Source organism: Nicotiana sylvestris, chromosome 12 (genome assembly GCF_000393655.2).
Source record: "Nicotiana sylvestris chromosome 12, ASM39365v2, whole genome shotgun sequence".
Lineage (NCBI taxonomy): Eukaryota > Viridiplantae > Streptophyta > Magnoliopsida > Solanales > Solanaceae > Nicotiana > Nicotiana sylvestris.
The window spans coordinates 23,894,093-23,966,181 of record NC_091068.1 but is presented as its reverse complement, the minus strand read 5'-3'; the positions used below and the strand labels follow the sequence as shown (position 1 = coordinate 23,966,181).

The following is a 72,089-nucleotide window of genomic DNA, read 5'->3' as shown; positions in this document are numbered from 1 at the left end:
TGTGACAAAATTCAGATGAGGGAAAAAGAGTACGACTAAGGTGGCGCCTCCTTTCAGAAGTGGAAGTATTTGAGATGAGCGACATTCTAGTTGTTTTGAAGTAGTTTTCTTTCCATTGTCTCTAACTGGAATGCTCATTTGTTTGCTGCCGTCGTGATTTTGTATGGTATGTCCCAGTTTGTTCCTAGTTTTCTTTTATTAGGGTCTTTCGCTGCTTGTGTTTTAGGTTTGAGGATGTAATCTCCGAACTAGAGCGGTCGCACTTTGGCTTTTTTGTTGTAATACCTTTCTACTTGTTGTTTTTGGGCTACCATTCTTATGTGGGCCATGTCTCCTCGTTCTTCAACTTCATCCAGATCTTGTAGCCTACTTTTGTCGTTGTTTGGTCCGCTCTCGTTGGAGTATCTCAAGCTAGGCTCTCCGACCTCGACTGGTATAATTGCGTCAGTCTCGTAGACTAGTGAATATGGTGTCTCGCCTGTACTGTTTTTTGGTGTAGTGTGGTATGCCCATAATACTTCTAGTAGTAGTTCAGGCCATAGCCCTTTGGCGTCCTCGAGCTTTTTTTTCAATATATTCAGTATTACTTTGTTGGAGGATTCGGCTTGACCATTGCCGGCGGGATGGTATGGTATGGAGAGTATTCGTTTGACGTGCCATTTTTTGAAAAACTCGATCGTTTTCTTTCCGATGAACTAAGGTCCGTTGTCGCAGCTGATTTCTTTGGGGATGCTGAAACGGCATATTATATTTTTCCATATGAACGCGATGACCTCTTGATCATGTATTTGAGCGTATGCACCTGCTTCCACCCATTTAGAAAAGTAATCAGTTAAAACCAAAAGGAAACATACTTTACCTCGTCCTACTGGGAGGGGTCCAACAATATCCATCCCCCACTTTATGAATGGTCATGGCGAAGTGACGGAATGAAGGAGTTCTCCTGCTTGGTGTATCATAAGGGCTTACTTTTGACACTGTTCATACTTCCTGACATAGTCCGCGGCTTCTTTTTTCATGGTGGGCCAGTAGTATTCGGCGCGGATGAGGCATCGGACGAGGGCACGATTTCCCATGTGGGCACCGCAGTGCCCCTCATGTACTTCTTCTAGTACTCGCCTTGTTTGATTTAGACTAAGACATTTGGCCAGGGGGTCGCCGAACGTTCTCTTGTAAAGATCACAGTTTACGAGGCTATATCTGGATGCCTGTATTCGAAGCTTTTTGGCTTCTTTTTTATCTTGTAGGAGAATTCCATAATGCAAATATGCCAGGAGACGATTGCGCTAATCCCAAGTTAGGTTTACAGAACGTACCTCGACTTGGTCTATTGCGGAATGGAGAAGGGTGACCATGTTTTCCTTGTTGATATTTTTGGTGGTTGTTGCTAGCTTGGCGAGTCTGTCTGCTTCGATATTTTGCACCTTGGGTATTTGGTTGAGGCGGCATTCATTGAACTCTGGCAGCAGTTTGTGAATTTCTGACTGGTATTTTTGTAGTCTTAGTTCTTTGATTTGGAAAGTCCCGGTGACTTGGTTCACTATGAGTTGAGAGTCGCAATGGAGGTCGAGTTGTCACGCGCCATATTTGAGGGCTAATTTCAATCCTATAATCACAGCTTCATCCTCGGCCTCATTGTTAGTCATCTCGGGGCATCGTATGGACTGGCGAATTACTTCGCCCGTAGGAACCTCGAGGACGAGTCCCAGTCCCGATCCCGAGGCATTAGATGTGTCGTCAGTGTAGAGGACCTAAAGGTCAGAATATGCGGAAGCGATGAGCGCCTCCTGCTATACTCCAGGCAATATTTTTGCGCTGAAATCAGTGATGAAATCGGCGAGCACCTGCGACTTAATGGCAGTTCGTGGTTGGTATGTTATTTCGTGCTCGCTTAATTCTATGGCCCATTTGGCCAGTCTACCCGATAATTCGGGTTTGTGTAGGATGCCCTTCAGGGGGAAGGTTGTCACCACTTTTATGGGGTGACATTGAAAATATGGTCTAAGTTTTCGTGAAGCTACGACTAATGCCAAAGCTAGTTTTTCAAGGTGAGGGTATCTTGTTTCGGCATCAATTAAGATTTTGCTGATATAGTAAATTAGAGATTGCGTACCTTTATTTTCGCGGATCAAGACTGAATTTACTGCGACTTCGGAGACTGCTAGGTATACTAGTAGGCATTCCCCCCGGTCTGCCTTGACGAGCAGTGGTGGCGAGGATAGATATGCTTTCAGCTTCATTAAAGCATCGACGCATTCTGTATTCCACTGCAGTCTGTGGTCTTTCCTTAGCACATTGAAGAATTTATGGCATCTGTCCAATGATCGTGAAATGAACCTCGACAGGGCGGCTATTCATCCTGTATCCTTCGATGGCCCTGATCTGATTCGGGTTGACCTCGATACCCCTTTGTGACACTAGAAAACCAAGGAACTTTCCTAAAGTTACGCCGAAGGTGCATTTTTCGGGATTCAGCTTCATCCTTTATTTCCTCAATATCTCGAAGGCTTCCTTCAGATGGTCAATGTGATCCTTTTTTTTCGACTTTACTAGCATGTCATCGATGTAAACCTCCATAGTCTTACCGGGTTGTTCTTTGAACATCTTGGTGACTAATCTTTGATACGTCGCCCCTGCGTTCTTGAGTCCGAACGACATTACCTTGTAGCAATACATTCCTTGGTGAGTGTTGAAAGTGGTTTTTTCTTGGTTTTCTTCAGCCATCAGAATTTGGTTGTCTAGGAAGCTCAGTAGCTCGTGTCCCGCCGTAGCATCGATGAGCTGTTCGATGTGCGGTAATGAAAACGAATCTTTTGGGCATGCTTTGTTTAAGTCGGTGAAGTCGACACACATCCGCCATTTCCCATTTTTCTTTTTAACCATGACCACATTAGCGACTCATTGGGGATATTTTGACTCTCGGATGGAGCCATTAGCGAGTAATTTATCAACCTCTTCGCTGACCGCTTCATTGATGGTGGCATTGAACTTTCTCCTCATTTGTCGTACTAGCGGGTAAAGAGGATCGACATTTAGTCTGTGTGTAGCGATATCCCTTGGGATTCCTGGCATATCTGAATGGGAAAAGGCAAACAAATCAGCATTATTAGTTAATAACTCACGATATTTACCTAGTTCTGAGAGGTTGTGTCTGATGTAAGCCTTTTTCGTGCTATCAGTGTTGTCCAGTTGGATGAGGTTGAGGTCTTCTACGGTTACCTTGCAAGCTTCTACGGCATCTGGGTCTTTGATGGCCTCTATTTGTATGTCGGGTTTGGTTCTCGATATGGCTGATTGCTATGCTTCCGCACTTGCCCCTTTTAGTTGTTTGGTGTGTGTGCAATCTTAGGCGATCCGGTAGCATTCTTGGGCGGTGCGTTGCTCGCCTTGAATGCTGAATATCCCCCATGGGGTGGGAAATTTGATTACTTGATAGAAACTTGATGGGACGGCTCGCATGGCGTGTATCCATCGGTGCCCTATGGTGGCGTTGTAGGCTGTTTCCTGGTTCATGACGTGGAACGTCTTCTCTAGGGTGACTTCTCTTGCCAGGACAGATAGCATTATCTCTCCAGAGGTTCATTCCACTGCATTATTAAAACGCGTCAGTGTTATGCAATGCGGTACTATTTTATCCTCGAGCCTCATCTGCGTGAGAACTCGTGGGTGATAATACACGCACCGCTTCTATCATCCACCATTATTCTTTTTACGTCGGTATTTGTGATGCGTAAAGTTATAACCAAAGCATCACAGTGAGGGAAAAACAAACCGTTAGTATCCGACTTATCGAAGATGATACAGTCTTCGAGATTGTCATATCGTTCGTGGGCGACTGTCCATTTGAGTTTGTGTGTGGTGGTGAACTTCACATGATTGATCATTGTATCATCGCCGCCACCAATGATCATTTGTATGGTACGAGCTCGTGATGGTAGTTTTGGAGGTCCCTGAGGTTGATTGCGTCCACGAGCAAAGTTGGCTCGTCCTCGGTCGCTCAGCAGTTCTTTCAGGTATCCCTGGTTTAACATTCTTACCACTTCCTATCGCAGACCTATGCAGTCCTCGGTCTTGTGTCCCTTTTCCTAGTGGAATTCACACAGAACGTTCGGTCTTCTGGTGTTTGGATCCGACTTCATCTTTTGCGGCCACTACACCTTTGTGCCGAGATTTTCCAGTGCGTACACTATTTCTGAAGGGGAAACACAAAAGTTATGAGCAAATAACAGTGGAGGCATACTTCTTTCGCTTCGAAGTGGTGCGATGTGTCGGGGCGCGACATCTGTATGTTGTGAAGGGGGTGGGTTGGATGTTCGGACATAGGGCTAGTGCCTTTCTCAGTTGAAACGTGGTAGTTGATCCCTTCGGTCGTCGTTGAGGAGATCTCTCCTTGTCTCAGTTTGGACCGAGGTTAGTCATTGGATCAGGCCGTTCAGGTCATCCTCGTCTGTCTTCACTTCGGCGCAATAGGCATTATGGATATCTTCCCACGTGGTGGGGGTTACTTCATGAGTCTACTTAGCAGCTTTTTGGTGGCTTTTGACCCGTTTCTGTTCAACCCATTTTGAAAGGCTGCTACCGCCATCCCTTTTGACACGTTCGGTAGGCTCATCCTTACCCTGTTGAATCGGGCTAGGAAATCCCGAAGTCCTTCGCCTGTCGTTTGCCTGATGGTGAAGATATCATTTACCATAGCCTCTGCCTTTTTCGCTCTCGCATGAGCGGTGACAAACTTATCTGCCATTTCTTTGAATGTTGATATCGATTGTGCTGGTAGTTGGGAATACCATGTCAATGCTCCTCCTATCAGAGTATTATCGAACTTTTTCAGTAGTACTGACGACACCTGTTCTTTTGATAGACCGTTACCTTTTACTGCAGTAACGTAATGGATCAAGTGATCCTCCAGGTCCGTGGTGCGATCATATATTTTTAGATATGGTGGCATTTTGAAGGTTTTTGGAATAGAGTGGGGAGCTACCCCTTCGCTGTATGGTTGTTCGACGAATCGTCTCACGTCACGTTTTGGTAGCAATTCGGAGTACCCGGTATTTTATCAACCTTTTCCTGATGCTCTTTCATCTGGTCGTGGAGTGGTTTGTTCTCATTTTCCATCTCTTCCATTTTCTTTAAGATGGATGCAAGTGCATCGTTGCCTATATCAGCGACAGTACGGGTGTTACCTATTCGTGTAGTTTCTGGCTCATCGGCGACAGCTGCAGTTTCTGCGGGTAATGTGTCTTCAATATCCCTCTGAACGGGTTTCTCGAGTATGTTGCTCAAGGTGTTTGTCAACCATTCTTCTAATAGCCTTTTCACAGCCGGTGGTGTTTCTCCTACTGCGGATGTTGAGGTTTCCCTCTCGCGCGAGACAGTTAAACTTTCATGTGGGGGGAGTGAGATCTCTCCCTCATGTGGAGCACTTGGTGCTACATTTTCGTTGTCTTCTCTACTGGATTCATTGAGGGAATTCATGAGGTTGTTCGTGACACATACTATTGCCTTTAGCCTTGCTTCTCCCTTTCTTGCCATTGTTGGCCTTTGTCGGACTAAAATTAGGTGATTATTTCTTTCAAGAATCTAGACGAAACTAAGGTCTCAGCTATAGAAATCCCTACAGACGGCGACAAATTGTTTGACTCGAAAGATATCGAAACCTTTTTGAACAAATCAATCAAATAAGTTGAAGGTGTAAATCTTAGCTAAGTATAATAGTCTCTAGAATGAAAGATAGAAAAGTGAATAATGATAAGAATTCCTTATCTCGTTTAGACAAAAAAAAGACCTTTTTACAACAATCTTCTCAATCCTCTATGTAAGCAAGTTTGCAATAAGCATTATGGATTAGCCGAAAAAGTGCCTTACAAAGTTGTTTCATGCTCTATGTATAAGGAACCAACCTTGCTGAGCTCTAAAAGACAAGTTATAGGGAATATTCGTGAGAATATTCCCGATGTCCCCTAATAGGCCTATACTACTGCAAGGGTCGTACCATCTCTTGTTCGCCATAAGGTCGCCCTCTACAAGATGTCGAGCTGTGTGAATCTCGTCGTTTGTCGTGCTCATCAACGGTTGTGTTTGTTCAAATTTGGACTCATACACCTACTTGTAAACAACTCTGTGATAATGTGTAGATTCTTGCCTCTGACGAAGCAAATAAGGAATTCAAACAACTAAAGACATATGTAGATACATGCTATAATAAGCTTTTTTTTTATAACATAAACACTAGAGAACTCTCGCACAAAAAGGACGGGTAAAAAAGCTATAACACATATGCCAAATAAAAGGTGAGCAGAAGGTTACCATTTTATCGTAAGTCCAGTCAAATGTCATGTAGTATAAAGCATTACGTAATATAGTTACGTAACACCCAAGCCACCCCAATCAGGTCAACGAAGAATACACTAAAACACAATGACAGTGGAAATCTGAACTAAGAATTGGGGCAGATGTAGACTATTTCTATGACTTATGGGTTTGGTTCTAGTAGCTTTGGCTCACACTTTAAATAATAAATTTCGAACCCATAAAATTAAAATCGTGAATTCGCCTTAAACGGCTAGAGATTAAATTACCTCTCCACTACATAAGCAAGCAACTCGTTGGTGACGAAGTACTCCATGCTGAAGTCAACTAGTTCACCTTGGCTGCGATCAACCACGTGGCGGCACAATTCTTGGCTGCCGATGCAGTCTAAGTCACGGCAGTTCGACATGTCAATGACACGCCACATGGAAGGATCCATGCACACTCGCCTCCACATACTGCACACCTTCTGTGCAATCAGCAGTATCTCTTTTAACCCCAGCCTGTGTAATATGTTACCCCATATATCTTCTGGTAATTCCAACCATGGCGGCCTTTTCACCATTGACGCCTTCTTCTTTTTACCTTTTCCTTTTCCTTTCCCCTTTCTATTCATTGTTTACTTGGGTTCAAGTTGTTTGATGGGGAAACGAGAAAGTGAAGAAGAAGGACATGAGCGAAGGTATTAGCGCTGTCTTTAAAGTGACGGGAAATTTGAATTTTGAGCTCTCTTATTGTTTGCTTGCATAGTTCCCCATAAAAAGCAAGTAACCCTACTGGTAAAAGCTTTAATTGCTACAGAAATGAAGTGAATGGGGGCAGTTGCTCTAGATAATTGGACCGTTTGGCACGATTTATCTTTTCCACGACATTATCCTAAACCTAAATGCCAATTTTTTGGATTTAAAATACGTTTCTACTGTCTAAAAAAAATTTCTATATATAACGAGATATTATACCGTGCTATACTTTAACGGTGTTTCTGCCGTTAAAGTATAGCGCATTATAACACCGCGTCATATATAGCATAGTATAATACAACGTTACATGTAGCGCGGTATTACAACGCGCTATACCTATTTGTGGGCCCACCAATTAGTCTCCTGCATTTAACCGACATAACTGTAATTCAAATATCTATAGCGCGGTATTATACCGCGCTATACCTGTTTGTGGGCCCACCAATAAGTCTTCTGCAGTTAACTGACATAACAATAATTCAAACGGGTATAGCACGGTATAATACCGCTCTATACATCAAAAAATTCAGCCCCTTCGGGCTACGCATTGCCTTATTTAAAGGCGTTAGGATTTTATGAAAATCCATTCAAAAATATTCTAACTTTCGTTCAAACTTTTGTTCTTTTTATCAAACATTTTTTATAATGTCTGAAGAGCCAAAAATAAGGGTTTTATTATATTGGGGGTGAGATTGTAATGGAGAATAACTCTGTCTGGTATAGTTCATCTCCACAATGTCATGATAAATTGTCGCTTACAATGGACTACGATAAATTGGTATCGTTATTACGTAAAAATATGATTGTGAGGAAACGTTCGGTGAACCTTAAAGTAACCGGTAGATTTCCGTATTATTGGAAATGTACGTCAAAGCTGAAGACACTGGTAATAATGAGATTGCGCAAAGCAGAGATAACCCTCAGTCATCGGGTGATTATTCTGGAGCAATTTTAGCACAACATGTTCGGCTCAAAGAGTTTGACCGGATCTTAACTTATCTCCGCATGCGAATGAGGAGCGAGGAAATAATTTCTCTCATACATTACATAATCCACAAGACGACTCGTAAACTTCAATTTTCCTTTCGGTTACGATGTTTTGTTGAATTGAATTTGTATTAACACTCATATTTTCCACAGGGGTACCATCCGGATATGAGTTTTACAAGTTATGACCCCATGCCCAATTGGAATATGCGTAGTTCTATCGTGTTGGATCACGGTGGTCCATTTGGGAGTCATCACCAATAGGAAAACGTCCATCATGGAATGTCAATGCAGTACGACTTGTAAGTGAAGTGATATAGCTATATGTAAAATATTTATCAATTTGAGTAGTTTGTCATTTTGTTCTTTTTGTGCAGTGAAAACGAGCAACTTGATGGTCCTGACCTCACTCAGTTACCCATAGACGATGTATTTACTTGTGATCTGGTAGATGCACAGAGTCAGAAAGATAATAGTGATTATGACAATAATGCCGATGAGTCTGGTGATGACACACCCTTCCCTGACGAGGGTGATAATGAGGAGGAAGTGAATGTCGAACCTGTGCTGACGAGGGAGCATGCTCTTCCACCTCCCGTTAGACCAAGAGTGTACGAGTCCCACGTGCCGTTTCATGAGTGGAATATTCCCTATCTTGATAACTTGCCAAGTATGCTGGATGTGGATGCCCTCACAAGGGATGTTGACGAATTTCGGTCAGCAATATGGGATGAGTCTAGACCAACGGTGCTGGCAAAGAGCATGTATTTTCCCGATAAAGCTCGCTTAACTAGGGCTGTAAAAATGTTCAGTGTTAGAGAGTGTCGTGGGATGACGGTAAGGGAGTCAACTCCGAAATTATACAAGGTTGTATATCGCAGACAGTTTATGGGTTGTAACTGAATGTTGCATGCGATCAAGAAGGAAACAGGGTTGTGAAAAATGGGTAAATATATTGGCACCCACAAATGTGAAAAGGACACATTCAATCAGAATTACTTCAACTTGGATGTAGACTTGATTTCTTTTTTCTTGATTCCTTTCTTGGAAGTGTCCATTAGGTACAAGATTGTCACGATCCGAATTTCCCACCCTCGGGAGTCGTGATGGCGCCTACTCGTGAAAGCTAGGCAAGCCAAGTATTATAGATTTACTATTCTTTTATTTACCCCTTTTTAACAGTTTAAAATAACATGTGAACAACAGTGAAATATTAACAATAATTTAGACATGCGGAAGATAAAATCGGATAACTTAGCCAAAATCAAGTACGACCATATCAAGTACATCTCTACCCGGAACCGGTGTCACAATATCACGGACCATCTACGAATACAACAAACAAGTGTCTGAAAAGAAAGATACAATCTGTCTCTAAAGTAAATAAAAACAGAACATAAAGATATAAGAGAACGTCGGGGCCTGTGGACGCCTACAGGACTACTTCGGGATCTCTAACTAGACTGAAGGCAGCCACCCAAAGCTATTGTCCAAAAGCTGCCGCTCCGGGATCTGCACATAGTGCAGAGTGTAGTATCAGCACAACCGACCCCATGTGATGGTAAGTGCCTGGCCTAATCCCGGCGAAGTAGTGACGAGGCTAGGACCAAACTACCAAATAAACATGTGCAGTTATATAATATACAACGGAAAATAAACAGAAATAAATAAGTAAAGATGGGAGGGGGCATGCTACGGGGGAATATCATTTACTAACAGTAATTTAAGAGAAAGACATAAGGAACAATTTACAATTCACAGCAAAAGAATAAGGAACTCGTAACCAATCAATAAGCACTTTTATTATCTATTATTGCGGCGCGAAACCCGATCCAAATCATAAAAACATTGTTGCGACGTGCAACCTGATCCATATCATTTATCATTATTGCGGCGTGCAACCCGATCCAAACATAATATTGTTGCAACGCGCAACCTGATCGAAACATATTATTGGTGCGGCGTGCAACTCGATCCACATATACAGTTCAACACCAATCATAAAGAAAGTCCCGACACGGGATAAAAAAAAACAATACTATCCCGGCAAGGGAATCGACGATATAGGTAAATACGTCCCGGCAAGGGAAAATCAGCTATAACCAAACTTTTTCCAACATCTAACTTCATCAACTAGCACCAATACTCAATCATAAGTAATTTCCACGAGAATAATCATAATCTTTGCTCAACACAGAGAATCAACAACTTAGGCATTCGTAGTATTTGTTAAGAACACAACAATTTCAATTTAAGACTCATGGTCATGCTTGACACCAACGTATAGATACCCGTCACCATGCCTATATGTCTTACTCAACAAGTAACATGTAGCAATTAGGACACAACTCTTAATCCCTCAAGCTAAGGTTAGACCAAACACTTACCTCGAACTTCCACGGCCAACTCAAGCCTCAAACACCACTTTCCCTTTAGAATTCACCTCCGAACAACTCGTCTCTAGTCCAAATTGACTTAACAACATCAGTAAATGCTAAAGAATTCATACCTAATGCTTAATTATAGATTTTCTATTATTCTTCCCAAAAAGTCAAAAATCGACCTCGGGCCCGCTTGGTCAAATAACGAGGTTCGGACCAAAACACGATCACCCATTCACCCAAGAGCTCGAATATGTAATTAGTTTCGAAATACGACCCCAAAACGAGGTCTAAATTCCAATTATACAAAAAGCCCTAACTCTACCCAAATCTCTAATTTTCTACCCTTAAGAACATGATTTAGGCCTAGAAATCTGATGGGTGTTAATGGAAATTGAAGAAAATGAGTCTAAGATTACATACCTATGAATTTGTGGTGAAGTTCTCTTTCAAAAACCGCCCAATTTGGAGTTTGGAAGAAGAAGTTATGAGTTTTGGGTTAAATCCCGTATGTGTTCTGTTACTGCTTAAAAGACTGGGCAAAATTGGTCTATGCGATCACGAACAAGGGTATGCGATCGCATAAGGTAAGGGGGATTGGGCACTGCGATCGCAGAGCAGGGAGTGCGATTGCATAGAGGAAAATAGGTCTCCCTTCCCAGGCTTGGTTTAACCCATTACGATAGCGGGAGAAGCAATGCAATTGCATAGAACAACTGGTGACCCCCCCCCCTCTCCAAATTAATTCTACGTGATCGCGAAAGCAACTATGCGATCGCATAGCACAAAATAGGGCCCATTGAAAGTACACTACGCGATCGCGAACCTTCCTATGCGATCGCATAGCACAAAGACCTGGACACCAGCAAACACCAGAAACACCAAAATTTCTAAGTCCAAAAACACTCCGACGCCTATCCGAAACTCACCCGAGCCCTCGAGGCTCCAAATCAAACATGTTCACAACCTCAAAAACACCCTACGGACTTACTCGTCGATCAAATCTCCAAAATAACATCAACAACTATGAATTTAGTATCAAAATCATGAAATCACTTAAGAACTTCAAATTTTCCAATTTTCTCAAATACGGTCCGATTCACGTTATTTCAAGTCCGTTTCTTACCAAATTTCACATACTCAACTTAAATCATATATAAGACCTGTACCGCACCCCGAAACCAGAATATGGATCTGATACCATCAAATTTAAACACATTTCATTTCCAAAACTCATAAATAATTTCAGAAAATAATTTTTTTTTAAAATTCATTTCTTGGGCTTGGGACCTCGGAATTCGATTCCGGGCATACGCCCAATTCCCATATTTTCCTACGGACCCTTCGGGACCGTTAAAACATGAGTCTAGGTCCGTTTCACAGATTTTCACATAATGGCTTTCCCGCTATACGCCCGGACTATGCACGCAAATCAAGGTGATGCTGAAAGAGGTTTTTAAGGCCTCGGAATGCAGAATTTATTTCTAAAACAAGAAAGGTCATCACATTATCCACCTCTAAAACAATTGTTCATCCTCGAACGGACATAAGAAGGAAGTACCTAAGTCGGGGAAAAGATGGGGATAACCGCTCCGCATGTCGGACTCGGACTCCTAGGTTGATGCCTCAGCAAGCTGACCTCTCCACTGAACACAAACAGAAGGAAAACTTTTCGATCTCAACTGACGAACCTACAGGTCTAGAATAGCTATCGGCTCCTCCTCATAAAACAAGTCCTTGTCCAACTAGACAGTACTGAAATCTAACACGTGGGATGGATCGTCGTGACACTTCCGAAGCATGGACACATAAAACACTGGATTCACGACTGATAAGCTCAGCGGCAATGCAAGTCTATAAGCCACCTCTCCCACTCGATAAAGAATCTCAAATGGGCCAATGAACTTAGGTCTAAGCTTGCCCTTCTTCCCAAATCTCATCACGCCCTTCATAGGCAACACTCGAAGAAATACCCGCTCGCCGACCATGAAAGCCAAATCACGAACCTTACGGTTAGCATAACTCTTTTGCCTGGACTGAGCTGTATGAAGCCTATATTGAATAATCCTGACCTTGTCCAAGGTATCCTGTACTAGATTTGTACCCAACAACAGAGCCTCTCGCGGCTCAAACCACCCAACCAACGACCGACACCACCTACCATACAAAGCCTCATAAGGAGCCATCTGGATACTCGACTGGTAGCTGTTGTTGTAGGCAAATTCTGCTAAGGGCAAAAACTGATCCCACGAGCCTCCAAAGTCAATGACACAAGCTCGGATCCTCCAAAATCTGAATAATCCGCTCGGACCGCCCGTTCGTCTGAGGATAAAATGTTGTGCTCGGATTGCCCGCTCGGACTCCCAGGTTGATGCCTCAGCAAGCTGACCTCTCTACTGAACACGAACAGAAGGAAAACTTTTCGATCTCAACTGACGAACCTGCAGGTCTAGAATAGCTATCGGCTCCTCCTCATAAAACAAGTCCTTGTCCAACTAGACAGTTCTGAAATCTAACACGTGGGATGGATCGTCGTGACACTTCCGAAGCATGGACACATAAAACACTGGATTCACGACTGATAAGCTCAGCGGCAACGCAAGTCTATAAGCCACCTCTCCCACTCGATCAAGAATCTCAAATGGGCCAATAAACTTAGGGCTAAGCTTGCCCTTCTTCCCAAATCTCATCACGCCCTTCATAGGCAACACTCGAAGAAATACCCGCTCGCCGACCATGAAAGCCAAATCACAAACCTTACGGTTAGCATAACTCTTTTGCCTGGACTGAGCTGTATGAAGCCTATATTGAATAATCCTGACCTTGTCCAAGGTATCCTGTACTAGATTTGTACCCAACAACAGAGCCTCTCGCGGCTCAAACCATCCAACCAACGACCGACACCACCTACCATACAAAGCCTCATAAGGAGCCATCTGGATACTCGACTGGTAGCTGTTATTGTAGGCAAATTCTGCTAAGGGCAAAAACTGATCCCACGAGCCTCCAAAGTCAATGACACAAGCTCGGATCCTCCAAAATCTGAATAATCCGCTCGGACTGCCGGTTCGTCTGAGGATGAAACGTTGTGCTCAACTCAAGTCATATGCCCAACTATCACTGAACTGCACTCCAGAACTGTGAGGTAAACTGCGTACCTCGATCTGAAATGATAGACATCGATACACCGTGAAGATGAACAATCTCCCAGATATAGATCTCAGCTAACCTCTCGGAAGAATAAGAGACTGCCACAAGAATGAATGTGCTAACTTGATCAGCCTATCAACAATAACCCACACTACATCAAACTTCCTTTGAGTCCGTGGGAGTCCACCAACGAAGTCCATAGTGATACGCTCCCACTTCCACTCAGGAATCTCAATATTCTAGAACAAACCACCGGGCCTCTGATGCTCGTACATAACCTGCTGACAGTTCAAACACCGATCCACATGTGCAATAATATTCTTCTTCATTCTCTGCCACCAATAATATTGCCGCAAATCCTGATACATCTTAGCGGCGCCCAGATGAATAGAGTAACGGGAACTATGGGCCTCCTCTAAAATCAACTCTCGGAGTCCATTCACATTAGGCATACAAACTAACCCTACAATCTTAAAACTCCATCATCTCCTAAGGTAACCTGCTTGGCACCTCCGTGCTGCACCGTGTCTCTAAGGACACACAAATAGGGATCATCATACTATCAATCTCGGATATGTTCCAATAAAGAAGAGCGAGCGACCGTGCAAGCTAACGCATGGCTGGGCTCAGAAGCATCCAACCTCACGAACTGATTAGCCAAAGCCTGAACATCCAAAGCAAGTGGTCTCTCACCGACAGGAATATAAGCAAGACTGCCCATACTGGCTGACTTTCTACTCAAAGTATCGGCCACTACATTGGCCTTTCCTGGATGATATAAGATGGTGATATCATAGTCCTTCAACAGCTCCAACCACCTTCTCTGCCTCAAATTTAGCTCATTCTGCTTGAACAAGTACTGTAGACTCTTGTGATCCGTGAACACCTTACATGCCATGCCATATAGATAATGCCTCCAAATCTTCAACGCGTGAACAATGGTTGCTAACTCCAAATCATGAACCGAATAGTTCTTCTCATGAATCTTCAACAGCCGTGAAGCATAGGCAATGACCTTGCCATTCTGTATCAACACCGCACCGAGTCTAATACGAGATGCGTCACAATAAACTGTGTATGACCCTGAACACGTGGGCAAAACCAACACTGGTGTCATAGTCAAAGCTGTCTTAAGCTTCTAAAAGCTCGCCTCACACTTGTCCGATCACCTGAACTGGGCACCCTTCTGGGTCAACCTGGTCATCGGGGCTGCAATAGACGAAAACCCCTCCAAAAACCGACGATAGTAGCCTGCCACACCCAAGAAACTCCGGATCTCTATAGCGGATCTGAGTCTAAGTCAGTTCTTGACTGCCTCAATCTTCTTCGGATCAACTTGAATACCCTCTACTGATACAACATGACCCAAGAATGCAACTGAACTCAACTAGAAATCACACTTCGAAAACTTGGCATACAACTGACTATCCCTCAAAGTCTGAAGAACCACCCTTAGATGCTGCTCATGCTCCTCCCGGCTGCGGGAATAGATCAAAATGCCATCAATAAAGACTATCATGAACGAATCCAAGTAAGGCCTGAATACTCATTTCATCAAATCCATAAAAGTTTTTAGGGCATTTGTCAACCCGAATGACATCACCAAGAACTCATAATGCCCGTACCGAGTGTAGAAAGTTGTCTTAGGGACATCAGATGCCCTAATCCTCAACTAATGGTAGCCAGATCTCAAGTCAATCTTCGAAAATACCTTGGCATCCTGAAGCTGATCAAACAAATCATCAATCATCAGGAATGGATACTTATTCTTGATTGTAACCATGTTCAACTATCGGTAATCTATACACATTCGTATCGATCCATCCTTCTTCTTAACAAACAACACCAGCGCACCCCAAGGCGAAACACTAGGTCCAATGAAACCTTTTTCAAGCAAGTCTTGCAACTTTTCCTTCAACTCTTTCAACTCAGGCGGGGCCATACGATACGGCGGAATAGAAATAGGCTGAGTTCCCGGAGCCAAATCAATGCAGAAGTCAATATCCCTGTCGGGTGGAATACCCGGCAGGTTTGAAGGAAATACCTCAGGGAACTCACAAACAACAGACACAGAATTAATAGAAGGAACCTCGGCACTAGAATCACGAACATATGCCAAATAGGCCAAACACCCCTTTCTCGACCATACGCCGAGCCTTCACATAAGAGATAACACTATGGGTAGAATGACCAGGAGTCCCTCTCCACTCTAAACGAGGCAAACCCGGCAAGGCTAAGGTCACAGTCTTGGCATGACAGTCCAAGATAGCATGGTAAGGTGATAACCAGTCCATCCCTAGTATGACATCAAAATCAACCATGTCCAGAAGTAACAAATCTACACGAGTCTCAAGACCCCCAATCACAACTATACACAAATGATAGACTCGATCTACTACAATATAATCACCACCGGTGTAGACACATATACATGGGCACTGAAGGAATCACTAGGCATGACCAGATACGGTGCAAAATAAGATGACACATAAGAGTATGTAGACCCTAGATCAAATAAGAATGAAGCATCTCTACTACAAACCAGAACAGTACCTGTGATAACTGCATCAGAAGCCTCAGCCTCAGGCCTGGCTGGAAGAACATAACATCAGGGCTAGGCCTCACCACCCTTAACTACAATTCTGAGACGGCTTGTTGCTGGCTGGCCTCCACCTTTAGCTGCCTGACCTCCACCTCTAATACCTCTACCTCCACCTCTAATACCTCTACCTACAACTCTAGTACCTCTACCCCCACCCCTAGCTGGCGGAGCTGGTGGTGGAACACCTGGTACCTGAACCATAGCACGGGAACCCTGCTGCTGTGACTGAGTACCCACCAATCTCAGACAAGCCCTCTAGATATGAACATACTTACCACACTCAAAGCATCCACCTGAGTGCTGCGGCTGAGGAAATTGAGACTGACCTTGGTGACCTGAATGATCACCCTGAAAACTATGGAGCGGTGGTGCACTGATAGGAGCAGGTGTTGCACTATAGGGATACTGATCAGAATACTACATATGAGAACCACGACCACCCGAAGCGCCATGAGAAACCTGAAGTGCTGACTGAAAAGGCCTAGGAGGATGGCCTCTACCATACGAATCCCTACCTACAGACGAGGCACCACTGAATTTGCCTGAATGACGAGGCCTCTTGTCAGACCCCTGACCACCTCCCTGCGACAAAACCATCTCAACTCTCCTAGCTACATTGGCCGCCTCCTGAAAAGAAATCTCACTCCTTGTCTTCTTAGCCATCTGAAGTCGAATCGTTTGAATAAGTCCCTCAATGAACCTCCTCACCATCTCTCTCTCTCAGTGGGAAGTATGATAAGAGCATGATGGGCCAAGTCGATGAATCTGGTCTCATATTGAGTAACGGTCATAGAACCTTACTGGAGACACTCAAACTGCCTCCGATAGATCTCTCTCTGGGAGATAGGGAGAAATATTTCCAAAAATAGCTGAGTAAACTGCTCCTAAGTCAAAGCTGGTGATCCGACTAGTCTAGCCAAACAATAATCTCTCCATCAAATCTTGGCGGATCCAGACAAGCGGAAGGTAGCAAAGTCGACCCCATTGGTCTCCACTATCTCCATGTTCCTAAGAACCTCATGAAAGCTGTCTATATAATCCTGGGGATCCTCAGAAGATGCAACGCTGAAGGTAGTTGTGAAGAGCTTAGTAAACCTGTCCAATCTCCACAAAGCATCGGCAGACATAGTTGCTCCATCACCGGTCTGAGCTACCACACCCGGCTGAATTGCTCCAACTGGTTAAGCTGCTGGAGTCTGAAACTAGGGAACCATCTGCTCCGAAGTGCGAGTAGCAAGAGCCTGGGCTCCTCCTCCAACCTGAGAGACAGTTGGTGCTACAGGAAGTAAGCCTGCCCGGGTGACACTCTCCATAAGGCCCACTAGATTACTGGGGTAGCAATAAACCCCTCTGGGATCGGAGCTGAGCCTACCAGAACTGTCTGGGCCAGAACTTCATCATCAAAGTCAACTTGAGGCTTCGCCGCTAGTGCTGCTCCTCTGGGCTGAGCTTTGCCCCTACCTCAGCCTCTAGCACGGCCTCGCCTTCTACCCTTCGTGGGAGCTGCTGCTGTGGGTTTGGGTTGCTGATCAGTGGATGAGAAAGTACGTGTTCTCACCATCTGCGAAAGAACAGAGTAGAAATTCAATTAGCATTGAGAAACCAAACCGCACGACAGGAAAGAATAAATGTGAAGTTTTTCCTAACTCTATAGCCTTTAGGGGATAAATAGAGACGTCTATGTACCGATCCCTCAGACTGTACCAAGTTTGTCCATGAATTGTGAGACCTATGTAACCTAGAGCTCTGATACCAACTTGTCACGACCCGGATTTCCCTCTATCGGGATTCGTGATGGTGCCTACTCGTGAAAGCTAGGCAAGCCGAGTATTATAGATTCACTACTCTTTTATTTACCCCTTTTTAACAGTTTAAAACAACATGTAAACAACAGTGAAATATTAACAATAATTTAGGCATGCGGAAGACGTAATATGATAACTTAGCCAAAATTAAGTACAACCACATCAAGTACATCTCTACCCGGAACCGGTGTCACAATATCACAGACCATCTATGAATACTACAAACAAGTGTCTGGAAAGAAAGATACAGTCTGTCTCTGAAGTAAATAAAAATAAAACATAAAGATGGAAGAGAACGACGGGGCCTGAGGACACCTATAAGACCACCTCGGGATCTCCGACTGGACTGAAGGCAGCCACCCAAAGCTATGGTCCAAAAGCTGCCGCTCCGGGATCTGCACACAGTGCAGAGTGTAGTATCAGCACAACCGACCCCATGTGCTGGTAAGTATCTGGCCTAACTCCGGCGAAGTAGTGACAAGGCTAGGACCAGACTACTAAATAAACCTGTGCAGTTATATAATATACAACGAAAAATAAATAGAAATAAACAAGTAAAGATGGGGGGCATGCTGCAGGGGAATATCATTTACTAACAGTAATTTAAGAGAAAGACATAAGGAACAATTTACAATTCACAGCAAAAGAATAAGGAACTCGTAACCAATCAATAAGCACTTTTATTATCTATTGTTACGGCGCGCAACCCAATCCAAATCATAAAAAACACTGTTGCGGCGTGAAACCCGATCCATATCATTTATCACTATTGCGGTGTGCAACCTGATCTAATTATATTATTGTTGCGGCGTGCAACCCAATCCAAACATAATATTGTTGCGGTGCGCAACCCGATCCAAATATACAGTTCAACACCAATCACAAAGAGAGTCCCGGCAAGGGATCAATAAAGAACTATCCCGACAAGGTAATCGACAGTATAAGAAATACGTCCCGACAAGGGAAAATCAGCTATAACCAAACTTGTTCCAACATCTAACTTCCTCAACTAGCACCAATACTCAATCATAAGTAATTTCCACGAGAATAATCATAATCCTTGCTCAACACAGAGAATCAACAACTTAGGCATTCGTAGTATTTGTTAAGAATACAACAATTTCAATTTAAGACTTACGATCATGCTTGACACCAACGTATATATACTCACCAACATGCCTATACGTCGTACTCAACAATTAACATGTAGCAATTAGGTCACAACTCCTAATCCCTCAACCTAAGATTAGACCAAACACTTATCTCGAACTTTCACGGCCAACTCAAGCCCCAAACATCACTTTTCCTTTAGAATTCGCCTCCGAACAACTCGTATATAGTCTAAATTGATTTAACAACATCAATAAATGCTAAATAATTCATACCCAATGCTTAATTATAGATTTCCTATCATTCTTCCCAGAAAGTCAAAAATCGACTCCGAACCCGCTTGGTCAAAAAACGAGGTTCGGACCAAAATCTGATCACCCATTCACCCACGAGCCCGAATATGTAATTAGTTTCGAAATCCGACCTCAACACGAAGTCTAAATTCCAATTATACAAAAAGCCCTAACTCTACCCAAATCTATTATTTTCTACCCTTAAGAACATGATTTAGGCCTAGAAATCTGATGGGTGTTAATGGAAATTGAAGAAAATGAGTCTAAGATTACATACCTATGAATTTGTGGTGAAGTTCTCTTTCAAAAACCGCCCAATTTGGAGTTTGGAAGAAGAAGTTATGAGTTTTGGGTTAAATCCCGTATGTGTTCTGTTACTGCTTAAAAGACTGGGCAAAATTGGTCTATGCGATCACGAACAAGGGTATGCGATCGCATAAGGTAAGGGGGATTGGGCACTGCGATCGCAGAGCAGGGAGTGCGATTGCATAGAGGAAAATAGGTCTCCCTTCCCAGGCTTGGTTTAACCCATTACGATAGCGGGAGAAGCAATGCAATTGCATAGAACAACTGGTGACCCCCCCCCCCAAATTAACTCTACGCGATCGCGGAAGTAGCTATGCAATCGCATAGCACAAAATAGGGCCCATTGAAAGTACACTATGCGATCGCGAACCTTCCTATGTGATGCATAGCACAAAGACCTGGACACCAGCAAACAGCAGAAACACCAGAATTTCTAAGTCCAAAAACACTCTGACGCCTATCCGAAACTCACCCGAGCCCTCGGGGCTCAAAACCAAACATGTACACAACCTCAAAAACACCTACAGACTTACTCGTGTGATCAAATCGCCAAAATAACATCAACAACTATGAATTTAGCATCAAAATCATGAAATCGCTTAAGAACTTCAAATTTTCCAATTTTCTCAAATACGGTCCGATTCACGTCATTTCAAATCTGTTTCTTACCAAATTTCTTACCAGAATACAAGCCCGATTCTATCAAATTTTAAACACATTTCATTTCCAAAACTCATAAATAATTCTAGAAAATACTTTTCTTTAAAAATTCATTTCTCGGGCTTGGGACCTCGGAATTCGATTTCGGGCATACGCCCAAGTCCCATATTTTCCTAGGGACCCTTCGGGACCGTCAAATTATGAGTTCGGGTCCGTTTACCCAAAATATTGACCGAAGTAAACTTAAATTCATTTTAAAGTCAAAATTCATCGTTTTTCACAGATTTTCACATGATGGCTTTCTGGCTATGCGCCTGGACTGCGCATGCAAATCTAAGTGATGCTGAAAGAGGTTTTTAAGGCCTCGAAACGCAGAATTTATTTTTAAACAAGTGATGACCACATTCTCCACCTCTAAAACAACTATTCGTCCTCGAATGAACATAAGAAGGAAGTACCCGAGTCGGAAAAAAGATGGGGATAACGGCTCCACATGTCGGACTCGGACTCCCAGGTCGATGCCTCAGTAGGCTGACCTCTCCACTGAATATATATAGCGCGATACAATACTACATTTTGTGTGTTGCCTTGTCGATCTGAAAAGCTAACCGACTGCAAAAAAGTTGTTTCGTTTAAGAAAAAGTGAATACGTATAGCATGGTACAATACTACATTTTGTGTGTTGTTTTGTCGGTCTGAAAAGCTGACGACTGCGAAAAAGTTGTTTCGTTTCAGGAAAGGTGAATATGTGTAGCGTGGTACAGTACTACATTTTGTGTGTTGTCTTATCGGTATGAAAAGCTGACCAATTGCAGAAAAAGCTGTTTCATTTCAGAAAAATTGAATATGTATAGCGCGGTACAATACTACGTTTTGTGTGTTGTCTTGCCTATAAATAACGGGCGCATTATAGTTATTTTCTGCACTTAACAATAACTAATAGCAAATATTTCCATAAAAGCAAGGTTTTTCTTTACGCTTTAATAAATGTCTGAACCCCTTTATGTGCCAAGGTGTGAGTGAGGCAAAAAATGCATGATGGCAGACCGTTGGGATGATGGTAAAGCTGGACGCCACTACTGGGCGTGTACGAACAAGTTTTATAGGATTCCCGACGAACCTATTTGCAATTTTGAGGTATGAATTGATGAACCCTGTCAGCAGGAATACTACAAAGAAAAGTTGCAGTATCTTATTGTTTGTGTTTGAAGCAGTGGGAAAGATAGCGACAATCCAAACGAGAAGTTGCGGAGTTGAAGGAGAAACTCAAAGAAGTGGAAGAAGAAAAAAAAATAAGCTGAAAGACAAATTTAAGTGGTTGGAGCAGAGAATACTAAGCGGTCGTGACTAAACAATGACATGTATGTACTGAGCGTAGTAGTGTATCTTTATGTTTACCGTGTCATGTGTTTTCATTAGTTGTACTAAATTTATGTTATGTTAAATTTCTATGTTTGTGTTTATGCTGTAGTTTTAAAATAAAGAAAAAACGGGGTAATAAAAACATAATGCGCATATTATGTAAGTATAAAAAATTCTTGTTATTATTTACATAATTTATTATTTACATAAAATACAAAAAAAAAAATCAATGAGTCCTACAACCCTTGTGCTTCAATGCAGCTGCTAGCCTGAGGCGCATCCCCTCCCGTCCGGATACACTATCAGGATTATCCTCATCACATCGCCTCTTTATATGAGGATGTGTTGTAGCGTGATCATCAATTGGGCTGGCAAGGATGGAAGAATGGGTTGGCGGTCCATCAACAACCTACAAAACAATAAGTAAGCTCAGTATATGAAAATGAATATTAGTAATATACGTGTTAAGTCAAAAATATTTTCTTACCATGGTCTCGTAGGGCTCCTAAATATAAGCATATGTGGTGTCTTCTTCATCGCATAAAGTGGCCTCTGTGACGGGCTGGGATGAAGCCTTAATAAGAAGATAAAAAATTAATTTATGGCAAATCATTGAGAAAAAAAAAACATTAAAATTTAATAGTAATAAAAACATACCTGCGCCTGTGATAGATCTGTCGCACCCGGCGATGATGAGCCAAAACTCAACCTGCGCCCACCATCCACGTCTCGAGACGGCCGATCCTTAACTGCGGTCGATGGGCTTGAAAATAATTGCTCTATATCTACAGTGAAGCTCGTGCCCATGATCAATAATGAATCTGACAGGGTCATCTGGGATACTGGCAGCTCCAGCTAAAGGCTGTACGATGACATGCTGCTGGGAAGCTCATCTAGCTGAGGGATTTAACCTGGCTGATCAGCTCCAAGATCCTCATCATATGCCTCAACAGGTTCCTCAACACCCCCTTACTAGGGACCACCTCCTCGCCGGCCCCCATGACCCTATGGGGCACCCCTGCCTCATGGGGCACCCCGCCTCGTGGGACAACTCTGCCTCATCCCCGTCCCCTCAGGCGTGGGAAAAGCCTACCCCGCTGGTGGTGCTCTGGCGCCACATACTCAGGGTCGTGATCTAAGCGCTCGCCCAATCTGGCTTGCTATAGTGTCCGGAGAGCTAGCTCTGTCACCTGCCGGCCATACTCAGCAACCGCAGGATCGCTAGCATGCTGCTCCATCTGCAGTGCCAACTAGTAGAATAAATGATGAGTAATAGCCTGCACAACATTTAAAATATTAATTACAGAACGCTATATCACAATTATAAGTAAGAATACCAAATAACATACCGGTGCCTCGTGCCTCCTGGTGTATGGTGTGTACCGACCACCAGCTTGATGAATGGGGTTCCCGATAAAAAGTCGGGTAACGCGGCGGTACCAAGACGTATACATCTGAATAGTCACTGCCTGGATCTGTGAAGGTGGGGGCGGAAACAGGTCCTCTCGCCCCTCCCAAGTATGTACTTGCGCCTCTAGCCATGCTACAAATGCACCGTCCACCCTCGACGATCATCCTGTTGATAATGTAAAGCCTTCCATGTAGGCCCCCTTGGTATAGTCTGCGGATGGCCAAACTGGCGAAGTACCCGCTCTGTGGCATGATGCTCCACAATATCGAGGCACATCAACAGGACGAAAGTGCTCTAAATCAGTCGATCGGCCAAGTAATAATCAAGCAGGACACCTATCAAGTCGTCGTTGTATGACGTCCAGATGAACTATCAAATAATAACATATAAGTGAGTATGCGCAACACAAGTGAATTTATAACAAGTAAGTTTAGGTACACATTTATCTGTGCGCCCTTCAATATATCCAACACATCCCTAACAAGGGGAAGATTATGATGAGCATCAATGGCTCAATAATTTCCATGCTGGAGAACCCACCTCGTAGCTAGAAGGAGAAATGGAGGCTCTACATCCAGAGGTAATGGTGGTAGAGGTGACTGCAACGGCAGGAACCGCTCCAGGCCCAAACTTAACATACAAGTTTGCCGTAAAGTTTAAGAAAATTTTTGATTAGATAGAATTGAAAGTAATGAACAGAATATTCGAATATGTTGTCATCTGTAGAAGCGGCAGAAAATCACATACGTCACTCTGGGTGCCCATGCTTGCCCGACACATATTCCTGTAAAGGTAAGCGAGAACAACAGTACCCCATCTGTACTGGGGTAAATCATCTAGTTGCTAAAGATGATGTATAAATCGCAAACTCACTAGATTTCTTGAAGTGTTCGGGAACAAGACACCCCTCAAAAGAAGGAGCAGCACCAACCTCGTGTACCGGTGAATATGTAGATCATTTGTCTCGCCGGTGATGTCAAGGTGCAATATCTCTAAATGCTGTCTAATAGTTGTCAAAGCCATGCGACTGGACCCTGAAGCTGCAATCTCAACATGTGGCCTGAAACGAGTGAACTGCCGCAGCAAGTCCAAATACTGGTTGTCACACCTCCTTTTTCCGCACCCGAAGGGCGCAGGGAGTTTTTTCCAATTAAAGGACAATCGAAACGGGATTGGTTTAATTATTTCAGAGTCGCCACTTGGGATATTTAGGGTGTCCCAAGTCACCAATTTTAATCCCGAATCGAGGAAAAGAATGACTCTATATTATGGTCTGCGTACTAGAAATCCGGATAAGGAATTCTGTTAACCCGGGAGAAGGTGTTAGGCATTCCTGAGTTCCGTGGTTCTAGCACGGTCGCTCAATTGTTATATTCGGCTTGATTATCTGATTTTATACAAGTATGAACTTATGTGCCAATTTTATCTTTTAACCGCTTTTATCATTCACTGTTATTTTTATAGGACTTGCAACGTCGTGAAAACATATCTCGAACCACGTTACATCAATGCACCCGTGGTTATTGATATATCTCGACTCGGTTGAGATTTGGATTTGGGTCACATAAATGTGCACCCGAATTAAGAAAAATAGATTATTTAAGACGCGCCTAAAGCAACTAACGTATGGTTGTTTTGGGGAAGGCCGTAAAATTTGCTAAACGGCATGTCCCGAATTCTAAGTATTTTTAATATATATGCATTTAGAGGGCCCCGCAGCTTCTACATTTTTGTTTGTCGAGGCTCGTCTCATTTATTATTAAAAGGAATTTACAACGTCATGGAAATGCATCTCGGGCCACGCCACAATCAATGCGCCCGTAACTAAAGACATATTTCGACTCCGTTGAGATTTGGATTTGGGTCACATAAATGTGCACCCGAGTTTAGGGAGATAACATTATTAAAGGCGCGCCTAAAGCAACTAGCGCATTATTATTTTTTGGGTAGGGCCGTGAAATTTGCTAAACGGCCCGTCCCGGAATCTAAGTATTTAATACATATATTTTGTGAGGGCCCCGCAATTTGTACATTTTTTATTTTTGGCGAAGCTTGTCCCGTTTTTTTTTTATTTTTTATTATTATTTTTTATTTTTTATTTTTTATGTTTTTAAAAGGATGCCATTTTTACGCCTTTAACAATACTAAACCTTACGGCTTCTTTACAACTACAATCTCATAACTTGTCAAGATTTGATAAAAGAAGTTAAGCGAATGAGTGTTTCGGGCGTAGTAACAACACGTACTAATACTAATCTTGTCCAAACAAACTAAGACAATGAAGGGACGAGCGAATCAACGTCAAACTGTGTCTTAGGACTACTACTACAACTAAATCAAATGACGTCAAGTAAACAATAATAACATAACACAAAAATGAACTAAAATGCATACGGTGAAACATAAGCAGAATCTCAATTGATATATTGCAACTTCAAACATTGAACGTAAAATTTCTTTAATCCAATACATCGAGGCTTACTAACCTGAATAAACAGAAATGCATAGAGCCATGGACCGAACCTCAACATCGACTTCAACGAACAAACTCGACGCGCCGGACCTCGACGAACAAAGACGACCTCAACGGACTGCACGACAACAGTGAAAGAACCACGATAACATGAGCTGAAGCAGTGGTGGTCGCGTTTGGACGGTGGGGTTGCGGGCAGTGGTTGACGGGCCTGTTTGGTGATGGTTTTTGTTGGTTCCACAGGTGGTTTTTAGGCGATGGGGGAGGTGACAGACTGGTGGTTTTCGGACGTGAGGCTGGTGAAGCTGGGATGGGCAGCGTTGGTGGTCGACGGTGGTGTTGAGCTGGGTTGTTTGGTCGTCGGCTTGACAATGACGACGAGCAGGAGCTCGTGGGCTGGGGAGGGCGAAACAGTGGTGATTTGGGTGATGACGACGATGGTTTCGACTGGGAAGGTGAGGACGGTGGTCTGTCGATGGTTATGGCGTTTTGACAGTGGTCGGCGATGGAGGAGTTGGGTGGTCGTTCATGGAGTGTTGATGGTGGGGGGCTGTTCGGAGGTTGACGACGCTGGGGGAGGTAGTTATGGTGTCGGGGTGGTGTTTGGGAGGAGGAGGGTGGTCCGTTGATGGATGGGGCTCGTTTCGTTTTCTTCGTAGGGTTTTTCTGCTTCTTCTTCTCAAGAAGAAGATCCACAGTACATGTTTTCTTTCTTTTTTTAAAAAAAAATTCCAAAATTCCCAAAATCCCCCCTTTGTCAAATGTGTTAGTCCGTGTATTTGACATGGTTTGCCGAGAAAAATGAGCCCACACGTGGTGGGGTTCAAGGCATATGTTCCCCACGCGTGGTGGGGTTCCCCACGTGTCCTGGACACGGTTATTATGGGCTAGGTCCGAAAATTAGGCCTAAAACCGGGTAGTTTGAACCCGAATATTATTCTTTTGCCCGGACCCGAGAAATAGGAACACGTTGCTTAACTAGTCCTATGTAAGCAAAATAACTACCGAAAATAAGACTAGTATTTAACAAAACTATATCTTTTTTTAAATATTTTTAAGGTTTTAAAATAGCTACAAAATATTAATAAAACTATTTTTGTAATTTTCGTAAATATTAAGATAAAATATGAAGTACTATTTTTGTATTTTTTCAAAGTTAAAACGACTATAAAATATTAATAAAACCATTTTTTTGTAATTTTCGTAAATATTAAGATAAAATATGAAGTAATATTTTTTGTATTTTTCAAAGTTAAAATAACTATAAAATATTAATAAAACTATTTTTTTTGTAATTTTCGTTTTTTAATAAAGACAAAAATATGAAATAATATTTTTTGTATTAAAATGACTTCAAAACATTAATAGAATTATATATATTTTTTTTGTTAATTTTCGAATTTATATAAAGTACCAAAATAAAGTGCAATTTTTTATTTTTTCAAGTTTATGAGGGATACATAAACTAAAATTTATATATATACTTTTTTTTTTGTAATTTTTCTTTTTGCAACGAAATAAAGTAAAAATAGTTAAAATAGCTATACTAGACCCAATTTCACATATTCACACTAAAATGTGAAAATTCTCGGGGAGGGTCAAAAATCACGTGCTTACAGCTGCCCCTCTTTGACTGGAAACACGAAGAGTTTTCCGACAAAGAACGACTAGCCGTGTTTTTGACCCGACCATTACTTGGACGGACTACACTTCAGGAAAGGGAGAGAATGTGACCGAGCCCTGGTATCTGAGCTGCCTACATATCCTTGGTTATACAGGAATCAGGCCACGTGTAGTTCGGGAGGAGAGAGATAGTGAAGTGTACCGAGGTGAAGAGCCGATCGAGGTGCCGTTCCGTTGAGATTCCGGTCCGCGGTCCTGTCGTTACAACAAAAATGAAAACCGAAAAGACTAACTAAGCCTATCAGCTACTAATTACAAGGATTCCTATCTCTTAAGTCTTCTGAAACTTGGTCTTGAGTCTTGAATGGTGCTTCATACAGACTTTAGATTGGAACCTTGATACTTGTTAGTTGTAGGCGCTAGTTCTTGAACAGACCACATCTGTTCTCCACTTCCGTAATTTGGGTTCTTTTTCTTTTCCCTTTTTTTTTCTTCTTGTTTTTGTTGTTTTTTTTTTGTGTGTGTGACCAGCTTCTGTTGATTATCCCAGACTGTTGACTTGCATTTTTAGGGCGAGCTTCTTGTTGCTTCTACCTTGGATGGAGTACTGGGGATTTTTGTTGTAACCTTCTGCTTTCCAGTGGGTCACTGCTTGATCTTGAAAAATGTTTCTCTGTTCTACAGGCGGACTCCTGACTTCTTCTATCTGCGACACGCAACAACCTCCGTTCTACGGGCGGGTCCCTGACAATCAAAACAAACAAAACAAACAAAATTTTCTAACCCAGTTTGTACTGGGAAGATTCGTGAGTCGTTAGCAAAATTGTAACTCACTTACACTACTGATGCAATGATGAGAGTAAACTAAAGGCTAGGATGTGCATCTCCTATGAGTAAAACCAAAACTTTTGCTAGCAAATGTGTCTGCTAAAATAAAAACCTCAATGACTTGAACTAAAAAGTGTGTCTTCTATGGTTGAATCGGAATGAGCTAAACTAGGAAGTGCGTCTCCTAAGGGTGAAAACTTCAGTGACTAGAACTAGGAAGTGCGTCTCCTATGAATAAAATCTCGATTAGGAAGTGCGTCTCCTACGGGTAAACTTCAAAAAACTGGACTAGGAATTGTGTCTCCTATGGTCGAACTTAAAATGAATCAAACTAGGAAGTGCATCTCCTAGGGGTGAAATCTCAATTCCGGAAGTGCGTCTCCTGAAATAAAATATAATCTAAAAAGCCAAACTCGGGAGTGCGTCCCCTAAAGCAAAAGTATAACCTGAGTGAACCAGACTAGGAAGTGTGTCTCCTAATAATGAAAACTTAATTCAGGAAGTGCGTTTCTTGTGCATGAAATTAAACTTAGGAAGTGCGTCTCCTCTTGGTAGAACTGAACTTAGGAAGTGCGTCTCCTGTTGGTGAAATAAACTTAGGAAGTGCGTCTCCTATTGGGGAAAACTGTTCTTAGGAAGTGCGTCTCCTACTGGGTGAAACTATTCTTAGGAAGTGCGTCTCCTACTGGTAAAACTTGTTCTTAGGAAGTGCGTCTCCTAATGGTAAAGTTGAACTTAGGAAGTGCGTCTCCTATTGGTAGAACTAAACTTAGGAAGTGCGTCTCCTATGGGTGAAATGAACTTAGGAAAAGCGTCTCCTATGGTGAAACTGAACTTTAGGAAGTGCGTCTCCTATGGTGGAACTGTTCTTAGGAAGTGCGTCTCCTACTGGGTGAAACTATTCTTAGGAAGTGCGTCTCCTATTGGTACAATGGATCTAGGAAGTGCGTCTCCTATTGGTAAAACTTAGCTTAGGAAGTGCGTCTCCTATTGGTGAAATCAACTTAGGAAGTGCGTCTCCTATTGGTGAACCTATTCTTAGGAAGTGCGTCTCCTAATGGTAAAACTGAACTTAGGAAGTGCGTCTCCTATTGGTAGAACTAAACTTAGGAAGTGCGTCTCCTATGGGTGAAATGAACTTAGGAAGTGCGTCTCCTATGGTGAAACTGAACTTTAGGAAGTGCGTCTCCTATGGTGAAACTGACTTAGGAAGTGCGTCTCCTATTGATGAAACTTGCTTAGGAAGTGCGTCTCCTATTGGTGAAACTTGCTTTAGGAAGTGCGTCTCCTATGGTGAAACTGAACTTTAGGAAGTGCGTCTCCTATGGTGAAACATATCTTAGGAAGTGCGTCTCCTATGGGTGAAATGAACTTAGGAAGTGCGTCTCCTATGGTGAAACTGAACTTTAGGAAGTGCGTCTCCTATGGTGAAACTGACTTAGGAAGTGCGTCTCCTATTGATGAAACTTGCTTAGGAAGTGCGTCTCCTATTGGTGAAACTTGCTTTAGGAAGTGCGTCTCCTATGGTGAAACTGACTTAGGAAGTGCGTCTCCTATTGATGAAACTTGCTTAGGAAGTGCGTCTCCTATTGGTGAAACTTGCTTTAGGAAGTGCGTCTCCTATGGTGAAACTTGAACTTTAGGAAGTGCGTCTCCTACTTGTGAAACATTTTAAGAAGTGCGTCTCCTACTTGTGAAACTTAGGTTAGGAAGTGCGTCTCCTATTGGTACAATGGACTTAGGAAGTGCGTCTCCTATTGGTGAAACTGAACTTAGGAAGTGCGTCTCCTATTGGTGAACCTATTCTTAGGAAGTGCGTCTCCTAATGGTAAAACTGAACTTAGGAAGGAGGAAATGCATCTCCTATGGGTAAAGACGTGGAATGTATGCCTCTGTTATCTGGGCGGGCTCCCAATTTCAACACTTGAAAAGTAAAGACTGAATTTATGCCTCTGTTATCTGGGCGGGCTCCCAACTTCAACATTGAAAAGTAAAGACTGAATTTATGCCTCTGTTATCTGGGCGGGCTCCCAACTTCAACACTTAAAATAAAAAGACTGGATGTATGCCTCTGTTATCTGGGCGGGCTCCCAACTTCAACACTTAAAAGTAAAGACTGGATGTAGGCCTCTATTATCATGGGCGGGCTCCCAATTTCAACACCTAAAAGTAAAAAGACTAAATGTATGCCTCTCGTTATACAGGTGGGCGCCTGGTCGAACTAAAACATAAAAGCATTCCTCTCGTTATTCAGGTGGGCGCCTGGTGGTAAAGATATGAAAAATGATATGCCCGCATTATACTGGTGGGTGACCTAGAACAGAAATGAAAAGACAGAAATGTATTCCCGCGTTATACTGGTGGGTGACCTAGAACAGAAATGAAAAAACAGAAATGTATTCCCGCGTTATACTGGTGGGTGACCTAGAACAGAAATGAAAAGACAAAAATGTATTCCTCTCGTTATTCAGGTGGGCGCCTGTCGAACAATAACTTTGAAAATAAGATCCTATTTGAGGGCGGATGAACCCGACATATCCTATTTGAGGGCGGATGAACCCGACATATCCTATTTGAGGGCGGATGAACCCAACATATCCTATTTGAGGGCGGATGAACCCGACAGATCCTATTTGAGGGCGGATGAACCCAACATATCCTATTTGAGGGCGGATGAACCCGACAGATCCTATTTGAGGGCGGATGAACCCAACATATCCTATTTGAGGGCGGATGAACCCAACAGATCCTATTTGAGGGCGGATGAACCCGACATATCCTATTTGAGGGCGGATGAACCCGACAGATCCTATTTGAGGGCGGATGAACCCAACATATCCTATTTGAGGGCGGATGAACCCAACAGATCCTATTTGAGGGCGGATGAACCCGACATATCCTATTTGAGGGCGGATGAACCCGACATATCCTATTTGAGGGCGGATGAACCCGACATATCCTATTTGAGGGCGGATGAACCCAACATATCCTATTTGAGGGCGGATGAACCCAACATATCCTATTTGAGGGCGGATTAACCCAACAGATCCTATTCGAGGGCGGATGAACCCAAAATATCTTTAAGACTTGAAAATGTCTTACCTCGAATACTTGTTGGGGATTGGGATGAATTTTCCTCTTCTACCTTCCCCAAATTTTTATTATTATTATTTTTTTTTATTCCTTTTTGTTTTGTTTTTGCATAGCTTCTTCCTTCAAAGACTACCTCCCTTGATTTACTTACCTGTTGGGGGGTAAAATGTTATCAGCTGGGGGTACCTGACTTCCAGAAAATTTTCTAAATGGAAGGAAAATTTTCTGCCCCAGTTTGATAATATCCCTTGTGGCACGCAGTTCTGGCATCAATGCCATTTCCTTTACCTGTTTCAAATCAAACAAAATTGTTAGTTTAAAACATGGTGGTTGGTTGTGATACTCCTACTGGGATGGCTTTCCCTTTCTCTCTTCCTTTCTCTGTGCTCCACAACTTGTTGGGAATGATGTTATGTGCTGGGGATAATCCCTTCCTGCTGGGGATATCCCTCTTCTTTCGTCGGCCATACTCAGCAACCGCAGGATCGCTAGCATGCTGCTCCATCTGCAGTGCCAACTAGTAGAATAAATGATGAGCAATAGCCTACACAACATTTAAAATATTAATTACAGAACGCTATATCACAATTATAAGTAAGAATACCAAATAACATACCGGTGCCTCGTGCCTCCTGGTGTATGGTGTGTACCGACCACCAGCTTGATGAATGGGGTTCCCGATAAAAAGTCGGGTAACGCGGCGGTACCAAGACGTATACATCTGAATAGTCACTGCCTGGATCTGTGAAGGTGGGGGCGGAAACAGGTCCTCTCGCCCCTCCCAAGTATGGACTTGCGCCTCTAGCCATGCTACAAATGCACCGTCCACCCTCGACGATCATCCTGTTGATAATGTAAAGCCTTCCATGTAGGCCCCCTTGGTATAGTCTGCGTACGGCCAAACTGGCGAAGTACCCGCATTGTGGCATGTTGCTCCACAATATCGAGGCACATCAACAGGACGAAAGTGCTCTAAATCAGTCGATCGGCCAAGTAATAATCAAGCAGGACACCTATCAAGTCGTCGTTGTATGACGTCCAGATGAACTATCAAATAATAACATATAAGTGAGTATGCGCAACACAAGTGAATTTATAACAAGTAAGTTTAGGTACACATTTATCTGTGCGCCCTTCAATATATCCAACACATCCCTAACAAGGGGAAGATTATGATGAGCATCAATGGCTCAATAATTTCCATGCTGGAGAACCCACCTCGTAGCTAGAGGGAGAAATGGAGGCTCTACATCCAGAGGTAATGGTGGTAGAGGTGACTGCAACGGCAGGAACCGCTCCAGGCCCAAACTTAACATACAAGTTTGCCGTAAAATTTAAGAAAATTTTTGATTAGATAGAATTGAAAGTAATGAACAGAATATTCGAATATGTTGTCATCTGTAGAAGCGGCAGAAAATCACATACGTCGCTCTGGGTGCCCATGCTTGCCCGACACATATTCCTGTAAAGGTAAGCGAGAACAACAGTACCCCAGCTGTACTGGGGTAAATCATCTAGTTGCTAAAGATGATGTATAAATCGCAAACTCACTAGATTTCTTGAAGTGTTCGGGAACAAGACACCCCTCAAAAGAAGGAGCAGCACCAACCTCGTGTACCGGTGAATATGTAGATCATTTGTCTCGCCGGTGATGTCAAGGTGCAATATCTCTAAATGCTGTCTAATAGCTGTCAAAGCCATGCGACTGGACCCTGAAGCTGCAATCTCAACATGTGGCCTGAAACGAGTGAACTGCCGCAGCAAGTCCAAATACTGGTTGTCACACCTCCTTTTTCCGCACCCGAGGGGCGCAGGGAGTTTTTTCCAATTAAAGGACAATCGAAACGGGATTGGTTTAATTATTTCAGAGTCGCCACTTGGGATATTTAGGGTGTCCCAAGTCACCAATTTTAATCCCGAATCGAGGAAAAGAATGACTCTATATTATGGTCTGCGTACCAGAAATCCGGATAAGGAATTCTGTTAACCCGGGAGAAGGTGTTAGGCATTCCCGAGTTCCGTGGTTCTAGCACGGTCGCTCAATTGTTATATTCGGCTTGATTATCTGATTTTATACAAGTATGAACTTATGTGCCAATTTTATCTTTTAACCGCTTTTATCATTCACTGTTATTTTTATAGGACTTGCAACGTCGTGAAAACATATCTCGAACCACGTTACATCAATGCACCCGTGGTTATTGATATATCTCGACTCGGTTGAGATTTGGATTTGGGTCACATAAATGTGCACCCGAATTAAGAAAAATAGATTATTTAAGACGCGCCTAAAGCAACTAACGTATGGTTGTTTTGGGGAAGGCCGTAAAATTTGCTAAACGGCATGTCCCGAATTCTAAGTATTTTTAATATATATGCATTTAGAGGGCCCCGCAGCTTCTACATTTTTGTTTGTCGAGGCTCGTCTCATTTATTATTAAAAGGAATTTACAACGTCATGGAAATGCATCTCGGGCCACGCCACAATCAATGCGCCCGTAACTAAAGACATATTTCGACTCCGTTGAGATTTGGATTTGGGTCACATAAATGTGCACCCGAGTTTAGGGAGATAACATTATTAAAGGCGCGCCTAAAGCAACTAGCGCATTATTATTTTTTGGGTAGGGCCGTGAAATTTGCTAAACGGCCCGTCCCGGAATCTAAGTATTTAATACATATATTTTGTGAGGGCCCCGCAATTTGTACATTTTTTATTTTTGGCGAAGCTTGTCCCGTTTTTTTTATTTTTTATTATTATTTTTTATTTTTTATTTTTTATGTTTTTAAAAGGATGCCATTTTTACGCCTTTAACAATACTAAACCTTACGGCTTCTTTACAACTACAATCTCATAACTTGTCAAGATTTGATAAAAGAAGTTAAGCGAATGAGTGTTTCGGGCGTAGTAACAACACGTACTAATACTAATCTTGTCCAAACAAACTAAGACAATGAAGGGACGAGCGAATCAACGTCAAACTGTGTCTTAGGACTACTACTACAACTAAATCAAATGACGTCAAGTAAACAATAATAACATAACACAAAAATGAACTAAAATGCATACGGTGAAACATAAGCAGAATCTCAATTGATATATTGCAACTTCAAACATTGAACGTAAAATTTCTTTAATCCAATACATCGAGGCTTACTAACCTGAATAAACAGAAATGCATAGAGCCATGGACCGAACCTCAACATCGACTTCAACGAACAAACTCGACGCGCCGGACCTCGACGAACAAAGACGACCTCAACGGACTGCACGACAACAGTGAAAGAACCACGATAACATGAGCTGAAGCAGTGGTGGTCGCGTTTGGACGGTGGGGTTGCGGGCAGTGGTTGACGGGCCTGTTTGGTGATGGTTTTTGTTGGTTCCACAGGTGGTTTTTAGGCGATGGGGGAGGTGACAGACTGGTGGTTTTCGGACGTGAGGCTGGTGAAGCTGGGACGGGCAGCGTTGGTGGTCGACGGTGGTGTTGAGCTGGGTTGTTTGGTCGTCGGCTTGACAATGACGACGAGCAGGAGCTCGTGGGCTGGGGAGGGCGAAACAGTGGTGATTTGGGTGATGACGACGATGGTTTCGACTGGGAAGGTGAGGACGGTGGTCTGTCGATGGTTATGGCATTTTGACAGTGGTCGGCGATGGAGGAGTTGGGTGGTCGTTCATGGAGTGTTGATGGTGGGGGGCTGTTCGGAGGTTGACGACGCTGGGGGAGGTAGTTATGGCGTCGGGGTGGTGTTTGGGAGGAGGAGGGTGGTCCGTTGATGGATGGGGCTCGTTTCGTTTTCTTCGTAGGGTTTTTCTGCTTCTTCTTCTCAAGAAGAAGATCCACAGTACATGTTTTCTTTTTCTTTTTTTTTAAAATTCCAAAATTCCCAAAATCCCCCCTTTGTCAAATGTGTTAGTCCGTGTATTTGACATGGTTTGCCCAGAAAAATGAGCCCACGCGTGGTGGGGTTCAAGGCATATGTTCCCCACGCGTGGTGGGGTTCCCCACGTGTCCTGGACACGGTTATTATGGGCTAGGTCCGAAAATTAGGCCTAAAACCGGGTAGTTTGAACCCGAATATTATTCTTTTGCCCGGACCCGAGAAATAGGAACACGTTGCTTAACTAGTCCTATGTAAGCAAAATAACTACCGAAAATAAGACTAGTATTTAACAAAACTATATTTTTTTTTAAATATTTTTAAGGTTTTAAAATAGCTACAAAATATTAATAAAACTATTTTTGTAATTTTCGTAAATATTAAGATAAAATATGAAGTACTATTTTTGTATTTTTTCAAAGTTAAAACGACTATAAAATATTAATAAAACCATTTTTTTGTAATTTTCGTAAATATTAAGATAAAATATGAAGTAATATTTTTTGTATTTTTCAAAGTTAAAATAACTATAAAATATTAATAAAACTATTTTTTTTGTAATTTTCGTTTTTTAATAAAGACAAAAATATGAAATAATATTTTTTGTATTAAAATGACTTCAAAACATTAATAGAATTATATATATTTTTTTTGTTAATTTTCGAATTTATATAAAGTACCAAAATAAAGTGCAATTTTTGATTTTTTCAAGTTTATGAGGGATACATAAACTAAAATTTATATATATACTTTTTTTTTGTAATTTTTCTTTTTGCAACGAAATAAAGTAAAAATAGTTAAAATAGCTATACTAGACCCAATTTCACATATTCACACTAAAATGTGAAAATTCTCGGGGAGGGTCAAAAATCACGTGCTTACAGCTGCCCCTCTTTGACTGGAAACACGAAGAGTTTTCCGACAAAGAACGACTAGCCGTGTTTTTGACCCGACCATTACTTGGACGGACTACACTTCAGGAAAGGGAGGGAATGTGACCGAGCCCTGGTATCTGAGCTGCCTACATATCCTTGGTTATACAGGAATCAGGCCACGTGTAGTTCGGAAATGAGAGAGATGGTAGAGTGTACCGAGGTGAAGAGCCGATCGAGGTGCCGTTCCGTTGAGGTTCCGGTCCGCGGTCCTGTCGTTACAACAAAAATGAAAACCGAAAAGACTAACTAAGCCTATCAGCTACTAATTACAAGGATTCCTATCTCTTAAGTCTTCTGAAACTTGGTCTTGAGTCTTGAATGGTGCTTCATACAGACTTTGGATTGGAACCTTGATACTTGTTAGTTGTAGGCGCTAGTTCTTGAACAGATCACATCTGTTCTCCACTTCCGTAATTTGGGTTCTTTTTCTTTTCCCTTTTTTTTTCTTCTTGTTTTTGTTGTTTTTTTTTTTTGTGTGTGTGACCAGCTTCTGTTGATTATCCCAGACTGTTGACTTGCATTCTTGGGGCGAGCTTCTTGTTGCTTCTACCTTGGATTGAGTGCTGGGGATTTTTGTTGTAACCTTCTGCTTTCCAGTGGGTCACTGCTTGATCTTGAAAAATGTTTCTCCGTTCTACAGGCGGACTCCTGACTTCTTCTATCTGCGACACACAACAACCTCCGTTCTACGGGCGGGTCCCTGACAATCAAAACAAACAAAACAAACAAAATTTTCTAACCCAGTTTGTACTGGGAAGATTCGTGAGTCGTTAGCAAAATTGTAACTCACTTACACTACTGATGCAATGATGAGAGTAAACTAAAGGCTAGGATGTGCATCTCCTATGAGTAAAACCAAAACTTTTGCTAGCAAATGTGTCTGCTAAAATAAAAACCTCAATGACTCGAACTAAAAAGTGTGTCTTCTATGGTTGAATCGGAATGAGCTAAACTAGGAAGTGCGTCTCCTAAGGGTGAAAACTTCAGTGACTAGAACTAGGAAGTGCGTCTCCTATGAATAAAATCTCGATTAGGAAGTGCGTCTCCTACGGGTAAACTTCAAAAAACTGGACTAGGAATTGTGTCTCCTATGGTCGAACTTAAAATGAATCAAACTAGGAAGTGCATCTCCTAGGGGTGAAATCTCAATTCCGGAAGTGCGTCTCCTGAAATAAAATATAATCTAAAAAGCCAAACTCGGGAGTGCGTCCCCTAAAGCAAAAGTATAACCTGAGTGAACCAGACTAGGAAGTGTGTCTCCTAATAATGAAAACTTAATTCAGGAAGTGCGTTTCTTGTGCATGAAATTAAACTTAGGAAGTGCGTCTCCTCTTGGTAGAACTGAACTTAGGAAGTGCGTATCCTGTTGGTGAAATAAACTTAGGAAGTGCGTCTCCTATTGGGGAAAACTGTTCTTAGGAAGTGCGTCTCTTACTGGGTGAAACTATTCTTAGGAAGTGCGTCTCCTAATGGTAAAGCTGAACTTAGGAAGTGCGTCTCCTATTGGTAGAACTAAACTTAGGAAGTGCGTCTCCTATGGGTGAAATGAACTTAGGAAGTGCGTCTCCTATGGTGAAACTGAACTTTAGGAAGTGCGTCTCCTATGGTGAAACTGACTTAGGAAGTGCGTCTCCTATTGATGAAACTTGCTTAGGAAGTGCGTCTCCTATTGGTGAAACTTGCTTTAGGAAGTGCGTCTCCTATGGTGAAACTTAGCTTAGGAAGTGCGTCTCCTATTGGTAAAACTTAGCTTAGGAAGTGCGTCTCCTATTGGTGAAATCAACTTAGGAAGTGCGTCTCCTATTGGTGAACCTATTCTTAGGAAGTGCGTCTCCTAATGGTAAAACTGAACTTAGGAAGTGCGTCTCCTATTGGTAGAACTAAACTTAGGAAGTGCGTCTCCTATGGGTGAAATGAACTTAGGAAGTGCGTCTCCTATGGTGAAACTGAACTTTAGGAAGTGCGTCTCCTATGGTGAAACTGACTTAGGAAGTGCGTCTCCTATTGATGAAACTTGCTTAGGAAGTGCGTCTCCTATTGGTGAAACTTGCTTTAGGAAGTGCGTCTCCTATGGTGAAACTGAACTTTAGGAAGTGCGTCTCCTATGGTGAAACATATCTTAGGAAGTGCGTCTCCTATGGGTGAAATGAACTTAGGAAGTGCGTCTCCTATGGTGAAACTGAACTTTAGGAAGTGCGTCTCCTATGGTGAAACTGACTTAGGAAGTGCGTCTCCTATTGATGAAACTTGCTTAGGAAGTGCGTCTCCTATTGGTGAAACTTGCTTTAGGAAGTGCGTCTCCTATGGTGAAACTGACTTAGGAAGTGCGTCTCCTATTGATGAAACTTGCTTAGGAAGTGCGTCTCCTATTGGTGAAACTTGCTTTAGGAAGTGCGTCTCCTACTGGTGAAACTTTGCTTAGGAAGTGCGTCTCCTACTTGTGAAACATTTTAGGAAGTGCGTCTCCTACTTGTGAAACTTTTTAGGAAGTGCGTCTCCTATTGGTACAATGGACTTAGGAAGTGCGTCTCCTATTGGTGAAACTGAACTTAGGAAGTGCGTCTCCTATTGGTGAACCTATTCTTAGGAAGTGCGTCTCCTATTGGTGAACCTATTCTTAGGAAGTGCGTCTCCTAATGGTAAAACTGAACTTAACTTAGGAGGAAATGCATCTCCTATGGGTAAAGACGTGGAATGTATGCCTCTGTTATCTGGGCGGGCTCCCAACTTCAACACTTAAAAGTAAAGACTGGATGTAGGCCTCTATTATCATGGGCGGGCTCCCAATTTCAACACCTAAAAGTAAAAAGACTAAATGTATGCCTCTCGTTATACAGGTGGGCGCCTGGTCGAACTAAAACATAAAAGCATTCCTCTCGTTATTCAGGTGGGCGCCTGGTGGTAAAGATATGAAAAATGATATGCCCGCATTATACTGGTGGGTGACCTAGAACAGAAATGAAAAGACAGAAATGTATTCCCGCGTTATAATGGTGGGTGACCTAGAACAGAAATGAAAAGACAGAAATGTATTCCCGCGTTATACTGGTGGGTGACCTAGAACAGAAATGAAAAGACAAAAATGTATTCCTCTCGTTATTCAGGTGGGCGCCTGTCGAACAATAACTTTGAAAATAAGATCCTATTTGAGGGCGGATGAACCCGACATATCCTATTTGAGGGCAGATGAACCCGACATATCCTATTTGAGGGCGGATGAACCCAACAGATCCTATTTGAGGGCGGATGAACCCGACAGATCCTATTTGAGGGCGGATGAACCCAACATATCCTATTTGAGGGCGGATGAACCCGACAGATCCTATTTGAGGGCGGATGAACCCAACATATCCTATTTGAGGGCGGATGAACCCGACAGATCCTATTTGAGGGCGGATGAACCCAACATATCCTATTTGAGGGCGGATGAACCCAACAGATCCTATTTGAGGGCGGATGAACCCGACATATCCTATTTGAGGGCGGATGAACCCGACAGATCCTATTTGAGGGCGGATGAACCCAACATATCCTATTTGAGGGCGGATGAACCCAACAGATCCTATTTGAGGGCGGATGAACCCGACATATCCTATTTGAGGGCGGATGAACCCGACATATCCTATTTGAGGGCGGATGAACCCGACATATCCTATTTGAGGGCGGATGAACCCAACATATCCTATTTGAGGGCGGATGAACCCAACATATCCTATTTGAGGGCGGATTAACCCAACAGATCCTATTCGAGGGCGGATGAACCCAAAATATCTTTAAGACTTGAAAATGTCTTACCTCGAATACTTGCTGGGGATTGGGATGAATTTTCCTCTTCTACCTTCCCCAAATTTTTATTATTATTATTTTTTTTTTTATTCCTTTTTGTTTTGTTTTTGCATAGCTTCTTCCTTCAAAGACTACCTCCCTTGATTTACTTACCTGTTGGGGGGTAAAATGTTATCAGCTGGGGGTACCTGACTTCCAGAAAATTTTCTAAATGGAAGGAAAATTTTCTGCCCCAGTTTGATAATATCTCTTGTGGCACGCAGTTCTGGCATCAATGCCATTTCCTTTACCTGTTTCAAATCAAACAAAATTGTTAGTTTAAAACATGGTGGTTGGTTGTGATACTCCTACTGGGATGGCTTTCCCTTTCTCTCTTCCTTTCTCTGTGCTCCACAACTTGTTGGGGATGATATTATGTGCTGGGGATAATCCCTTCCTGCTGGGGATATCCCTCTTCTTTCGTGGCATAGCTCGGAAACTGGCATTTCCCCGACCTTTTAGTCTAGCATGAATTTCCCCAAATCATGCACACTGCTTTCCTTGCTTTGTTCATGGGCCTTGGCCTTGAGGTTTATAACTTTTGGTAAAGGCGATGGTATCCCTCTTGACACTTGTCAATCTTTTTGTCAACTCCCATTGGGGATATCTTTTTTGACACTGACCTCGCGCTTGTTCCTTGCTGACTATACTATTCGGATATACTGGTCAGATCTCATCTTGGAAAGCTGATGGCATATTTTGAAGTCATTTCATACTTGTTCTGACCGGACAGACTCTATTGGGGAAAATTCTTTATGAAAGGAGAAAGATAACAGAAACAAAATAAAAGACAAAGGAAACGATGACTCTTTTACAAAAGAAACTATAAATAAAAACCTATCAAACGCAGATACTGACTCTAATGGCCATGATATGCGTATGTGGCCTTATCCTCTGCCGTCAATCATCTTTTAAGATCTTCCATTGGCGATTCCCCCTCTGATTCTTAATCTTATTCGACTTGTAGTGCCCGAAGGGTTTTCACTATCAAGTCTCTCTCATTTTGATTTTCTCTCAGCTTTCACCGCCTTATGGTGCCTGTGAAGCTTTTCACCAATAAGACTCTCTCGTTTTATATCTCTCTCCAGCTGAGGATTTGGAGTGTTGCCGGTATGACTCTTTCTGTTGGAGATTAGAGTCCTTTCTGCTGTGGAACAGAATGTTATGTTCGCCGGTAAGACTCTTCATTTGTCTGACTTGGCAACTTTTGAAGACTGATCGGAAAGTCTTTCTTTGGACCGTAATGGGGGTTTTGGACAGGCTAGAAAGAAAGGGTATAAAAGGCTAAAAAATACATTACTTTTTTTGGGTTACTAGTTACAACCTTCGGAATTAGATTTATTTACAACGACCGCAACCTCTGCCCCAGTTTCTTGCTTGGGGATATCTTAATTGTTTTTTTTTCATTTTTTTTCAAAACTATGACCGAGCCGTGAAGCGCCTACGTATCCTCTTTGAGGAATCAAGTCAAACGTAGTTCCCAATTCCTCTTTTTCATTTGACTTTTTTTTTTTTTTTTACCATTTTCTTTTCTTTTCTTTTCTTTTCTTTTCATTTCTCCTTTCTTTTTGTCGTTTTTTTTTTCTTTCTCTCTTTTTTTCTTTTTTTCTTTTTCCATTTTGTTGTTTTCTTTTCTTTCTTTTCTCTTACCTGCCATGCTCGCATATTTTATTCGTTGCTACTAATTCCGAACGAGGGGTATGAAAGAAAATAACCAAGGCTCAAAAGGGGTAACGAAGGATAAAGTGTTTGGGTAGCAGAACAAAATGTCTTCGTCATTCCAGTCTTCCAAACATGCCAAGTGCAAACAACACAATTTAAATTTGTACTCTCTTTTGAGGGTGCTGGACTTGACAATTATATTCAACATTTGCTTTTTCATTGGTCCTTTCTAAAGCACCGTTGGGCGATACTCTCATTATCATGAACGCCCCTCACGCCAATTTGGCGAATCTTGCTTTTAACGATTTTTCTTCATATTTTACTTGCCCCAGTTCCACATGACTCGAGCTCTGAATAATCTCAAACCGTCCTTATTTTCTTTAAATGGTCTGATCGCCTTTTCAGGGTTTTATGATTAACTTTAAAGATTAGGCCCAAACTGTGTGCGCATGTCATGTCACTAGAATCGGCGCTGAACAAAATGATAAAAAGACTAAACAAAAAGATGAATGGAAATAATAAAAGACTGGATTTTGTGCTAGACTACCGGTGAAATGGTTTGAATAACAAAACAAACGAAATAAAATCCTAAACAACCTGGACAAAACTTAAACAAACCGCTATGACAAAACGGAAAGATAAGCGGAAAGATATTGACACAAAACAAAATCCGAATTACAATCCTAATAATCCGAACAAACAGGAATGACAACAAAATAAGCCACCAACTGCTTCTTTCTTGTTAACCAAGGAACGGAGCGTCCTCCCATTTTATCAAACTTGGCATCGTAGCCACTGAGCTTTGCATTAGTATTGCAATGATCATTGCGAGCTTCCATATCATTACCCTTAGTCAACATGTTCCCAATAGGACTCGAATTCTTCTGTTATCAGGCCTGATCCCCGCAGAGTGTGTATCATGAGGTGCAAGTAAAGGATTCTGGGTGTCATTGTCCGGCTTACCACAAACCAACCACCTTAACTTTATTTGCAAAACAAACAGGTTAGAATGGACTCAGTCGGTCCTCATCTTTTTTCTTTTTTTCTTTTTTCGATTTTTTCATTTCGTTTTTTTTTTCATTCTTTTTTTTCATTCTCTTTTTTTCATTCTTTTTTCTTTTCATTTTTTCATTTTTCATTTCGTTTTTTTTTCATTCTTTTTTTTCATTCTTTTTTTTTCGTTGTGGTCGAATCTTATGAAGATTGCCTACGTATCATGACCCCGCATGAATCAGACCTTGCGTAGTTCGGACCAATAAAATAAACAATAATGAACATTTTTTCTTTTCACTTTCATATTAAAACAAACTGGTTTTCAAAGGTTTAAAGATGACCTAAAAACTTGAAAATCAAACAACCCGCATGTTCTAATCAAAAGATTGGTAGACTCAAAAACAAAATTCCAGCTCCCTTTCTCTGTTCGACAAATGCAACCAAATGGTTATTTTTTGCAAATGTGGCTCCTTCCAAATTTCACATGAATTTTGAGGCCGGGGAGGATTATTTTATGACACTTTACAAACTTGTCAATTCTTTTACGAAAATAGCCTTTCGACCACTGAAAGATACTCTAAGGCTATTTCGGCAAGAACGGTTTAAGACGCGGCCGAAACTGGCTCGGCTTATTTTACTTTTTCATTTTTTTTGACTAAACATCCAAACGGCATTCACCTGACCGTTTACTCTTTGTTTTTTTTTCAAATTACGATAAAAACCTTGTGTTGCAAACACGGCCTTTCGACGTCTCGGGGACGAAGCTTTTTAAGGCTGTGTGGGTCAACTGGACCAAACTCCTAGACATGACCCAAAAGGTGGCTGTTTACGCCAAAGTCAGCCTTCCGGCGTCCCTTTCGGGAACATTCGGCTATTTATGACAAAACAGCATCACCCGACTTCTTTATGACTCTTTTTATTGTTTTTCAAATTAGAAAACTCAATAGTACAAACACGGCCTTTCAACGTCTCGGGGACGAAGATTTTTTAAGGTTGTGTGGGTTAACTGGACCAAATCTTAAAATGACCCGAAGGTGGCTGTTTATGCAAAGTCAGCCTTCCGGTGTCCCTTTCGGGAACATTCGGCTATGTCTTGATAAAACAGCGTCACCTGACTTCTTTATGACAAAATTAAAATTTGACATATATTTTTTAATTATTTGTTTTTTGGCTATTTTAGCAAAAGGTGGGTTGGACATCACCCGACTTATTTATGACAAGATTAAAATTTTTGATTATTGGCTATTTTAGCAAGAGGTGGGGTTGGACCCGATGAGGGTTGCCTACGTATCTCACATCCGGTGAGAATCAAACCCGCGTAGTTCGGGTAAATAAGCTATTTTTGAGAAAACCCTTTTCCATTTCTATTTTTTTTTTTATTATTATTCTTTTTTCACAACAATCATTATTAGACTATTATTTCATTATTTTCATTTATAACAAACAAACGAATTAACGAAAAACATAAAACATTCTTTCTTTTTGAGAAGGTGGGGTTGGACCCGATGAGGGTTGCCTACGTATCTCACATCCGGTGAGAATCAAACCCGCGTAGTTCGGTTAATTAAGGATAAGTAAATGAACTAACTTTTTTTTTGAATTTGAAAGAACTACTTTAAAAGAAGAGAGGAAGTATATTTTTGAATTTTTGATTGATTTTCTTTTTAAAAGAAACACTTCTAAGATATATTTTTGAATTTCATTTGCTTTTTTTTTATTCTAAAGAAGAAGAAGAAAATATTTTTTTGGAATTTTACCTTTAATAAAAGAAATGCTTCTAAAATGTTTTTTTTTCTGAATTTTCTAAAGAAGAATCAAAATATTTTCGGATTTTTATTTATCTATTTTATCTTTTTTGAATTTTGAACTTTCTTTTGATTTTTTTTTTTTTTGGATTATATATATACTTATTTTTGGAACAAATGATAAAATCACATTCAACGCCGGACTCCTTTTTTATTTTATTTTTGGCATTTTCATAAACAAATAAAATAAAATAAAACATTTTAAAAACCAGACTCTTTTTTCATTTTCATTTAATGGCAAAACAAACTATTTTCTTTAATATTTTAAAAAAAACCAGACAGAACAATGATGATTTTTTTTTTGCAAACTAACAAGACATTTTTCATTTTCAAAAATTTCGGCAGAGTTTCGACTCTACTCGGACTTCTATGCTGTTATTTTCTCCTTTTTTCACGATTTTCTTATATGTGGAAAATGATGACAACATACAAAATCTTTTGAATTTTCATGCCTTGTTTTTATATGTATTTTTATTTTTTATATTTATTGTTATTTCTTTCAAAATGTGGCATGGGAAACATAAGGATTTCCAAGACATCTTGGATTTCGCAAATGTTCCCCATGCGCTTTTTCCAACATATGAAGTGTGGGGGACATATGGGAATTCCAAGACTTCTTGGATTCCACAAATGTTCCCCATGTGCTTTCTCAAAAAGCAAGCGTGGGGGACATAGGGAATTCCAAGGCTTCTTGGATTCCACAAATGTTCCCCATGCTTTGATTAAAATAACATCATGCTGGAAATGACCAAATGACTCATACGCCCTTGACTAAATACAACATGTAGCACATAGGATGCCGAAAGATTGTCTATTATTTTCAGGTTGCTTGTCCTAGACGGACCCAACCCCTATGTTGAGTCCCCTAAGTCAAATGCACATGATGCAAATAAACGTTCCTACTAGGGATCCGGCATGTGGCTTTGTTATACTAGGTTCAAAAAACCTGGGTCGGTGTTCTAGACAGTGTACCCGAGCGGACAACTCGAGCTGAGGAAGGAGCTCCTTTTCGGGAACCAAAAGGCCAGCCGGCTTAGAAACTTTCCGAGCCTCTTTTATTTAGGGTATGACACTAACAGAATAGGGAGTCTCAACCAGTAAGCACATCCCCGAAGGTAAGAAGAGAAGGGTTTCGGCACAGTTCATATGTACAGTTCAAATAATATCAAAGCGGTAAAAGCAGCATTTAGCACATTAGGCTCAAATATGTAAAAATCAGATAAAACCAAATATAACAATTTATCTAAGCTCGAATTCTAACCCTGAACCAGTGGTTCTGGGTCGTGGTCCCCAGTGGAGTCGCCAGAGCTGTCACACCTCCTTTTTCCGCACCCGAGGGGCGCAGGGAGTTTTTTCCAATTAAAGGACAATCGAAACGGGATTGGTTTAATTATTTCAGAGTCGCCACTTGGGATATTTAGGGTGTCCCAAGTCACCAATTTTAATCCTGAATCGAGGAAAAGAATGACTCTATATTATGGTCTGCGTACCAGAAATTCGGATAAGGAATTCTGTTAACCCGGGAGAAGGTGTTAGGCATTCCCGAGTTCCGTGGTTCTAGCACGGTCGCTCAATTGTTATATTCGGCTTGATTATCTGATTTTATACAAGTATGAACTTATGTGCCAATTTTATCTTTTAACCGCTTTTATCATTCACTGTTATTTTTATAGGACTTGCAACGTCGTGAAAACATATCTCGAACCACGTTACATCAATGCACCCGTGGTTATTGATATATCTCGACTCGGTTGAGATTTGGATTTGGGTCACATAAATGTGCACCCGAATTAAGAAAAATAGATTATTTAAGACGCGCCTAAAGCAACTAACGTATGGTTGTTTTGGGGAAGGCCGTAAAATTTGCTAAACGGCATGTCCCGAATTCTAAGTATTTTTAATATATATGCATTTAGAGGGCCCCGCAGCTTCTACATTTTTGTTTGTCGAGGCTCGTCTCATTTATTATTAAAAGGAATTTACAACGTCATGGAAATGCATCTCGGGCCACGCCACAATCAATGCGCCCGTAACTAAAGACATATTTCGACTCCGTTGAGATTTGGATTTGGGTCACATAAATGTGCACCCGAGTTTAGGGAGATAACATTATTAAAGGCGCGCCTAAAGCAACTAGCGCATTATTATTTTTGGGGTAGGGCCGTGAAATTTGCTAAACGGCCCGTCCCGGAATCTAAGTATTTAATACATATATTTTGTGAGGGCCCCGCAATTTGTACATTTTTTATTTTTGGCGAAGCTTGTCCCGTTTTTTTTATTTTTTATTTTTTATGTTTTTAAAAGGATGCCATTTTTACGCCTTTAACAATACTAAACCTTACGGCTTCTTTACAACTACAATCTCATAACTTGTCAAGATTTAATAAAAGAAGTTAAGCGAATGAGTGTTTCGGGCGTAGTAACAACAGGTACTAATACTAATTTTGTCCAAATAAACTAAGACAATGAAGGGACGAGCGAATCAATGTCAAACTGTGTCTTAGGACTACTACTACAACTAAATCAAATGACGTCAAGTAAACAATAATAACATAACACAAAAATGAACTAAAATGCATACGGTGAAACATAAGCAGAATCTCAATTGATATATTGCAACTTCAAACATTGAACGTAAAATTTCTTTAATCCAATACATCGAGGCTTACTAACCTGAATAAACAGAAATGCATAGAGCCATGGACCGAACCTCAACATCGACTTCAACGAACAAACTCGACGCGCCGGACCTCGACGAACAAAGACGACCTCAACGGACTGCACGACAACAGTGAAAGAACCACGATAACATGAGCTGAAGCAGTGGTGGTCGCGTTTGGACGGTGGGGTTGCGGGCAGTGGTTGACGGGCCTGTTTGGTGATGGTTTTTGTTTGTTCCACAGGTGGTTTTTAGGCGATGGGGGAGGTGATAGACTGGTGGTTTTCGGACGTGAGGCTGGTGAAGCTGGGACGGGCAGCGTTGGTGGTCGACGGTGGTGTTGAGCTGGGTTGTTTGGTCGTCGGCTTGACAATGACGACGAGCAGGAGCTCGTGGGCTGGGGAGGGCGAAACAGTGGTGATTTGGGTGATGACGACGATGGTTTCGACTGGGAAGGTGAGGACGGTGGTATGTCGATGGTTTTTGGCGTTTTGACAGTGGTCGGCGATGGAGGAGTTGGGTGGTCGTTCATGTAGTGTTGATGGTGGGGGCTGTTCGGAGGTTGATGACGCTGGGGGAGGTAGTTATGGCGTCGGGGTGGTGTTTGGGAGGAGGAGGGTGGTCCGTTGATGGATGGGGCTCGTTTCGTTTTCTTCGTAGGGTTTTTCTGCTTCTTCTTCTCAAGAAGAAGATCCACAGTACATGTTTTCTTTTTCTTTTTTTTTAAATTCCAAAATTCCCAAAATCCCCCCTTTGTCAAATGTGTTAGTCCGTGTATTTGACATGGTTTGCCCAGAAAAATGAGCCCACGCATGGTGCGGTTCAAGGCATATGTTCCCCACGCGTGGTGGGGTTCCCCACGTGTCCTGGACACGGTTATTATGGGCTAGGTCCGAAAATTAGGCCTAAAACCGGGTAGTTTGAACCCGAATATTATTCTTTTGCCCGGACCCGAGAAATAGGAACACGTTGCTTAACTAGTCCTATGTAAGCAAAATAACTACCGAAAATAAGACTAGTATTTAACAAAACTATATCTTTTTTTTAAATATTTTTAAGGTTTTAAAATAGCTACAAAATATTAATAAAACTATTTTTGTAATTTTCGTAAATATTAAGATAAAATATGAAGTACTATTTTTGTATTTTTTCAAAGTTAAAACGACTATAAAATATTAATAAAATCATTTTTTTGTAATTTTCGTAAATATTAAGATAAAATATGAAGTAATATTTTTTGTATTTTTCAAAGTTAAAATAACTATAAAATATTAATAAAACTATTGTTTTTGTAATTTTCGTTTTTTAATAAAGACAAAAATATGAAATAATATTTTTTGTATTAAAATGACTTCAAAACATTAATAGAATTATATATATATATTTTGTTAATTTTCGAATTTATATAAAGTACCAAAATAAAGTGCAATTTTTGATTTTTTCAAGTTTATGAGGGATACATAAACTAAAATTTATATATATACTTTTTTTTTGTAATTTTTCTTTTTGCAACGAAATAAAGTAAAAATAGTTAAAATAGCTATACTAGACCCAATTTCACATATTCACACTAAAATGTGAAAATTCTCGGGGAGGGTCAAAAATCACGTGCTTACACTGGTCATGCAACATAGATCTCATATACTAAGGCAGTGCAACGGCCAGCCCATCAGCAGGCAACCCATATAAAACCTCAACATCCTGCAGCGTGATGGTGGCTTCGCCAATGGGCAGGTGGAAAGTGTGTGTCTCTGGTCGCCACTGCTCTATAAAGGCCGTGATCAAAGACCAATCGAGTTGCAGCCGCCCAATCTCAAATATCCTATAGAAGCCGGTATCCCTCAGGCACTGGACTACGCGGGGATGGAAATCTCTTCCCCTCATAAAGTCCCACAAGTCGTCCACTCTCCTGGCACGGAGAGTCTGCTCCAGTAGCTCTCCCTTGCATACGTAGGCAGACCTATGATCCTCCTGTAACACTAATAGCTCATCCAAGAGAGGTCCAGGATGCACAGGTGGCACGTCCATGTCGTCTATTGTAAATTAAAGAATATTAATTGTGTGTTTGTTTTGTAAATAATTAATATTTATTTATTTAATTGGACAGAGTATATATCTATGGGTTCCAGGCTCGATATTTGAGTCCCAGTAGCACCAAGCTATCCTGAATTCTTATATGTGTCAATTTCAATACTTTTCATAATTTTCTTTGTTTTATAAATTAAATAATTAATTTTTAATTGGACAATGTATATATCTATGGGTTCCAGGCTCGATATTTGAGGCCCAGTAGCACAAAGCTTTCCTGAAGGATGTGTGTCAATTTCAATAATTTTCATAATTTTATTTGTTTTATAAATTAAATAATTAATTTTTAATTGGTTAGCGTATATATCTATAAGTTCCATGCTCGATATTTGAGGCCTAGTAGCACCATGCTTTTCTGAATTCTTATGTGTGTCAATTTCAATATTTTTAGAATTTTGTGTGTTTTATAAATTAAATGATTAATTTTTAATGGGACATCGTATATATCTATGGGTTCCAGGCTCGATATTTGAGGCCTAGTAGCACCAAGCTATCCTGAATTCTTATGTGTGTCAATTTCAATATGAATCGTAATTTTGTTTGTTTTATAAATTAAATAATTAATTTTTGTAAATTATAATTGGACAGAGTTTGTGTTTGATCTATCAATATATTAGATACTTAAACTATAGAGATTCTACGCTAAAAGGCTCTACATTTTACTACGCTAAAAGGCTTAATATTTTACTACGCTAAAAGGGCACTAGTCTTTAAACAAATAAATAATCTAAACAAAATAAAAATAACAAACATATTTTAATAACATAACATTCACGAAATTACATATAAAACAGTAAAAGAAATTTATGAATATTTATATTAACAACAAAAATTATTTCTCAACTTTTAAAGACTTTCTTTAAAACACTAATACTTTATCCGGATAAAAATAACATACTAATTTAATCATAAACAAAACATAAAACAACATGGAAACACATTCAAGACAACTAATATGCATTATTATACGAGTTTCGACATAAACTAAATCGGAATACCTCGATTTATGTTTTTAGAAAAGTCGAAAAATTAAAAAATTTAGCCCGAAACGAAGAAACCACAACAATAGAAGGCTTGGGTTGGATCTTTTTGTGTGACGAGTGGAGTCCACTCGGATTTGTTTCGGAGAAAAAGGGGGGGTTGTAATTTTAAAATTCTTTGGTCGTATGTTTTTATCATAGGAAAGAAAAAGGGGTCTTTATTTAATAGGTATAGAGCGTTATAATACCGCGCTATATATAACGCGGTATTATACCGCGTTATATATAAAAAAAAGTATCTTCTTCTTTTTTACACAGTAAAAACGTATTTTGCGTCCAAAAAGTTAGCATTTAGGTTTCGGACTCCTTAATATTATAGGGTGTGTTTCGTTAACCGATTTAATAGATGGACATTCCTCGGTTTGGTTTGGGTTGATTTGGTTTGATATAGTTTTAAATTTAAGAAAAAATTGAATCAAAATCGAACCAAATCGATATATACATATATATATATATATATATATTTAAAATAATATGATATATATTTCATTTCAGATATTAATTAAATCTTCTCTATCTTTTCTATAAGTTTGGATTCTTATTTCACTGTAATTATTTTTATTATGAAATGACGATATCATGGTATCAAGCTGGTTCTCATATTAGAAACATTACACAAATAACGAGCTCCTTGTAGATGACGATGTCGAAGATCACACATGCTCCTTACATTTTGCTTTCATTATCTCGTTATTTTGATTTTTAATTTTATCTCACTTATATCAATTTCTTTGCATTATAAACTATATATTTAAAAACCGAAAAAAATTGCAAAATTCGAACCAAATCAATAAAACAGATAAAATGAAATCCATAAAATTTATACTGTATTTTTGGTTTGTTTTGAATATTAAAAACACCGTCTTAATTGGTTTGGTTTAGTTTTAAGCAAAAATTGAGCTAAACCGAACTACGAACACCCCTAGGTATATGATGATGAAAAGTGTTTTCCAGGAAAATATTTTCTGAGAAGCAGAAAAAGTAGCTTCTTCCCAAAAGCAGAATCAGAAGTAATTTTGATGTTTCTTTTTACCAAAAATACCCTTAACAAATAATAATATATGCCAAAATAACCTTACTTATTTTAAGCCTAATTTAGGATATTAATGTATAAGTATTCTTTTCTTAATATATAGTGACTTTAGCTTTTATATTTGTTGAATGATTTTTAATATATTTAAATCATCTTAAAAGAATTGATACTTTTTAATTTTATTTTCATATTTTACTTAAATAAAATGAAAATATTTAATTGTTGTTTTTAATAACAATATTTTGAGATTATTTATGTACTTATAATATTAACTATTAAGTAATTCTATTCATGCCCTTATTCGTAATTTGATATTTAAAAGCACTTTTTGAAAAGCTTGGCAAATACAAATTATTGTTCAAAAGTACTTTTTAGAGTGATTAACCAAACACAAATTATTTCTGTACAAAAGTACTTTTATTAAAGTGATAAGTAAGCTAATGCTAAAGTTATTTTAGTAAAGATGCAAAGTAAGTAAACTTCAATTTCCGAGGTGTTTGAAAATACAAGGGGAGTTTAGAGTTCTTAAATAAACTTAGAGGAGGAAATTGACTTTCACTAAGACTTTCCAGTAAGACAATAACAATAAACTTGATTAATTCAACCAGCGGACACCTGAAGAAGTTTAAAAAAGTCCGCAACTTCATAGATATAATGCTAGAAACATGCACTTATATAGCATAGGAGTAGTAATTAACGTGTCATCCGACATGTTATATGGATCAAATGTATTATCTCGAGGATCAAATGAAAATCCAAGGAGTCACGAAGGCGCTTCACATCTTCAATTTGTAGAGAAATTCTGCGACTCAAGTCAAGTGATAAAAGATGACGACAACCATTAAGAATCTTCATTTGTCATACTATTCCCAATGAGCTGAAGGTGGTTCAAGGCAGACATGTTTTTAGCAATAGCTAAAGTCTCTTCATCAAAATTGAACGTCTTATTCAATTCAAAAGACGTCAACTTTGGGCAAGAGTGACCAAGAACTTCAATGACACTTGATGTGATAGTAGTGTGTGAGACTCAGCTCTTCTAATAATGGTAGCTTTTGAGCTACTTCAAACAAGCCTTTACATACCCGACGGTAGCAACATGCAATACTAAGTATTTTCAGTTTTGACCATCTATTGAACAAATAACAGAAATTAATCAATGGGTTGTCTAGTGAACAAAGCAGAATTATCAAACTAAATTAACAGATTAGTAGCATATATAGTAAAGAATAGGATAAACAACACTTGCTTTTGTATTACTTCATCCGTTTCAATTCATCTTGCACTTTTTTTTAATGGTTGACACTATTCCACTAATATACATAATTCTATGCGATTTTTTGACAACTTTCAAAAGCTCAAATTCAATTAACTATATACACAAGGACGGATGCAACTTGAAAGGACCAGGTTTATCTGAATCAAGTACTTTCGGTGACAATATATTTAAAGCTTTTGTTGACAAATGTCATAATCAAAACCAAGTGTCGTCCCTTCTAGAAGCCATTAGAAAGATGGCAAAATGCCTTGGTAAAGTGGCAAAATCCATCAGCCACTTTCTTGCCATGCACAACAAAGCTTCATGCAAATGAGGCTATAAATAGCCACTACCAATCACTCTTTTTTTATTATTAGCAATTAGCAAGACAAAGAAATCTTTCTTCTTCTTTCCTTCTAATTTCATTATTCACCGGCTTCCATTTTGTTGTCTTTCTTTTTAGTAGTTTAATTTCTCTTGTTCCCCTCTGTCAAATAGCTGGGTTTGTGTATGGGTCCAAATTTGACCAACCACGACTGACGACGAGCACGACGATTGACAGGGTTTCCTTGAATCGATGTCCTAAGGGAGACGACCTTAAGACAAACAAGAGACTGGACGACCCTTGTAATAATGTAGGCCCATTAGGAATATTACTGCTTAGAAGAGCCTCGCTCTTCATATATATAGAGGACAATAACCTTGTAAAGGGGCATTCCGAATATTGGCTACATTACTATTTATGAATGAAAAGATTTCTAAAAGTTTGGGAGAAAAGTAGATCACAAAAGAAGTCTTGTGATCCGTCTTCTCTTTATCTATTATCCTTTCTAGAGATTATTATTCTTAGCTAAGATTTACCCCTTTATCTTTAATTGATTTGTTCAAAAAGGTTTCAATATCTTTTGACTCAAACAGTTTGTAATTTAATTTTGTTGATTCTTGTATCCTCTCAAATAAAGGTAGACTTGTTTAATCCTGGGGAGACATTTCATACTGCTGAAATAGTTTCTTAGGACAGTGCCTAGCACGACTCAAGTCAACCCGTGTATTCGCTAACAAAAAATAATGAAACAGTGTTAGTATTGAAATTTTTGCTCTCATTTCCTACACTACGATGCGACGTATAAATTTCAGAAGTGGCCCTTCCATAAAGCAAGAAAAGCAACCGCTTTAGGCCCTATATTTATGGGCGGCTCCATTTTTGTTACACCTGATAGATTATGTATAAATTTAAAAAAAAATTACGTAAAGTGAAAAAGTTTGATTTCTTTCTTTATAACAAATATAGAGAAGAAGGATATGCAAATGCTATGATTTCTACCAAGGAAATTGCACTTGAAATAAATATCGAACCCGAATTTCGTAAGAAACGTGTGATATATAGGAAGCAACAATTTGATGCGAATGTTGATAATGAAATCTCAAAATCTTTCGAAGAGTTGATTACTTTCATACATAATAGACAAGGCTATTTTTTCAACTTCAAAAAAGATTTGAACAATTCAGAGTATATGAATATATTTTTGGTTTTCTATTTGGCAGTAAAAACTAAGATTACTGGACGTTGGAAATTTGAAAAAATATTGCATTTATCATGAATATTCCTTAAAGCATAATAATCAATTCGATATTGATAGTTTAGATTTTTTTCTGAATTAAAATTATTAAGAAAAATAGTACAATTAGAAGATAGCAGTGTAATTGATACACTTAGTCAAATAAAAAGATTTAATTCTTTTTCAAATGCCTAAATTGCTTATAAAATAATGTTAATAACTCATGTTACTGTTGTTTTAGTAGAAAGAAGTTTTCAAAATTAAAATTGATAAAATCGTACCTACGATCAACAATGTCACAACAAAGGTTAAATGGATTAACTATATCGTCAATTGAGAATACTTATTAAGAGTTATTGATTATAAGAAAATTATTAATAACTTTGTATCTTAGAAAAGCTAAAAAAAATAGACTTCAAATAAATAATAATTTTTTTAAAAAAAAAAAGTTAAGGCCCTTCGTAAAATTTGGCTTTAGGCCACAAAATTTCGTCGGACTGCTCTTAATAAATTTAAGTATAAAAATTCACTAAAATTGCAAGAAAAAGTATATATGGACCCATAAAACTGCAGAATCCATGCTCAGTTAACCTAACCCCTGGAGCAACACTAACATTCAAAGAGAGGAAAATAGATTTTTATTCCTCTTGTATATTATATTTAAAGTTTAATGGGATATTCAATTGTGTGAAATGACAAGCATTGGATCAAAAGACCTGGAATACATGCTCTGTTTAGCTCTTTTTGACTAATATCAACATTGAATTTATCAAGAATCTTGGAAAATTAAGCATGAATTGCTGTTGGATTTCCGTAACAAGCATGATTCTAAGTAGTGTTGGCAAATGAGGGGATTGGATCGGATTTGGGCGGGTTAAAAATGGGTTGGGTCTCAACCCGCCCAACAAAGTGAACTGTCACAACATTTAGTGGTAAATTAGCAATGAGGTGAAGCCAGAAATTACCTCTCCACTATGTAAACAAGCAACTCATCAGAGGCAAAGTACTCCAGATTGATATCAATTAGTTCACCTTGGCTACGATCAATGGCGTGGTTACACATTCCTCCAAGTCATAAGGCTCGATATAAGGGTCACCATAATTCCACATGTCAATGACTCGCCACATGGACGGGTCCTTGCACACGCGCCTCCACGTAGTACACACTTTCTGTGCACTGTCCAATATCTCCACCGCACCCAGCCTATGTAATATGTTCGCCCATATTCCTTCCGGCAGCTCCAACCACCGTGGGTTTTTCTCCATCCCCCGACTCTTGTTTTTTCTTCTTCCTTTTCCCTTTCCCTTTCCTTTTCCTTTTCCCTTTCCCTTCCTATTCATTATATCCCGCAGTTCGAGCTGAATAAGTAGAACTGGAAATGAGGAGATGCTTTATAGGCCCTATTTTTATAGGGGCAGAGAAGGAGAGGGGGGGGGGGGAACCTTTTGAATTTTGCACTCTCTTAGAGACTGTTTGCTTTGCATAGATTCCCATAAAGAAACAAAACTACATTAGTGGTACTACCATGATTGATTGATGTACAGGTGCAGTCAAGGGATGCTGATGATGTGCAGATATTTCAGGATCATTTGGGCATAAATCATACTTAAGTACAAGAACTTTAGCACTGTACATTAGTCACGGGCTGCATTTGCAAATATCGGACGTTGTTTGAACTTTGAAATATGTATATACGGTGGCTACCCGATTTCGTTCTTGGATGGAAAAAGTGATACCACGTAGAGTGGCCAGGACGCCGAGTTCGGGGTCAAGGTTCCTTTCCAATACCGAGGTCGAGGTTGAAATCATTTGTCGAGGTCGGAAGAAGGCATACCTTAAGATAATATCGTTATGGTTCAGTAATAGAAAGAGCTAGATACTCGCAACGACCCGAAGATCACGGTGTAAATTACAAAATGGATTGACCCTTGGCAGTTAGACAACTGTCAAATATGATTTCTTGGTGTAATTAGAAATGTACCTTATTTAGAACTCCTCTATTATATAAAGGGAAGTTCATTCATTTGTCAGATACGTTTTGACTGATAAGATAATACATATACTTTATTCTCTAGCTATTTTATTCACTTTTCATCAGAGTTGCTTTGTAACTTGCTATTCTCACTTCCATCTCGAGGTTGTCATAGTTCGAGGTCGAGATTTGGCTTACGCACTGGTTTGACTTATTTTATTCTTCAATTTATATACTTAATTCCTTATTTATCAATTGGTATTGGATTAAATCATATATCCTTAAAACCACAATATGTTACTCGAATTTTAGGGTAAACGATATGATTTCAATCTTTCTATAGACTTTTTCTAAACGTGAAGCTTATGCCTATTTCAATATTTGAATTTTATCTAATAAAAAATTCAGGCCATCTGTTATTTTTTTCACCTACATTATTTTTGGATAACGGTAGTAGTTTAGATGGAAAAAAAATCACACTGTTTTTTTGTTTCGATTGAAATGTGAATTCTGATCTCCAAGATTTTGTACCTACTTTATCTAATACTCTGCCTTTCATTAATTTTTTTAATCAAATGTCGCCAAAGAAACTTTTACAGGCACATAAATATAATGACATATTTAATACCACAAATTTCAAAAATATATAGTCACACAACTGTTATGATATGTTTAACATATTTTATTGCTTTTCAAGATTTCGTATCCAGTCGGGATAAGTTCACATGAATAAAACGGGTGGAATAAATGTTAGTATAACAAATGAGTAATAAAGGAAATATTGTCTATCAAATGTAACGTAGAATAAGGAAATTTCCATGAGATCAAAAAATAAAAATAAATAAAATCTGGTTCAACCCTCACAAATTATAAAAGGATTGTTACACAAATAGTCAGTCAGATACATAGTTTACTTTTTTTCTAGTCGATATACATAGATATATATTACATGTATATTATACATACGCCGGTTATTTTAATTTAAGAGATTACGTGGGCGGCAAGTACACATATATTCATTTTTATGACTGCTACTTAGAGATTAGCCAATACAAATTTGAACTAAGAATCTTAACTTCAAAATTTTGTGTCTGAAAAACTGAAATTCAGGACATACCGGCTAATTTTTAAATATCAGCCCTCTAGAATGGTGTCACTTCTACTTGCCTCTCACAGTGCCCCAAGTCTCGGGCTCTAGTAATGGGCCTATTAGCCCATTATTTTCACTAGATCTCTTTGAAATTCCAATCGGGTATATAACACTCGTACTGCATTACTATTACAACGAAGGCGCAGCTGCTTAGCCGAAACCCTAGTTTGTGAGTCTCTAATTCTCCTTTGTTATCATCTCTGCTTTTTTCCTAATGAAATTATCTAATATTATGAGTTAATTTATTAGAAGGTAAGAGGGAAAAAATGGCGGTGCCACTGTTGAACAAGAAGATAGTGAAGAAGAGAGTTAAGCAGTTCAAGAGAGCTCAAAGTGACCGCAGAATCACTGTCAAGGTAACTAACTCTTTTTATGTTTTATTATTCCTGATTTTTAATGCTTAGATTTTCTATGTGCTATTTTAGTAGGTTATGTATGATTAGTTGAGGTGTCGAAGCTGATTTGGATAAATACTGTTATTGGAAATTAAAATTATTGGGGAGAAAGGGAAATTGGTTCTGTTTGTAGCCTTAGCGTTGTTTTTTTCTCTGCACAGTAATGATTCAAAATACATTTTTCCTTGTTTTCAGGTTTGTCCATTTTGTAATATACTAGGGACAGTAATCAGAATTGAGAAGAAAATATAAAACGGAAAGTAGAGAATTTTATCAATTTGATTTGAGTTACAACTAGGGTACAATTGAAAGTAAGCTTTAACTTTCTAAGCTCCTTATTCTACCTGATTCTAACTGAATTGACTGGCAGCTGAGTAAAGACCTGTATCCAATTAATTTGTAACTACTGGATTGATCTGAGCCGCTTGATCCTATTTAAGTGAACTAATCAGCAGCCTTCATCTAATGTGTGCCCCCCTAAATTGTATAATCCTCCTCCCCTTGGCCTAAGACTTTCAGACAACCCCCCCCCCCCATACGCCTAATCCGTAATTCATTACACATTTCCCCTTTCTCTTCCCACATTACACATCTCCATACCGAGGCTGAGAATGGACCAACTATTAAATTTTGTGTCTAAATGAAATTTCTTGTCAAATTCGGGGGTCATCTATGTAGCCAGCCTTTTCACTATGACCAAAAGTGGGGAAGTTGTAATTCCTTGGTATCATCCTAATCTATTTTGGTGGTTTCTATTGTCGATATGGGAAAAACTAGATCAGCCAACAATATATGATATAAGACATAAGAGAGGATCACACAACAGCCAGGAAGAGAGGCAGTTTTGTTATTGTGTCCTTCAAGTGTTTATTCTCCTTTGCTGCTTTGGTTTCCAGTCACTAAGGCCCAAGTCCATGTAGTTGTACACAGAGTGATATAGAGTATGCAAAGGTCTAAAGCAAAAAATTCATGTTGTGAGGGGCTGAGGGGTTCTGAAGATTATTCGCTATTTGAGTGAAGGAACAGGTACATAATTTAGAGGGTGTAGGATGCTCTTTTACAGACGAAGAAAATAACTCCTGTGGTATGACTTAAGTCTAGTACCAATCTTTCAAGTTCCCTAATTTCCTAACAAACTTTTCCAGTTCAAAGATTAAAGGAACCTTGGTTATCCCAAAAGATTGACGCGGTGTCGTTAAAGGCTCATTTATGGCACGCTTAAGTCGTGGAGCTCGGAAAAGCTCAAGGAGGGCTAGCACGCGTGCGCCTATTTCCCATGAGTTCTCTCTTGAATCAAGCGGCACTAAACAACAAATATTATTGGAAATTTGTGTTTTAAGGAAAACATTATGAATGAATTTGTTACTTTGCTCTTGAATTACATTCCCCAGACCTTGCGGTGCGCTGTGGGATAATACTGGGTATGTTGTTATTGTTGCTCTTGAATTACATATAAATTTTTATTTTTTTCCTTCATTGCACCTTTTTTTTAACTTAAGCCCACACTTTAAGTGTGCTTTGCGCTTAAAGCCCAAATAGATAGACCAAGAGCGTCTTTTGAGCTTTTCGCCTTTGACAACACTGGATTTACCTAAAGATTATTGTTTGCCCCTGGTATACAAGGAACATAACTACCTTATTGCTATGCATTTTGTTTAAGGGTGTTTCAAATTACAAGACATGTGTTTGCACCACTGTTGGCTTCACTAACTATAATTATTGATAGGTTGTGGGTTCAAAGCCCGAAAGCTTCATTTGTTATTTCCTTGTTAAAAAAACGATAATTATTCTTTCAATTTATCCCTCTATGACTTCTATTGCTCTATATTTTAACCCTCTCCACATGGGAGTGGAATGAGAAAACATCCACCTCTATGAATAACATTAACATAGTTTGAATGTCATTAGTTGGTTTTCTGTTGCATAATGCAGTTAGGCTTGGGTTTTTTTGTTAGCAATCTTTGCTAGGCATGTACTATGTCTCTAGAGCATTTGCCTTTTGTCCAGTTCAGTTTGAAATGTACATGGCTTACCAAATGAAGCTAATTATTGAATTTATCAATGACAGCCAAGCTGGCGCCGACCAAAAGGTATTGATTCTAGGGTTAGAAGAAAGTTCAAGGGATGTGTCCTGATGCCCAACATTGGATATGGGTCTGACAAGAAGACTCGTCACTATCTTCCCAATGGCTTCAAGAAGTTTGTTGTGCACAATGCAAGTGAGCTTGATGTTCTAATGATGCACAACAGGTAATGCAACTTGTACAGTATTTGCCTATCATTTGGACATGAAAGACTAGTTTCCCTGTCTTTGGTCTTGGCAGCCAAGTGATTGTTTTCGTTTTTGTTCACAGAACTTACTGTGCTGAGATTGCACATAATGTGTCGACAAGGAAGAGGAAAGAAATTGTTGAGCGAGCAGCTCAACTTGATGTGGTTGTGACTAACAAGCTTGCTAGGTTGCGCAGCCAGGAGGACGAATAAGTATTCATGCTTCGGAAGAGATATTTGAGCCTTGGAAAAGACCAATATATATTCAGTATTTGAACTTATTGCCTGTCTTTTGACTGCAATCCAGTTTTGTGTTTTTCTTAGCTGTGGCTTTTGAACCATCCAATTGCTTTCAAATGCTTAAATCATCAGATTTTAGCTTTCCAATGTTCTCTTTTGGTTACTGGTTATAGTATGCTGCATACTGCTCTACAAATTATAATAGATGATCTGATCTTGCTTTATTTATCTAGCCTATGTTATTCAACTTTTAAGAATAAAGACGAGGGTGGTACTGTTTGAGCCCTTAATTATTCTAGAAGCCAACATAAATAAGAGGGAAAATTATATCTAAATGGTTTGCAGATGACAAGATACTAGTTCTACGATGTCAGGGATCAACAATTTTACTTCGCCTTGAGGTAGTAGTTCCTTCGGTGTAACGTCGTTCACAAGAGTAAAGCAAAGAAAAAAAGAAAATGACAATATTTTCTGTTCTTTGGTGATTATTTTATTCTTAGAAATTTTACTTCTCGGGAATATCTATCTTGTAATACCGATCATCTAGCAAAAGGAGGAAAGTGGAGAAGTTGACTTTGAACTTAAATATTGATCACTTATCACGAAATATAACTATCACTAACATAAACGTAAAAATTGCACGCCCTATTTGGTCGCCCCATCTAATCTATATCCATTTTTTAAAAATATTTTAATTTTTACCTACTTTTTAAATAACTTCAGCAACCCTTTCTCCTCCTCAAAGTTATATCCGCCCTCAACCTCTTTCTGAAGTCGCACTGCACAAATTATATTTCTGTTAGTGCAGAAGAAAAAAATAAGAATATACAGTGCAATTTTGCATCATAAATGCCTCTCCGAAAAATATCGAAGTCTTGTTGCTTGATTGAATGGTGGCAATAGATGATCTGTTAAATGAAAGCTACAGATCCTATTTGATAATGCATGGCATTAGCAGCAACATATTGGTTTAAGTAAATTGTTAAAAAGTTTCTTGCTTTATCAAATATTGATTAATAGTTCCTTTGGATGGTTTAGTTGTTGAACTAATCATCTAAATAATTGGTCCGATTAGAGAGTTATAAGATGAGGTATTCTTGCTATTGAATGCTTTATGTGATAGTAAAGCAACTATTTTCATGTTTTCGTAAGGGAAGAAGACTCTAGAGCTGAAGTTCGCCAATTACAAAACAAAATCAGCTCTTTGCCAGTTACAAAAACAAAAATTTCAGCAATTACAAACAAAAACTTCAGCAAATAGAGAACAAAACTTCAGCTACTATGCTTAAGTTCAGCAATTACAAACAAAAACTCCAGCACTATGCTACTTCAGTCTTGTCTACTAGAATGCTGAAGTTTTGTGTGATTGTTTTTGCTACTTCAGCCCCGTATGCTGAAGTTACACGAAAAGTGGGTACGCTTGCAATTTTTTTTTTGCAAAGCGGGCACAAATTAAAACGTGACCCAAAAAGCAGGTATAGATGGAAATGCCCCAACATAAACACTAGTTATTCAAACATATTTGTTCAATTTATGTGTAAGTTTATAAACAATGGATTTTACATAACAGTGGAGCTTCTCTCGAATAATCAAATTCAGAATAAACAGGTTATAGGAGAACCACTAACAAAAACTGCAAGCACACGAATCCCTCTTAATTTTTCTGTCGAGGAAATTAAGATTCGATCCAGAAGGTTTCACCGTCAAAGCTAATTCAAGAAACCAAAGTCTAAGCTAATACATCATCAAGTTCCCAGAAGAAAATTACTCCATAAAGGAGTTCATATCGTAAATCATAGAAAAGAAGAATTAGAAAACATTACAACCCAATTAGGAGAATGGGATATATTATTTAAAATTTAAATTAATTGTCTATTTACAAATAAGATGTCTTTTACTAATAGTCCTCTTCTCCCGGTATAAATCACCATCCCTGTAAGTGACTAATCACTCTTTATAACAATTTGGCTTTAAAGATTCCTGAAGAAACTTGATTTTAAGGACAGTGATTTTATTCAAACATACCCGGTATAAAAGCTCTCTCTCAATTTATTCTCCCGTCTCTTTTCTAACATGCCCAATTTTGGATACCCCACTACTATATACCCAACGCTTTCAAGAAATTTGTTGTGCACAATGCAAGTGATCTTGAGATTCTAATGATGCACAGCAGGTAATGCAACAATTTCTTTTTAAACATGACTAGTTTCCTTGTCTTTGGTCTTGGCTGCCAAGTAATCACTTTTTTTAAAACAATAAATCTAGCTGGCTATTGTGTAAAGATCATGTTTTTAGCTTGCTAGGTTACATCTAGGATAAGTGCTGACCATTTAATACATCAGCAGTCCTCACGTGCAGAATTTAACACCCGCCAAATTTTCATATGCTAAAAATGATAAATCACTGGGTAAAGATGATAATAGAGAAAGCAAAACATAACAAAGAACGTAGTAAACCAAACACCAATGTTTTAACACCACAGCAGAATATAACAATCTCAAGAAATATAAGGTCTTACTAGTGCAGCATAAAGGCAGTAACTGGCAACAAAAAAGCAGAAAAGCATTCTACATATTACAACACAGCTCAGTACTCATCATCATCTTCTCCCTCCCCTTCATCATCACCTTCAGCACCAACCTCTTCATAATCCTTCTCCAAGGCAGCAAGATCCTCACGTGCTTCACTGAATTCACCTTCCTCCATGCCCTCACCAACATACCAATGGACAAAAGCCCGCTTGGCATACATCAGATCAAACTTATGGTCAATGCGTGAGAAGACCTCAGCAACACTGGTTGAATTGGAAATCATGCAAACAGCCCTCTGCACCTTAGCAAGGTCGCCACCAGGAACAACAGTTGGTGGCTGATAGTTAATACCACACTTGAATCCTGTAGGGCACCAGTCAACGAATTGGATGGTGCGCTTAGTCTTGATGGTGGCCACAGCAGCATTAACATCCTTTGGCACCACATCACCACGGAACATGAGACAGCACGCCATGTACTTGCCATGACGAGGGTCACACTTAACCATCATGGAAGATGGCTCAAAGGCACTGTTGGTGATCTCTGCAACTGAGAGCTGCTCATGGTAGGCCTTCTCAGCAGAAATGACAGGAGCATACGAGGAAAGCATAAAATGGATCCTGGGGTATGGCACAAGATTGGTCTGGAATTCATTCACATCAACATTCAAAGCACCATCAAACCTCAAAGATGCTGTGAGTGAAGAGATAACCTGCACAGATTGGACAAATGTTAATATTATCAAAATTGGAGTTAATTTTTTCGTTAGACAATCATGAATGACAGGTTATTAAGCTACCTGTGAGATAAGGCGGTTAAGGTTGGTGTAAGTAGGGCGCTCAATGTCCAGTGAGCGCCTGCAAATGTCATAAATGGCTTCATTGTCCAGAAGGATGGAAACATCAGTGTGCTCAAGGAGGGAATGAGTTGACAGGACACTGTTGTAAGGCTCAACAACAGAAGTTGAGACTTGTGGTGAAGGATATATTGTGAAACCAAGTTTTGACTTCTTTCCATAGTCAACAGAGAGACGCTCCAGAAGAAGCGACCCCAGACCTGAACCAGTACCACCACCAACAGCATTGAAGACCAGGAACCCTTGAAGACCAGTACAGTTGTCTGCAAGCTTTCGTATGCGATCCAAGCAAAGATCAACAATCTCTTTCCCAACTACAAACAGACACAACAAAAACGTTCAGCATTTGACTGAAGAACAAAAAATTAACTTCAGCAAGATATAATACTTACTGGTATAGTGGCCACGGGCAAAATTGTTGGCTGCATCTTCCTTGCCACTTATGAGTTGTTCAGGGTGAAAGAGCTGTCGGTATGTTCCTGTCCTCACTTCATCAATGACAGTGGGCTCAAGATCTACAAAGACAGCCCGGGGTACATGCTTTCCAGCTCCAGTTTCGCTGAAGAAGGTGTTGAATGCATCATCACCCCCTCCAACAGTCTTGTCACCTGGCATCTGGCCATCAGGCTTTGGGAAAACAAGATAGAATTATCAGCAATTCACAATCAATAGGTCATTCAGGACATTGTGGCTTATCAAGGATAAATAAACCGTGTATATTCATCACATTTAGAAATGCAACTTATGTATCAAACCAATCTAGTTTCCAAGAGACATCATTGAAGTGTCATATATCAATTCATACATAAGAGACTCCAACTAAATGAGACGTTTTCATTTTCTGAATCAGAATCAGGATAGAAAATCTATCAAAGTCCAAAACAGACACTTAAGTGTGATGCTAATAGATTTAACCAACACTAAAACACATTGGTCATTATATTTATAGCCATTTAAAGTATATTATAAGAACACAATCAATCTAAGCTACGCAGACAAGCACACATACAATGTGTGACTTCAAGTGCATCTACATATCAACAAGTTATTACAAAAGTTATTTAGTTACAGTCGGATACCTACCAAACCTACATTTAATTTATTCAATCAGATCTACCGAAATATCAACATTTCAAATCAATCTGACAAATGTGGATCCTATATATAAATTATTCAATCAGATCTATCAAAATCTTAAACATTTCAAATCAAGCGGACACACACGGTCAGATCTATCAATTTTATTCACATTCTGAAACAATCGGATACCAAAGTGACCTAGGTATGTATTATACAATCAGATCTGTTTAATTATTTAACATTTTGAATAAAATGGACATATATAGACTAGATCTAAAACATTCAACTCGGATCTGTTGAAAAACGTTCAGATCTTAGATCAATTGGCACATACATAACCTAGAAGTAAGTTAAAAATCAGATCTATGAAAAAAAAACATATTCACATCTATTCAAACAGATCTATCACAAATATTTGACATTTTCATCGATTTATGCGAAGCAAATACACATGTCAAAACACAGAAAATGTGATTATTAAAAAAAAGAAATAAAATATTATACCTGAATGCCGTGCTCGAGGCAGTAAAGTTCCCAGCAGGCATTTCCGACCTGAATACCAGCCTGACCAATGTGGATTGAAATGCACTCTCTCATTTTCACCGAAACCCTAAAAATTCAAATTTCAAAGAGGAGAAGAGCGGCGTTTATCAAGACGCCGTTTAAACAGAAAGATATGAGTTTTCGAAATTCGAATTGCGAGTGTGGTATACTGAAGGGCCTCTGTTTTATAGGAGAAAGAATAAGGGAAAGGCGAAATGGATATCGGGTTGAGTAATACGGGTTATTAACTATGGTTAAGAATATTTTTCGGTGATTTAGATTTTTATTAACCGTGGTTTGGTTATGTTAGGTCCAGCCGGTTCTGTTTTGAATTTTTTTGAATTGTGTGGAAAAGCCGAAAATGACGTTGCCCCTTCATTAGAAGAGATATGTGCAACTATTATGCCGCTTGTTTTGATAAATCTATATTCTATCTATATTATATTAAAAGGAGAATAGTGAAGCATGATATTAAGCCAAGTGGCAAGCTACACTTGTTAAATTTTAAGACAACATTAAAAATTTAAATTATAAATGGAAACATAATTAATGGAAGTAGTAGTTCAATAAGAATTATTTTTTAATTATGATACAAATCTCTATTAGTAGTATAATCTATATCTATATTATATTAAAAGGAGAGTAGTGAAGCATGACATTAAACCAAGTGGCAAGTTAAAAAAAAGTCACTTGGCAATTTTAAGACAACATTAAAAATTTGAATTATAAATGGAAACATATCTATATTATATTAAAAGAAGAGTAGTGAAGCATGACATTAAGCCAAGTAGCAAGCTAAAAAAAGGTCACTTGGCAATTTTAAGACAACATTAAAAATTTGAATTATAAATGGAAACATAATTAATGGAAGTAGTAGTTCAATAAAAATTATTTTTTAATTATGATACAAATCTCTATTAGTAGTATAATTTAGTTAATATTTTTTTTGTATAATTATGGTAGGGATGAAATAAATTATCTATATTATATTAAAAGGAGAGTAGTGAAGCATGACATTAAGCCAAGTGGCAAGCTAAAAAAAAGTCACTTGGCAATTTTAAGACAACATTAAAAATTTGAATTATAAATGGAAACGTAATTAATGAAAGTAGTAGTTCAATAAGAATTATTTTTTAATTATGATACAAATCTCTATTAGTAGTATAATTTAGTTAATATTTTTTTTGTATAATTATGGTAGGGATGAAATAAATTATGGTAGGGACGAATTTTAATTAATTGATCAAGCTTTGTAACTGGCCTTATTTTGGTACAATATACATTACTGTAGGTATCTTTAATTAAAATTTTATACAATAAATATTTTATACATAAATAAATATTTCTTAAAATAATAGTGAAAATATTGTTGCAACAATTAGAGTTTTTACGATTAATATTTGAATTGAGTATTGCTAGATTAAGTTTGAAAGTATAAGATGATTTTTGGAAATGTGGTCCAATGGAGAAAATAGAAGAATAAGATATATTTGAATTTGAGATGGGACTTTTTTTTAATATGATAAGAAAATTCATATTTAAGAGTATGAACAATAGAGTCAAAGTTACTATTGAAATAATTTTTATTTATTATTTGTATTATATTAAAATGAATGTGATAAAAGTGGATATTAAATTCAAGTAAACTAATAAAAAGCATATGACAACGTTAATAATATTAAGTATTGAATATACAATAGCAAAATGAGAAACAAACAGAGAAAAAATCAAAATTTCTATCATAAAGAACAAAAAAGGATAAAACTTATTTAAATTTGATATACAAAAGTTTTTTTAAAGTATGATAAAAAATGGTCATGATGTGGATAAGGCCACATAACTGAAGTTTAATAGATTAAAAAAAAATCAAAATATTAATACTAAGAAATAGAAGGGAAATAAAATAGTTTAAAAAAATAAAGTAAATATCTATATTATATTATATTAAAAGGAGAGTAGTGAAGCATGATATTAAGCCAAGTGGCAAGCTCCACTTGGTAATTTTAAGACAAACATTAAAAATTTGAATTATAAATGGAAACATAATTAATGGAAGTAGTAGTTCACTAAGAATTATTTTTTAATTATGATACAAATCTCTATTAGTAGTATAATCTATATTCTATATTATATTAAAAGGAGAGTAGTGAAGCATGATATTAAGCCAAGTGGCAAGCTAAACTTGTTAATTTTAAGACAACATTAAAAATTTGAATTATAAATGGAAACATAATTAATGGAAGTAGTAGTTCAATAAGAATTATTTTTTAATTATGATACAAATCTCTATTAGTAGTATAATCTTCTATATTATATTAAAAGGAGAGCAGTGAAGCATGACATTAAGCCAAGTGGCAAGTTAAAAAAAAGTCACTTGGCAATTTTAAGACAACATTAAAAATTTGAATTATAAATGGAAACATAATTAATGGAAGTAGTAGTTCAATAAGAATTATTTTTTAATTATGATACAAATCTCTATTAGTAGTATAATTTAGTTAATATTTTTTTGTATAATTATGGTAGGGATGAAATAAATATGGTAGGGACGAATTTTAATTAATTGATCAAACTTTGTAACTGGCCTTATTTTGGTACAATATACATTATTGTAGGTATCTTTAATCTATATTATATTAAAAGGAGAATAGTGAAACATGATATTAAGCCAAGTGGCAAGCTCCACTTGGTAATTTTAAGACAACATTAAAAATTTAAATTATAAATGGAAACATAATTAATGGAAGTAGTAGTTCAATAAGAATTATTTTTTAATTATGATACAAATCTCTATTAGTAGTATAATCTATATTATATTAAAAGGAAAGTAGGGAAGCATGACATTAAGCCAAGTGGCAAGCTAAAAAAAAGTCACTTGGCAATTTAAGACAACATTAAAAATTTGAATTATAAATGGAAACATAATTAATGGAAGTAGTAGTTCAATAAAAATTATTTTTTAATTATGATACAAATCTCTATTAGTAGTATAATTTAGTTAATATTTTCTTTTATAATTATGGTAGGGACGAATTTTAATTAATTGATCAAGCTTTGTAACTGGCCTTATTTTGGTACAATATACATTACTGTAGGTATCTTTAATTAAAATTTTATACAATAAATATTTTATACATAAATAAATATTTCTTAAAATAATAGTGAAAATATTGTTGCAACAATTAGAGTTTTTACGATTAATATTTGAATTGATTATTGCTAGATTAAGTTTGAAAGTATAAGATGATTTTTGGAAATGTGGCCCAATGGAGAAAATAGAAGAATAAGATATATTTGAATTTGAGATGAGACTTTTTTTTAATATGATAAGAAAATTCATATTTAAGAGTATGAACAATAGAGTCAAAGTTACTATTGAAATAATTTTTATTTACTATTTGTATTATATTAAAATGAATGTGATAAAAGTGGATATTAAATTCAAGTAAACTAATAAAAAGCATATGACAACGTTAATAATATTAAGTATTGAATATACAATAGCAAAATGAGAAACAAACAGAGAAAAAATCAAAATTTCTATCATAAAGAACAAAAAAGGATAAAACTTATTTAAATTTGATATAAAAAAGTTTTTTTAAAGTATGATAAAAAATGGTCATGATGTGGATAAGGCCACATAACTGAAGTTTAATAGATTAAAAAAAATCAAAATATTAATACTAAGAAATAGAAGGGAAATAAAATAGTTTTAAAAAATAAAGTAAATATCTATATTATATTATATTAAAAGGAGAGTAGTGAAGCATGATATTAAGCCAAGTGGCAAGCTCCACTTGGTAATTTTAAGACAACATTAAAAATCTATATTATATTAAAAGGAGAGTAGTGAAGCATGATATTAAGTCAAGTGGTAAGCTCTACTTGGTAATTTTAAGACAACATTAAAAATTTGAATTATAAATGGAAACATAATTAATGGAAGTAGTAGTTCACTAAGAATTATTTTTTAATTATGATACAAATCTCTATTAGTAGTATAATCTATATTCTATATTATATTAAAAGGAGAGTAGTGAAACATGATATTAAGCCAAGTGGCAAGCTCCACTTGGTAATTTTAAGACAACATTAAAAATTTGAATTATAAATGGAAACATAATTAATGGAAGTAGTAGTTCAATAAGAATTATTTTTTAATTATGATACAAATCTCTATTAGTAGTATAATCTTCTATATTATATTAAAAGGAGAGTAGTGAAGCATAACATTAAGCCAAGTGGCAAGCTAAAAAAAAGTCACTTGGCAATTTTAAGACAACATTAAAAATTTGAATTATAAATGGAAACATAATTAATAGAAGTAGTAGTTCAATAAGAATTATTTTTTAATTATGATACAAATCTCTATTAGTAGTATAATTTAGTTAATATTTTTTTTGTATAATTATGGTAGGGACGAATTTTAATTAATTGATCAAGCTTTGTAACTGGCCTTATTTTGGTACAATATACATTACTGTAGGTATTTTTAATCTATATTATATTAAAAGGAGAATAGTGAAGCATGATATTAAGCCAAGTGGCAAGCTCCACTTGGTAATTTTAAGACAACATTAAAAATTTGAATTATAAATGGAAACATAATTAATGGAAGTAGTAGTTCAATAAGAATTATTTTTTAATTATGATACAAATCTCTATTAGTAGTATAATTTAGTTAATATTTTTTTGTATAATTAGTGAAGCATGACATTAAGCCAAGTGGCAAGCTAAAAAAAAGTCACTTGGCAATTTTAAGACAACATTAAAAATTTGAATTATAAATGGAAACATAACTAATGGAAGTAGTAGTTCAATAAGAATTATTTTTTAATTATGATACAAATCTCTATTAGTAGTATAATTTAGTTAATATTTTTTTTGTATTGGGATAAAATAAATTATGGTAGGGACGAATTTTAATTAATTGATCAAGCTTTGTAACTGGCCTTATTTTGGTACAATATACATTACTGTAGGTATCTTTAATTAAAATTTTATACAATAAATATTTTATACATAAATAAATATTTCTTAAAATAATAGTGAAAATATTATTGCAACAATTAGAGTTTTTACGATTAATATTTGAATTGAGTATTGCTAGATTAAGTTTGAAAGTATAAGATGATTTTTGGAAATGTGGTCCAATGGAGAAAATAGAAGAATAAGATGTATTTGAATTTGAGATGGGAATTGTTTTTAATATGATAAGAAAATTCATATTTAAGAGTATGAACAATAGAGTCAAAGTTACTATTGAAATAATTTGTATTTATTATTTGTATTATATTAAAATGAATGTGATAAAAGTGGATATTAAATTCAAGTAAACTAATAAAAAGCATATGACAACGTTAATAATATTAAGTATTGAATATACAATAGCAAAATGAGAAACAAACAGAGAAAAAATCAAAATTTCTATCATAAAAAACAAAAAAAGATTAAACTTATTTAAATTTGATATAAAAAAGTTTTTTTTTAAGTATGATAAAAAATGGTCATGATGTGGATAAGGCCACATAACTGAAGTTTAATAGATTAAAAAAAAATCAAAATATTAATACTAAGAAATAGAAGGGAAATAAAATAGTTTAAAAAAATAAAGTAAATATATAATGCTTAAAATATTATTAATAAATTTAAACAATTTGATAATTTTGGATATTAATTTTAAATAAAATAAATATTTATTTCAAGATTAAAAAATCATACATTGATTTATATAATAATATTAAAGGATATAAACAGATTATGATATTAAATAAAGAGGCATGTTAATGAAAGCCACATAAGAAAATAAAATACTATATATTTAGGTAACTTAATAGCAATAATCAAAAATTTAAAAATATTTAATATTAGAAATAGAAGGGAAAGACGATTGAACTTGAGATTTAGATTAAAATTATAATGAAATGCTCAAACTATGGATAGGGCTATAAAATTAAAGTTTTACTAGATAAAAAACTAAAAATTGGATAACAAATTAAAACTAAGGAAATACAAAATAAATATCTCGTGTGGGTAATTTTATGAACGAAAATTAAAGTCTATTTGTATCCTAACGTTAAAAGAGAAAGAAAATTTAATTACACGTGATACAAAAAACAATTATAAGAAAATTCAATAGATTTAAAATATAATAATAAAAAAAATTATCTATTAATATTTTAAACTAATTCAAAGTTATAACTTATAATAAAATGTGATATTATATATTTTGTTTATTGGTAAAATATTAATGTAAAAAACTAATTAAAAATTCATAGTAGGGAATAGGATGTATAAAGAGGAAAATAGAGATAGTGTGAGAATATTTATACTTTGAATTAATAAGTATAAGCATATTAAATAATTAAATAATACTCAAAAAATATTATTGAAAGATTTAAATGAAAATAAAGTTCCAAGTAAGAGGATAAAAGTACAAAAATAGATTAAATACTAGGAATACAAAAATTTATATTTATATATGTTTATCAAAAGGGTAATAAGCAAGATATCAAGTCAATTGCTAAGCTAATAAAAGATCACATGAATATAACATTATTAAGTAATAGATAATGCAATAACTATAAGCAAAGATTAAAGAGAGAGCTGTTTTGGTGAAAATGTAGAAGGATAAGACTTATTCGAATTTGCAGTGAAACATAAAGTGGTAGTAAGAATTTTATTAAATAATATGCTCAAACAAGACATATCACAAACGTGATATGTTTAGTATTATTTAATATTGACCACAAAATAAAATACAAACACTAAATCAAGGAATTAGATTGTTACAGATATAAAATAAAAATATAAATAAAAAGAAATATGTTATCTGGAAGTTTTAAATTTTAAGGTAATTCCAATAACTCAAATTATAATTTGATATTTGTGTCTGCGCATCGTGCTGGTACTAATACTAGTTTTGGTTAGTGGGCGTTTGGACATAAGAATTGTAAAATTTTAAGAAAGGGTGAAAAAAAATTTAAAATGAAAATGGTATTTGAAATTTCAGTTGTGTTTGGACATGAATATAATTTTGGTTTTTTTTTTAAGTTTTGTGAGTGAGCTGAGTGAAAATTTTGAAAAAGAGTTTTTTAAAGTTTGTCAAAGTTTCGAAAAATTTCAAAATGCATCTTTAAATGAAAATTGGAAATTTTATGAACAAATGCTGATTTCGAAAA

General features: G+C 38.2%; 3 protein-coding genes across 4 annotated transcripts; 1 reads left to right on the top strand and 2 right to left on the bottom strand.

Annotated features, from left to right (window-relative positions):
• Positions 1-6,574: 6,574 nt before the first annotated feature.
• On the bottom strand, positions 6,575-6,925 carry LOC104227663 (F-box protein SKIP19-like). Its single transcript, XM_009779950.1, has one exon. The coding sequence runs from the start codon at positions 6,923-6,925 to the stop codon at positions 6,575-6,577; it is 351 nt and encodes a 116-aa protein (XP_009778252.1).
• A 50,145-nt stretch (positions 6,926-57,070) lies between these two features.
• On the top strand, positions 57,071-60,126 carry LOC104213358 (large ribosomal subunit protein eL32z-like). Of its 2 annotated transcripts, none has more exons than XM_009762857.2 (4): positions 57,071-57,161; positions 57,242-57,348; positions 59,456-59,637; positions 59,742-60,126. In XM_009762857.2, exons 2-4 carry the CDS (start codon positions 57,259-57,261, stop codon positions 59,869-59,871), a joined length of 402 nt encoding a protein of 133 aa, XP_009761159.1. In that variant the 5' UTR covers positions 57,071-57,161; positions 57,242-57,258; the 3' UTR covers positions 59,872-60,126. The 2 variants fall into 2 exon arrangements, with proteins under 2 accessions (XP_009761159.1, XP_070021697.1); XM_070165596.1 differs by having other exon boundaries at positions 57,132-57,161; positions 57,245-57,348.
• A 2,220-nt stretch (positions 60,127-62,346) lies between these two features.
• On the bottom strand, positions 62,347-65,112 carry LOC104213357 (tubulin alpha-2 chain-like). Its single transcript, XM_009762856.2, has 4 exons — positions 64,870-65,112; positions 63,678-63,912; positions 63,229-63,599; positions 62,347-63,141 (listed from the first exon to the last, which is right to left on the bottom strand). Exons 1-4 carry the CDS (start codon positions 64,960-64,962, stop codon positions 62,485-62,487), a joined length of 1,356 nt encoding a protein of 451 aa, XP_009761158.1. The 5' UTR covers positions 64,963-65,112; the 3' UTR covers positions 62,347-62,484.
• Between the last annotated feature and the right edge of the window lie 6,977 nt (positions 65,113-72,089).

Coding starts and splice junctions, on each gene's coding strand:
- LOC104227663 (XM_009779950.1), bottom strand. CDS start 6,925: ATGAATAGAAAGGGGAAAGGAAAAGGAAAAGGTAAAAAGAAGAAGGCG.
- LOC104213358 (XM_009762857.2), top strand. CDS start 57,259: ATGGCGGTGCCACTGTTGAACAAGAAGATAGTGAAGAAGAGAGTTAAG. Junction 57,349..59,455: donor ACCGCAGAATCACTGTCAAG/GTAACTAACTCT, acceptor TATCAATGACAG/CCAAGCTGGCGCCGACCAAA. Junction 59,638..59,741: donor GTTCTAATGATGCACAACAG/GTAATGCAACTT, acceptor TTTTGTTCACAG/AACTTACTGTGCTGAGATTG.
- LOC104213357 (XM_009762856.2), bottom strand. CDS start 64,962: ATGAGAGAGTGCATTTCAATCCACATTGGTCAGGCTGGTATTCAGGTC. Junction 63,913..64,869: donor GCCTCGAGCACGGCATTCAG/GTATAATATTTT, acceptor GTTTTCCCAAAG/CCTGATGGCCAGATGCCAGG. Junction 63,600..63,677: donor TGCCCGTGGCCACTATACCA/GTAAGTATTATA, acceptor GTCTGTTTGTAG/TTGGGAAAGAGATTGTTGAT.